Source organism: Camellia sinensis, chromosome 10 (genome assembly GCF_055761805.1).
Source record: "Camellia sinensis isolate YWXY chromosome 10, ASM5576180v1, whole genome shotgun sequence".
NCBI classification, from domain to species: Eukaryota; Viridiplantae; Streptophyta; class Magnoliopsida; order Ericales; family Theaceae; genus Camellia; species Camellia sinensis.
In genome coordinates, this window is record NC_138970.1 from 156,255,228 (window position 1) to 156,327,316 (window position 72,089).

At 36.0% G+C, this 72,089-nt stretch overlaps 1 protein-coding gene across 4 annotated transcripts; it reads right to left on the minus strand.

Moving 5' to 3' along the window:
• Window positions 1-6,412: 6,412 nt before the first annotated feature.
• Window positions 6,413-36,358, minus strand: LOC114323745 (Transmembrane Fragile-X-F-associated protein). Of its 4 annotated transcripts, XR_014342790.1 has the most exons (16): window positions 35,927-36,347; window positions 32,810-32,900; window positions 32,619-32,703; window positions 32,274-32,343; window positions 31,967-32,036; window positions 29,627-29,696; window positions 29,268-29,313; window positions 28,932-29,181; window positions 28,640-28,845; window positions 28,448-28,522; window positions 27,016-27,076; window positions 19,669-19,953; window positions 19,229-19,396; window positions 8,583-8,663; window positions 7,254-7,333; window positions 6,413-6,906 (listed from the first exon to the last, which is right to left on the minus strand). XR_014342790.1 is itself a non-coding variant. In XM_082892654.1 (14 exons), exons 1-14 carry the CDS (start codon window positions 36,061-36,063, stop codon window positions 6,828-6,830), a joined length of 1,401 nt encoding a protein of 466 aa, XP_082748780.1. In that variant the 5' UTR covers window positions 36,064-36,358; the 3' UTR covers window positions 6,413-6,827. The 4 variants fall into 4 exon arrangements, 2 of the variants coding, with proteins under 2 accessions (XP_082748780.1, XP_082748781.1); XR_014342791.1 differs by lacking the exon at window positions 19,669-19,953; XM_082892654.1 differs by lacking the exons at window positions 19,229-19,396; window positions 19,669-19,953 and having other exon boundaries at window positions 35,927-36,358.
• Between the last annotated feature and the right edge of the window lie 35,731 nt (window positions 36,359-72,089).

Consider the following 72,089-nt stretch of genomic DNA (forward strand, 5'->3'; position numbering starts at 1 on the left):
GAAGAGAGAAAATGGATGAAGAGAGAAGAAAGAGAGAAGATGGAGGAAGAGAGACAATGGGCTCGAGGGAGGAAGAGCCGTGTATACACACAGATCTATGTATGTATGTATACACAGATCTGTGTATACACACAGAGTAACAGTGATGGCGATGGACGAAGGCTTCTTTCTCTTGTCCTTCTTCCTCTCTTCTTCTTTCTTGCTCTACTCCTCTGTTGTTGTGGGTTTGTTTTTTTTTATTTTGATTTGTGTAGATTTGGATTTTGATTTTTTTGATTTTGATTTGTGTATACACATAGATTTTGTTTTGATGAATTTGATTTTGATTTGTGTAGATTTGGATTTGGATTTGGATTTTTTTTTTTTTTGATTTTGATTTGTTTATACACACAGATTTTTTTGATTTTTTTTTGATGATTTTGATTTGTGTAGATTTGGATTTTGATTTTTTGATTTTTTGATTTTGATTTTGATTTTGATCAGTGTATACACACAGATTTTTTTATTTTGATTTATTTAGATTTTCATTTTCATTTTTTCAAAGAACAGAGCAAAGCAAAAGGGGAAGAAAGAAGAGAGGGGGAGGAAGAAGAAAAGAAGAAGAAGAAAAAAAAAGGTCGTTTTGGCACCTCGAGCTGTTCAAGTCCCAGTAAATTCGAGCTACCTACTAAGACTGTTTGGAATATTCAGTGCAATTTTTCTCTAAACTTTGGGGTCAATTGGTAAAAGAAAAGTTCAAATCAAATAGATTGCTTTTAACGGTTGTCTTTTTATTGCAGAGGGACTACAATGATTGTGCAAATCAACAAAAAAGCCTTTGCCTATTGATTTTTTTCTACAAAATTGGTTTCAAGTGTTGGTTTAGACTTGTTCTTTTTAAGGAACACTGACTATCATTGTCGATAAAAGCGAGCATATTGGCTATACATTTCTGAGGATCGTATAGCTTTATTGGAGTTTTGGAGAGTACAGAGAGAGCACACAATAATTCAAATAATGTTCTGTTTTTTACAGTCTTTGTATGCTTTTTCTGGGTTGTGGGGTTGTGAAATCATGAGATTATTGCTGGGTTTGGAAGAGAGAGAGATATAAGGTTTGAGAAATTTTAGATATTATAAAATAATATCATAAACCTCTTTTATTATTAAAAATGAGAGAAGGATCTTATATTAATTTTTTCTATATTAAATGTTTCAACTATATCCCTAAGGCATAATAATATAGTACATTATGTACACACACCACACAAAACATAAATACACACGTACACACGACCCCTAAATGTAAACCTAAACTATGCCTAACACATACGAGATTTTCTAGCACTCTCCAACAATGCTCCGGCATTGAAGCACAACAAAAGAAGCATCCGAAACACAATACTCTCTGAGATATACAAATTTCCAATATCAAATTATTAATTTATTATTATTCTACAAAAACTAAGTTACTGTTTTACTATTTTTGTTATTCGTTTTCATACTAGTTGGGAAAGAGAATAAAAATCATTATTGATTATCTGAATATATTTTAAAAAATTCAGCAATCAACAACCAAATGAAACATTAATTTTATATTCTATATTTTCGAATAAAATATAAATTTACAACATACTACTAAACAAAAGAAAAACATTGGATTCAATAATTTTAAATTAAATTTATATTTTTGAATCTGTATTTCTGAACTATTTATATATTTTCGATTCTTTAGTCTTGAACTATTTATATATTTTTGATTATGTATTTCCAAATGAGATTTTATTTTTTTTCAACCTCTTTATTATGTATTTACATATTTTTCATATTTTCGGTTTTATAGTTCCGAACTATTTACATATCCTTGATTATGTATTTTTAGTTCTTTTTAAATTTTTTTGAAAAGATGTCTACTAAGAATTTTCAAGTTCAAAGTCCGCTTAGAAAATGTCTATTGAGAAAATCTAGCTTCAGAGTTGGGTGTGTATATTGATATCTATATTCATCATTTTGTTTAATGGTAAAATTGTTTTAAAAAGTTAATTCATTGTGTACGCAGAGAATAAATAATGTGTAGAAATAGAATTACCTACTTTCAATTGATTCATTAGGGCATATGATAACAAAATTCAACACTTAAAACTGAATTGATTAAGTGATAATTAATTAAGCACGTTTGATAAACATAATTAATATCACTTAAAAATTTAAATATTTCTTAAAATGTAGGCTAAAATTTAAGAAAATTTTAAATCATATGAAACTTTTTTAATTCTGACTGAATTTATAAATATTAAACATAACTATTGATATGCACTATTGTGGGAACCGAATAATTGGACTTACTAATCAGCAAACAAGGCACATTCAAGCCCATCCATGATGGGCCAAACTCAGCGAGGCCCACTGGGCTCAAACAGTTCATTGCCGAGTAAATCCAAAGGGGGGCTAAAGTACATTCCAAGTACAAGATGCGGAGTGTTGGGGCCAAATAGATATGGGAACTCGGCATAATGATCCACTTTAAGTGGGCCCAAGCTTAGGGGTGTAAAAATGACCTGCAGCCCGTGAGTGGCCTGAAACTCGTCTGCAACCCGAGATGGGCCCGGCCCGTTTAGCCCTACTTGGGCCCAGCCTCGAGCCCCTAGGCTAGGGCTTGGGCCATTGTTTTAAAGCCCGGTTCATTTGGCCCAGCCCGTTTTGGCCCGCTTAAGGCCCACTTAGGGCCCGGCCCGAAGCTCGGCCTGTCCAAGGCTCAGTGTATTTTTTAATGAAAAATAATAAAATTTTGGTATAAATAAATTAAAAAAACAAAAAAAAATGGTTAGGCCCATCCAAGCCCGAAGACTAGGCCCAAGCCAATTGGGCAGGCCCAAGGTCCGAATACCCATGGGCCTAAGCTTAATTTTTGGCCCGTGGGCCGAGCTGGCTCAAGGCCCTGCCCGAATTTTGACGGGAGCCCGCGAGGTCGGACATAGGCCCGACCCAGCCCAAACCTGGGTGGGCCTGGCCAGATTTACACCCCTACCCAAGCTATCCCTTTCCAAGAGTATAGTAGAGGAATGGGCTCTGACATGGCAATGACAAAAAGCTACGAAAAGAAATAGTTGTAAAAAGATCTCTATAAAAGGAAGGCAATGGTAAGAAAGAATGTATGCATTCATTACTTACACTCTAAAAAATATTCAAACGTTTCTTCTCTTCAAGAGACTAACTTGCTCGTCAGAATGCCAATTTTGACACTCCCGACCGGAGTATTTTTTTGTTTCAAGTATTGAAGCAAAAATCTTTCAAGGGCTTATTTGGACGGAAGGAGTATTGTAAAATCACCCCTCACAACTATTATAAATTCACTATCACCACCGCTACCACTACCACCACACCATTACCGCTACCGCCGCCACTATCACCATTGCCACTAACTCCATCATGCCACCATTATTACTGCCGCCGCCGCTACCATCACTATCGCTATTGCAACCACCACAACCATGCCACCTTCACCACTACCACCATTGCCACCACTACTGCTACTATTATTACATTCATCACCATTGTCATTATTGTCATAAATTCCACGATCATTTTATTATCACTACCATCCCTATCACCACCACCACTATGCCACCGCTACCACTACTATCACTACCACTACAATCACAACATAAAATTTAAAATGAATAATTTGAAATAATAAATTTCAAATTTGATTTTATACATATCAAATAATTTATTTTTAATTCAGCACTTAAATTTTTATCAAAGAATTTTTTAGCTTAACAAATTCAGTATTCAGTTTTTAATACTGAATTTTAAGTCTTCAATTTTTAATTTTCAGCTTTGTCAAACACCATCTAACTCATATGATATTTTATTTTATTTATAAAAAAGGAAATAACTAAAAAAACACTGATATTATAAGCCAAAAAAAAATTTGGGTCCACAAAATTGACCAAGTTCATAGTTGATTTTGCAACAGTTTTTCATTTTTCAATAATTGCAGCATATATTCACAGAATTTCAAGCTGGCTCTACTTTATTTATTTGTTTTTAACTTGGGGTGATGGATCTACAAAACTCTTGGCCCAATTTGGCAGACTGTAAAGCATCTCCAATGCACTAGGCATATAATACTTGTTAGTTAAAATGCCTAGTGTGATTCACTTTTTTCAATTCCAATGCACTAGGCATATGACTAGGCATTTTGGCTCAACTCATATTCACTAGCTACATGTAGCTAGCCTTCAACGCTAGGCAAAATGTATTCAATCATTAGGATCATTTCCCTCTATCTTTGTTGTTGACGTGGCATTCTATAAAATTAATAGTATTTAGATAAATAGCTAAAATAAAGAGCATGGTTGGAGTAAAAATATAAAACAGTTGATAGGCAAAATAAAATATATACTTTATAGTAATATTCAGATAGGTAAAATGCCTACTACCGTTGGAGATGCTCTAAGGGTGTGAATTTAGTCCGGTCCAGCCATGTTAGGCTTTAGAGGCTCCGGCCAAATTTCAGGTCGGGCCGGGTCAGGGGTCAAAAAATAGACCCAGCACCAAGGGTATTCTGTCCTTGGGTGGGCCTGGCCTCGGACTGGACTGGTGAGCCTCGATCTAGACTCGGGCTTGGACGGGTATGAACATTTTTTTCTTTGATTTATTATAACAAAGGAAACATGATTTTTTTTTAATTGTTTCTTATCAGTTTATCCCCTTCAACTATTGTTTCTTATTACTTTACCCACTCAACTATAAATTATAACAACTAACCCCTTTCATCTTCTTCTTTTCTTTTTTCTTTTTTTTTCAATTTGGATCTTTATGCTAAAATAGCCTTTCATCAATAGGATAAATTATATGTACCACCTTGAACTTTCACCCAATATCACTATACCCTTTTGAATTATCACCCAATATTATTTTTAATTTGGACCTTTTTATTTTTTTATTTTTTTAATTAAATTAATTTTTAATTTGTTAGAAAAAAATTTAAAATTTAAAAACCAAACCAAACAGAGTGAAAAATATTTATAAGGAAATCTAAAAATAATAAAAAGTTCATTTAAGATGAATAATACAAAAGTATACCAGTTTTTTGTTTCATTTTTTTTTTTTTTTTTTCATCTCTAATGTTTTTTTAAAAAATTTATTCACAAATATTTAACTTTTAGGTACATCTAAACATGTAAACTTTTTGGCTAAAATATGAAAAAATTTACTAAAAACAATATATATATATATATAACAAACAAAACCTAAAAATTGTATTCTAAATGAAAAATAAAGGGTAAATTATAAATACACCCCTTGAGGTTTGATAATAATACAAATCGCCCCCTGTGATTTTGAAAATTACATTCCACTCCCTGGGATTTCTAATTTTATAACAAACTGCCCCTTTTATTAATAAATCATCAAATTAATTAACAATTTTTCATAATGTTAGAAATATGTTTCAATTAATAATTTAGGTAATTTTATTATTGTATAGGAGAACAATTATGAATTTTATTTTTTTAGTTAATTTTGTTAAATAAAAAATTCTACCAAGGGAGTTTATGTAATTTTTCAAATCACAATGGGCAATCTGTACTTTAAGCAAACCTCAGGAGATGTATTTGTAATTTATCCAAAAATAAATAATTTTTTTAGTTGAGAGGGTAACATACTATTGAGTGATAGTTTAAGGGTAAAGTGCAATTTACTCCTATTGTTAGAAGGATATTTCCGTCACCAAGGTTTAAATTGAAAAATAATAATAGTTAATGGGGGTTAAGTGTTATAATTGTTAATTAAAAAGGGTAAAATGATATTAGACAATAATTAAGAGGGTAAAATATAATTTGCCCTATTATTTATCCAGATATTTTTTATTTGTGTACACCATTTTGGACCACAATCAAAGTTGAGGATATCAGTGTCAATCAACGAGATAAGTAAAGTTCACCCCCCATAAAAATTAGTGATAAACACACTTTTATTAGGTACATGTGACATTAAATTCAATGATTAATGATGCGATTAATGAAATATGATGATAAGAAAAACAAATCATTGTTTTAAACAACATTTTTTTATCACCACCATTATCCCACCACCACAATCCCCACTCTTTAGACCACCGTTGCTGCCCTCCTCTCCAACATTCCGCCTCCACTATCTTTCTACCTCCACCACCGCAATGGCCGCCACCGCCGCCTCCACCACCACCTTACCATCACAATATAAAATTTACATTTAAAAATAATAAATTTTAATTTTGTCCCTGTAAATATAACAACTTATTTTAATTCAATACTTAAATTTGAATTTTTTCCAAATTGGGATGATTAATACCAGCTTCATTTTTTTAGGGTGGTAATAAATTAATACCAGCTTGCAGTGATGATTTAACAAAATTTAGTAAGAAAAAGGTCATATAACAATGTAGATGCAAACAAGAGATTTGCTACTTTTATAGAGGTGAAACAATATATACACAATTCTTGCCAAGAGAAGAGTATTTGCGGCATTTGCCATCATTACAAGGCCTGCTTCAGTTTCAGTTGCAAGCAACAAAGCTCATCCAGTTATTGGTTAGGCACGAATCGTATAAATGATAGTTTTTAACTACACATCATATACAGGCAATCACTCCCCGGATTTGCTACTTTTATAAAGAGGTGAAACAATATATACACAATTCTTGCCAAGGTAAGAATATTACACTGTGGACATTAATTGAGAAGCTGCGGCATTTGCCATCATTACAAGGCCTGCTTAAGTTTCAGTTGCAAGCAACAAAAAGGATTTGGAAACTCATCCAGTTATTGGTTAGGCGCGAATCGTATAAATGATAGTTTTTAACTACACATCATATACAGGCAATCGCTCCCCAATAGAGACGCGGCAGATGGGGCACCTTTTACACTTCTGGCAGCAAGTACTGGAAAGTATAAGAAGGAACCATGATGATGATCAGCAGATTCAGATACGCAAGGAAGTTAAAGCGAAATTAGTGTCGTTATTTGAGGATTGTACATGATAATGTCATAGTGATACTATCAAAGTTCATGAATTAGAGATGTGAGGAGTGCAATGAAAAACTGCACATATGTTCAAGCAAAGGGCTACCAGTGCAAATTTATGAAAGCCTCTGCCCTTGAAAAAACTTTAAAAAAAATAAATAAATAAAATCCTTAATAGTAAACATTGTGCAATGTGCACCTAAAAACAGAGTACAACAAAATAAATAAATAAAGATATTTGCAGCAAAAAGGCAGATTGAAATACCTGCAAAGGATGTGATGCCGGCAAGGGAGCAGGACAACGTTTATCTGTTCTTCGAAGCAAACCCTACATAGGACCTTTTCCTGATAAATTCAGCAAATGAGTACAAGATTATAATATGGGAAAAAATGATATATGCTTAAGAATGAAAGATGATCTTTGCAACTTTCTCAATTCCCCAATAGCAAAATACATTAATCTACATACTGAAATTCAAACTAAAGGGCTTTGCCTAGAATTTGTATGCAGGAGTTTTGTTGAAACACAATGCCATGACAGTTAGCATTATACATCAAATAAGGCAAGTAATTATTCCACATCTTGAATCAGATCACTAGATAATTCTAGTAATGATAGTATTTAAACCATCTGCAATTATCGCTAGGGATCACAAGTCCAAATGAAAACTAGTTCAAAATTAAATGTTTATTGATTTTGCACTTCAAGGTTCAGTGTGAGTTTCCACTCTGTGCACACGCACACCTTAAAAGTCAATGGAATTAGGGTCACACTCAAAAAAACACATCTAATATGACGTTCTTCATTTAGAAGTTTTTTTGTTATTGTTCCTACCATCTAAAATTGGATGTATAGAAAGTACTAAACAAACAAGGATTAAAAGTTTGTTTTGGTGGTGTTTTGATGAGATTGAAAATGTAAATATTTCACAAACATTTTGGAAACAACAAAATGAAATGAAAACATATGAAAATGTTTGGAAACAAAAACTAAAACCTATATACATTTTCATCCAAATTCAACAATTAAATAATTGAACATGCTCAAGATCCATACATCTTTTAACATAAAGAACACATGTAAACAATTTGAAAGTAAATTCAATGCAAGTTGAGAATCATAAAACTAATGTTATACAAATCAATCTTATCAAGCATAATATAAGATTCTAAATGTGCATAACGTTCCAACCAAATAAAATTTACAAAACTATCAAAATTACTAAATATGATATTAATAGGACACAATGGTCAAAGGGTTCCCAAGAAGTAAGAGATCCTTCGTGAAGACAAGTTTGTCAAAATAACTCATCGTTTCAAAATGTTTTGTACAGTTTCAGTGCATTTCAGTATGTTTTGGAGGAAAAACTGAAATTTTGTTTTTCTACTAATGTTTTTTTTTTTGGTATTCTAGGAAACGAAACGTTACAGCTATTTCAGTGGAAGTGAAATGCAATTTTATTCCATGTAGACAACAAAATGACTTGTGATGGAACCACTTGAAAAAGTAAACTAGGTACTATATTTGCAGAAGTAATATATTAATGAATCCACATATTTCAGAGTCAAAGACAGTTAAAGTTGTAACTATTACATTTTGTAGTCTTTCGTACTCTTGCTGGCTGAACTTTGTGATCTCCCTTTGTTCACAGAGCGCCGCTTGTAGCCTCCAAACCTGATAAGAGAATAATTTAAAACACTATGGCCTTGTTTGATTAACAGTGCAGTATTCAAGGAATAGAAGAGAATATATTCAATTATGTAACCATAACAATGATACAAGTCGCTTTATATATTGTAGGGAGAGAGTTATGTAAGGAAAACCTAAACTAGGTAGCAAACCATCTAACTTAATGTACAATGGAATAATATATATACAATATATATTACTATAAATACAATATTCACTAACAGTCCCCCCTCAAACTCAAGGTGGTTGCATGGAGACCAACTGGAATTTGGAAAGTAACTCGTGAAAACAACCAGGGAGATGGGTTTTAGTGAACAAATCAGCAACTTGAGCAGCGGAAGAAATGGACTGGAGCTGAATAGTGCCACTAGTGACATGCTGACGAATAAAGTGACAGTCAATCTCTATGTGTTTGGTGCAATAATGGAAAACATCATTGTGAGCAATCAAAATGGCACTACAATTGTCACAACAAAGAGTAGTAGCAGTGGAATAAAGAACCCTCATGTCCTCAAGTAACTAACAAAGCCATAGAAGTTCTTGAGTGGTGTCAGCAAGAGCGCGGTACTCAGCCTCAATACTAGACCTAGAGACAACAATTTGCTTCTGGCCTCGTTTTGCATGCAACACTTTTAGCCTAAAAACCAAAAAATTACTAAAAAAAACCAAAAAGCCTATAAACTATACCAGAAAGTCAAAGATTTTTTTTTCTCTCTACTTTTTGCACATCTTTTGGTAAAAACTCAAAAAGTCATTCCAAACATACTAATTTTTTTAACTCATATTTTAACCAAAAAACCAAAAAGTTACTAAAATAGCATGTTCCCAAATGAGGCCACCAAGAAATCTAACCAGTAGTAGAGCAACGATTAGTGAGATCACCAACCCAGTAAGCATCAGATTACGCACACAACTTGAGAGAAGTGTGAGCAGAGTAATGAAGACCATGAAATAGAGAATGTGAAGAACAACAGCATAATGAAGAGAGCACGGAGCAGACAAAAACTGACAGACGATATGAACTGCATGAACAATATTAGGCTGAGTAACAATGAGATATACCAGACTACCAACCAACTGTCGATAAAGTGTCGCATTAGAAAGGAGAGTGCCCTCGAGAGAAGTAAGCAAGGCAAGTGTTGTAGAGGCAGTCTTGCTATCCATGAGACCAACACGAGCTAAGAGATCAAACTGGCTTGAGTATGATATAAGCCACTCAGAGTAGAAGAAATCTCAAAGCCAAGAAAGTAACTAAGAGAACCCAGATCCTTCATCTCAAAGTGAGAGTTGAGAAAATGTTTCAACTCATGAATGTCGTCAAGATCATCGCCAATAATAATCATATCATCAACATAAAGCAATAGAAATGTAATACCACGTGCTGTCTTCCGAATGAAGAGTGCAAAATCATAAGAGCTGGAGGAAAAACCAAACTGAGCAATATTGGTACTGAACTTGGAAAACCAAACACGAGGGCCTTGCTTAAGACTTTAGAGAGCACAACGAAGATGACAAACGATATCCGGAGGATGCTTATAGCCATAGGGAGGATGCATATAAACTTCCTCGGTAAGATCGCCATTAAGAGAGACATTCTTAACATCCATCTAAGATAAAGCCCACTAACGTGAGGCAGCAACAGCAAGTAAACTGCGAACAGATGTAAGATGAGCAACAGGAGCAAAGGTCTCCTCATAATCAAATACCATACTCCTAGGTAAAACCTATTGCAACAAGTCGGGCTTTGTAACATTCAACTGTATCAACAAAATGAGTCTTGATTTTATATACCCATTTACAGCAAATAAGAGTTTTTCCAGAGGAAGAGCAACTAAATCCCAAGTATGTGTCTTGTGTAAAGCTTGTAATTCATCTGCCATTGCTTGCTACCAAAGAGGGTTAGTACAATCCTCGCAATAGGTATGAGGTTCATGATAACTAAGAATGGTAGAAAAACAATAATAATCTTGTAAATAAGCTTGCTATTTAGATACCCGTTTTATAATAGGAGCAGCAAATTCATCAAGGGTGTCACTGCCAAAGAATGGAGGAGACTCGGAGTAACTAGCAATATAGCAATCCCGGTTTTTCCTTTTCTGTTTAATAGTATCCTGGACACGGTTCTGTGGTTGTTGGTTGTTGTCTGTGTTGCATTTCCATCCTTTAACTCTTGGTAATTGAGTTTAGAAATGTTTTGGGCGTGTTTCGAACAGGTTGGTTGAGTTTTGGTCTCAAGTGTTGTTGCCTAGGTTTTAGGTGATCCGCTCGAGTGGGTCCCTTTGCGCTCGAGCGAAGTCTGCATACTTTCAGTATCTTGTGCGTCTGCAAAACTACTGCAGATGTGTTTTTCACGCTCGAGCGGATTTCCTTACGCTCGAGCGGGTCACACTCGAGCGGGTATCTTGGCGCTCGAGCGGGTGTTCAAACTCTGTAAAAATGCTGGATGAGTGTAATCTACGTTCGAGTGGGTCTTCTTTTGCGCTCGAGCGGGTTCAATTTTTGTGTTTGACGCTCGAGCGTCCTATTATCCGCTCGAGCGGGTCATACGTATATCAGATCTGGACTGTGATATTTTAAATCACTTTTTACACTCTCTCTCTTACTTTTCAAAACCCTATTTTGAGAGCCTCTCTCTCTAAAATACAACTTCTCTCTAGGGATTGATTTAGTTCTTGGGTGTTCCTACCCTAATCTCTTTGTAAGAAAGATAGAGGGTTGCATGGGCTTCATTTTGATCCAAAAAACTTTGGGATTGGAGCACTTCCGAGTTTGGCTCTTCTTCCCCTTGGGTTCTCCATTTGAGGTAGGGATTCTCCTTGTTCTTTTTCAATACTCCGTCTATAGATAGACATGTGATAGTTTTGTATTGCATGAAAATCATATCATGTTGAATCTTTTTGAAAACCATGTGAGGGAACCTAGGGTTGGTTGTTTGAGAATGATTATTTTATTTTTGATAGTTCTTTGGACTAATTGGAGTGTAAATTAGCATGTTATTGTGGAAAGAAGAAAAAGCCCTAAATTATGTTTTGATTTGGTAAATTAAAATGGAGGGTAATTGATCAAGGTTTGTAAGTCCCTATTGTTAATAGGAGTTGGATGAAGGTGTTAACGCCTAAGGGATTAACTATGGCTTTGGAGTTGTTTGAAATGAATGTATTGAATCGAGTCAGGTTATGGCTTTATAATGAATGGAATTGGTTTTGTGAAATGAAAAAAGGGTTTTGAAATTGAAAAATCCTGGAAGTTGATCTTGGAAATGGGAAATGAAATGTTAACTCTATGTGAGTTTCAGAAAATAAATATGAGAATTGAATTATTGTATTATGAGTGTTGAATACACACATTTTGGGGTTTTACCTTTACCTATCGTACTAGTGTCGTTGTTGGGTTTAAGATCTCATGAGAGTTGAGTCTTTATAATAGGTGTATTAAAATCATGTATCTAGAGGTTTTGTCTTTGGTCATCGGTGGAGGATGACGTGGTTGTGTTGAATTGTTGTGTATGCATTACACCTGTGCTGATTGACCATTGTAGGTAATGAAGTGCTATGATACATTATATATGTATAATTGCTAGGGAGGAGATAGGTGATGTACTCCAGTGTGTGGGAGGAGATAAGGGATGTACTCCACACACCTATGTGTTCATATACTTTAATACATTGCTTATGTATCTTGAATAGTTTGTGTACGTATTACACTTATTGGTTGTGCTTTGTTATATTGAGATGGTTGGTGTTATATACCGCGCTTAGAATGAGGGGTACCAGTGCCTTCCAGCTAGCGCCTGGAGAACTTGGACTAGGTACCATTACCTTCCAGCTTGTGTCTGGAGAATATGGCTAGTCATTTGATTGTAAGGTGTATCCTTAACTTACCGTGCTTATGGCAGGTAGAGTAGAGCCTTATTATTAATGTCTCAGTATACCTGAGTATATCATGGATTGCGATGGTTACAGTTTTGGAGGGCCAAGTTGCCTCATTTGTTGATTATATACATGTTGATAATTTGTTATCACCTTTCTATTAACGGCATGCATGTATAGATATGAATGTATTGGGAATAAACCAAAATGCCATTATAAGATTTTGGGAAAGTGTGGAGGAAAATTGGGTATTTGAAAGTATGTTTCGAAAAAGGAAAATCTGTTGTGAGTATGGAAAATGAGAGAAAAGTAATGGGCTTAGTGGAATTGTTTTCTAAGTTGTTATTGTAATGAATGTTTGGGAACAAGGGGTAATGAAAAGAAAAGAAAGATGAATCGCTTATAACGTTGAATGAAATGGTTGTTTTCGAGAAAAGTTCATACTTATGTATAGTTTGTATAAACTGCCACATTACTATTGTAGTATGATATTGAACATTCATGATCATAGCTATCTGTAAGTTGTTATTGTTGAGGGCCATGTTGAGATCCCTACTGAACTATATGTTCATCCCACGTTGTTGAATCTTTTTCAGGTGTTAAGCAGGATGTGCTACAGGATTTGGATCTTCTTACTTGTTGGCCACAGGGCCTCTTTTGTGTTGGCGGAATACCATATATGAAAAAGGGTTACACCCTTCTTCTTGATTCTTTAATAATGTAAGCCTTCGAACATTTTATTCAGTATGCTCATGTTGTATTTAATTTGCATTCGGATGAGAGAATTGTTATTTATTTCTACTCATTGGACTAAAGAGTTTATTTCCGTATGTTATCTCTGAACTTAAATTAAGTTAATGGGTTTGGTAACGACTTCGAGTAATAAAAAGGTGGGGCGTGACAAGCAATATCAAGAATCTCAAGAGATGGTAACAGAACAGGAATCAGCAGGTAGGACGAGCATCAGGAATATCTGGAGAGCCACTAGATGAAGAATCATCTGTAGGAGCATCATCAGGAAAAGGATCAGTGAAATAAGAGATGGTGGAAGTGGAAGGAAGAGAGAATTGGGATATAGATGCAAACATTTTGTGTTACTAGAAAATGACATGATGAGAGATATGAAGACGATGCAAGATAGGATCCCAACACTGAAAACCTTTATGTTCTATGCCATATCCTAAGAAATAAAATATTTGGGGCCGGGGCTATAACTTCTTGTGTTTATAGGAAGGACAACATAACAAGCATAACCAAAGACTCGGAGTTCTTTGTAGGAAGGAGATGTACCATGGAGACGTTCATAAGGGGTTTGATTGTCAATGACAAGAGGGGGGATACAGTTAATAGTGTAAACAGCCGTAAGGGCAGCTTCATCCCAAAAACACTTAGGACAAAAGGAAGAGATAAGAAAAACTCTAACCATATCTAGAATGTGTCTAGGTCTATGCTTGCATTCAGCACGACAATTTTGCCAGATAGTGTGTGGACGAGCGAAGGAAGTGTACCATACTCACGAAGAACTTTTAAAAATTTGTTTTCTTTATATTCTTAGGCATTGTCAGACCAGAAAACTTTGGTAGAATACCCAAATTGTGTTTTTATCATTCTAGCAAAGTCAAAATATGTTTGAGGTAGCTCAAACCTTTGTTTTAAAATATAAATTCAAGTGAAACGAGAATAATCATCCACAAATATGACAACATATTTGGACCCTCCCATTGTCTATGAAGCACGGATACTCCAAAAATGTTGATGTACAAGTACCGGGTACTTACTGGGTGTGGGTGCAGGTACGCGTACGAAAAAATGAACTAGATACATTTTATACAATCAGTATAATTGGATACGACGAGGTAAAAAAATGGGATTTTCTATAATTTTAAGGTTACCGGAGCAATTTTTTTGGTCCATTTAAAAAAATTAAATAAATTTGGGATCCTTCAAAGAAACACAGTTGGCTCCAAGAAAACAATCAACAACTCTAACACTTCTTTGAAGGTGCTGATTCTCTCCTTCAAAGAACACAATCCGGTGAGTTTCACTTCGATTCTTCCTCCTCTTCTTTGATTCTTCTTCCACTTTCTTTCATTTTTTTTTTCAGATTTTCTCTCTTTCTTTGCAGCAAACGAAGAGGTCTATCCTCTGTTTTTTTGGTTTGTTTTTCTTTGATTCTTCTTCCTTTTTCTTTCATTTTTTTCCAGATTTTTTCTTCTCTTTCTTCGCAGCAAACGAATATTCTATCCTCTGTTTTTTTGGTTTGTTTTTCTTCGATTCTTCTTCCTCTTTCTTTCATTTTATTTTTTAGATTTTTTTTCTTCCTTCGCAACAAACGAATTGAACTGTCCTCTTCTTTTTTTTTTCCCTTCGTTTTTTTTATTCGATTCTCTCCTTCGCTTTTCTCTTTATTTGATTCGATTCTTCTTCCTCTTTCTTGAACTCTCCTTCATTTTTTTTTTTTCTGATATATGTATTTTTTTTTTTACATCTTTTCCTCCACAGCCATTGGAATTTCATGCAACTTGCAAGTCTAGAGCCTTATCTTTAATCATCTTTAAAAAAAAAAAAAAAAGGTAATGTAGAATGACCCACTCTGTTATTTAACTTTGCCCTTTTTTTACTGTTATAGACTGTAGTAGACACAATCAGAAAATTATTATTTAAATATTTGAAAAATTATATACTCGAATGAACTGAAAGAATTCATAAATTATTTTGTTAATGGTTATTGAGTGTACTTGTATCAAGCCCAATACACGGCAAGCCCTACGAGTGCCACATCACCAAAACTCCACCCACGTGGCAAACCAATAAGATACCATGTCAGCATATCACATATTTGATACATGGCGAGCCCTACGGGCCCCGTGTGCCAAGGCACCACGCAAAACCAAAACTATATGCTTAGCCTAAGCGGAAGCGCACACACAAGCCCAAATACGTCCAAAAATGAAGAGCCCTACAACAGGCAACACCATGGCCCGTGGGGCCCATGGACCTTCATACCTTGCTCCAAGACCAAACAACAATACAATCAGCCCCCGGTTCACTTGGACTTGGACTAATAAGCCCTGGCTCTCCTAAACATTTAAATAGGCCCGTGGCCCACTCTCCTACTTGGTCGCTTGGAAACGAGCCCCTGCCTCTCCTAAACATTGAGGTGGGCCCTAGCCCATTCACCTACTTGGTTTCTTGGGTTGGGAGCAGGACCCAGGCACTGCTGCTCGGGATCATCCAAGGATATTGGACTGGCGGCTGAAGTCATGGGATTGTCAAAATGGTTGTTTTCTTGCTAAGACAACTCCATCTCGACTAGGTTCGAAGAAAAGGCAACAATGACCTTACATTCATGTCATCCGATGCATATACGAAACGTTACTTTCCACCTGCCATGAAACGTTGCTCTCTGCCTGCCGTCAAGCCACAGACGGCAAAAAGGCTTATATCACTTCTGGCAGAATTGGAAAGAACGGGCCACCTATTCAACAGTTTGCTTGGGCTCCAATACTCTTATGGCCTATATAACGTATCGTATATGCAACAAGAAACTACACTTCATCTCAACAATACTCCGTAATTCTAACATGCTAAGTCTCACACTTAAACACTCCCTCTCACATTCTACATTAGTGTTCAAGGTCTATCACTGCCAACCTCTCCCTCTCCAAGCTTGCCTTGACCTCCTCCTCTCCACCTCCGGTGATCTCAGTCCATTGAAGTGCCGCCATCTTCCCAAACTATCTCCAACCACACCTCTCACCCACAGTTATATAATTTATTTTATAGGAATATGAATTCATCAGGAAGTATAGGTTCAAATGCAAGTGCATCTGCAAGTGTCCCTTCTATTGATATTGATCAAATTGGGGATGAAAATGCTCCTCTTTAGGGTTATGTAACGACAATAGCTAAAAAGGGTGAAGGCGGAAGTGGTAATACCAAATTTCAGTGTAATTATTGTAATATTGAGTTTCAAGGTTCATATGCTAGAGACAAAGAACATTTCTTGCTACTTTCTAGGCATGGAATTAGAATGTGTGCATTTGTGAAGAATAAGCCTGATCTTTTTGTTGAAATGCAAAAGGCCGATAAAGAAGCTGAGAATAGGAGAAAGATGGCAAAGCCTAAAGATATTCCTTTACCACCTCCCTCTTCCCAAATTAGTTCTAGCGTAGGGGTGGTACGCGATGTTGGAACATTCAGATTAGATGGTTATGAACCAAAAAAAAAGACAAGTGGGAGTAGTGCCTTAGATAAAGCATTCAATCAAGTTGCTAGAGAACATTTGTATTTTTTAATTGCTCGCATGTTCTATTTAGCTAGGTTGCCCTTTCATATGGCTAGGAAACCATATTTTGTGGGTACTTTTAAATTTGCTGCTAAAAATCAAATTATAGGATATGTCTCTCCTGGTTACAACTTATTGAGGGCTACTCTACTTCAAAAAGAAATAGCAAATATTAACAGGTTGTTGGAACCAACAAAACAATCATGGAATCAAAAGGGGTTGAGTGTAGTAGCCGATGGATGGACCGATGCACAAAGGAGACCTCTTATCAATCTCATGGCAGCATCTAATGGTGAAGCTATGTTTGTAAGAGCTATTAATTGTGAAGGTGAATACAAAGACAAGTATCATATTGCTAAATTAATTAGTGATGTGATTAATGAAGTAGGTCCTCATAATGTTATTCAAGTAATTATCGACAATGCTCATGTTTGTAGTGCAGTTGGATCAATCATTCAAGGTAATTATCCGAAGATATTTTGGACACCTTGTGTAGTGCACACACTTAATCTTGCTCCTAAAAATATTTGTGCTGCTAAGGAAATTGGAAGTGTTGCCTATGCTTATGATGAATGCCATTGGATTACAATTGTGATTGATCATGTGATGTTCATAAAAAATTTCATTACGAATCATTCTATGAGATTAGCAATTTTCAATGAGTTTGTGCCTTTGAAACTACTTTCTGTTGCGGATACACACTTTGCATCTGCAATTATTATGCTAAAAAGGTTTAAGCTTATATATCATGGCCTCCAAGAAATGGTGATAAGTAAGAAAAGGTCATCCTACAAAGAAGATGATGTCGGAAAAGCGGCTCTTGTTAAGGAAAAAGTGTTAAATGATTTTGGTGGGACAAGATAGAATACATACTCTCATTTACTTTGCCAATATATGAGATGCTTAGATCTTGTGACACTGATAAGCCATGTTTACATTTGGTCTATGAAATGTGAGATTCAATGATTGAGAGGGTGAAGGCATCCATTTATAAGCATGAAGGAAAGTTAGAAAATGAAGAGTCGGCTTTCTATTCTGTGGTGCACCAAATACTAGTGGAGAGATGGACAAAAAGCAATGCACTACTTTATTGTCTCGCACATTCTTTGAATCCGAGGTATAACTCAGTTTTAAACTCTATTTTTTTCTTTTTTAGATGGGAAAAGGACATAATTTAATTATGCTAGATATCATTTTTAAACTCTTAATAACTTAACATAATTAACTTTTATTTTATTTTTTTCCCTAATTTTGCAATCTATGTATTATAATGGAATGTGGCTTCATGAAAATCCCATTCGTGTTCCTCCTCACAACGATGAAGAAATTTCTAGTAGGAGAACCAAGTGCTTTAAGAAATACTTTCCAAATGCAGAAGAGAGAATGGTTGTGAATACAGAGTATGCCAAGTTTTCAGGTTTTTTGGAAAGTTTTGGAGACACTGACTTGATATGTGATAGAGGAGAAATGGAACCAATGGTTTGGTGGTTGGTGGTTGGCACATGGCTCTTCTACACCTATGCTCCAATCATTAGCAGTGAAATACCTTGGCCAACCTTGTTCCTCATCATGTTATGAAAGGGATTGGAGCACATACTCCTTCATTCACTCCATACGAAGGAATAAAATGAGTCCACAACGTTGTGAGGATTTGGTTTTTGTGCATTCCAATATTCACCTTCTATCAAGGAGTAGTCAACAATACAGAGAAGGGGAGAGCAAGTTATGGGGCATTGGTGGAGATGCTTTTGATTCATTGGAGGGCTCTAGTTTATTTGAAATTGCAAATCTTTCACTTAATGAGCCAAAGATGGAAGCCATATTGTTTAATGATGAAGTTGATGGAATTGAAAGTTGATGTTCTCAATTTTCTAGTTTTATTAGGATTATCTTTTATTTTTGTTTACCTTGTTTTTGGCATGAAACTCTCTTTTCTAATTTCTTCTATGTAATGACATTAAAATAGCTCGTCGATTTACTTTAGTACAAGTATTGTTGAAGAATGATTTACTTCTCTTTTTTTTTTGTTGTAATTTCTCCTTTTAATTATGTTATTGAACTTTAATTTGTATGTTGGATGTTTAGCTATAAATTAAAAAAAAATTAAAAAATTGGCGTATCCCAGCCATACTCATACCCTATTTTTTTTCTAAATTTGTCGTATCGACGTACCCATATCGTACTTGTACTTGTGCTTCCTAGCCCACAGTGGTATTGGGAGAAAGACCCCAAACATCATAATGAACCAAATCAAATGGAAATTTTGAAACAAAACCACTTGTATTAAAAAGACAAAGCAGGTTGTTTAGCTAGTTGACATGATGGACAATGATTACTAGAATCAAAAGAAACAGAGCCTAAATTGCCACTAAATACTAATGAATGTAGCATACCAAAAGAAACATGCCCTAATCTAGAATGTCAAAGATCATTAAAGTAGTGGATGCAACGTGTTGTGGAGGAGTAGATGCAAAAGATGGTAGATGGAGATTGATGAGCTCAAACAAACGACCAGTTTTACGCCCGATCCCAATAGTCTATCCTGTCTGCGGATCCTGTACCTAACAACCAGATGATGAAAAAATAATAGTTAAACCAAGTTCACAAAGTTGACCAACAAAGATAGCGTTTAGAGTAAGGGCAGGAATATGATAAGTATCAGTGAGAGATACAATGGGAGTAAAGACACTACCAATGCAACTAATAGACATGTGAGTGCCATTAGCAGTATGAATAGTAGGCAAAGTGTTCGAAGAAGTAAAAGAGGAGAAAGCAGTTGAATTAGAGGTCATATGATTACAACATGCAGAGTCAAAGAACCAACAAGAGATACCTGAGGTAACAGATAGGGCAGTGTTACGAGAGCTACCAGAATGAGCCTATTGAAGCATGGCCTCCATATCTTTTTGAGAATAATATAGAGCAGATGGATCAAAAGGAGGTGAACCCATAGGAGCAACAACAGCAGCAGACCGAGTTGCAAGCTTATACCGAGACCCTGGTTTGTAGTGACCCTCCCTTAAATTCCCAAATGATTGATTGATCCGAGATTGTTTAGGGAGACAATGATTCTCAAAATGGCCAAGTCCTATTTTGTGACAAATACGACAGTCCCGAACTGAACAATGAAGAAGAGAATGTGTAAAGTTGAGACTGCAATTCTTACAATACTAACAAATCTGATTGAAGGAGCCAAAGGTATTCTGCATGTGAGGGGTAGCAAGTACAATATCAGTAGTGGTCTTAAGAGTACCAAGAGGAGTCTCCTCAAACAAGAGTTTAGTCACAGCTTGTTCCAAAGTAAGTAATGGATCCCGATGCAATAGATAAGTTCGGACAGGCTCAAAAACAAGAGTAAGAGCCATAAAAAATTCAACCAAGCGGTCCTCATCTCAATAAGCAGCAAAGGATTGGACATCTTTGTCATCAACCCAAACAGGCTCACAAATAGAAAATTGATCCCACAAATAGGGATGTAAGAAAAACTGAAAAAACCGACCAAACCGATTGAACCGAACCATACCGTCCGTATTTGGTCTGTTTTTTAACAAAAATTGGTCTGTGCGGTTTTTAAATTTGACTTACTTTGATTTTCAATTCGGTATTGGTTTAAGCACCTTATGCACCGAACTAAACCAAAACCGACCATTTCAACATATGTTGTATTTACAATATATTTATATATATATATAATTTAATAATATAATAAGAATAAGAAGAATAATAAATTATTAATCTCAATTAATTAACCCTATCATCCCTATAACCTAAGTTAGTATACCCTTATTATATATAATCTTAACTCTAACTCACTATATTCTTGAAATCTTAGGCCTTGTTTGGTTTGTGTTTCTCAAAAAAATTTGGGAAAAATTCTCTACAAATAAGTTTTCAAAAGTAATCAAACCAAACAAATTTTTCTAAAATTTTTTTCCAAAAATTATTTGGTTTACAAATTTTCCAAACAAATCTCTCTCATACACATCAAATCAATAACTTTTTTCAAAACTCTCTCTCAAAATAATTTTTCAAAACATCTTTTGAAAAAAAGTCAAACCAAATAAATTTTCGTACTTTTTATTTCAAAACATGTTTCTCAAATACAAACCAAACAAGGCCTTAGTATTTATTATTAGTTTTTGTTTGTATTTTTGTTAATCTAGAAATCGTAAAATATTTATTTAATGGATGGATAAGATATGTTTAAAATTGTTGACAAATGGCTAATTCAATATTTTTACATAAATGAGTGACTATACCGAACGGTTTCAATTGGTGCAATTCGGTGCGGTTTGATGGAGAAACGGTCTGTATCAGTGCTCAAAATAATAAAATCAACATCAGTTCAGTGGAAAATTTTCCTAAATACCGACCGTACCGGACCGATTACATCCCTACCCACAAAGTGTACATAGATGAGAAGAAATCATTAACAAACTGACCTGGTGCCTGGCGTTGACCATGAAGACTAGTTCGAATCCGATACCGATAAGAAAGCCCAGTAGTGCAATATCAGTCTTTGAGAGAGTCCCATATGAATTTAGCAGAAGCATAGTTGTCAAATCGGGATTCGAATCACGAATCGAAATGGCCTCGTACCAAATCGAATCGTGAATCGTAAAGATTCAATCACTTTTTTGAATTACTTAGAAAATATAACTATACACTTGGATGTTAAATATAACTTATGAATATGAAATATTTAGACTTAAATCAACGAAAACGTTGTTTTGAATAATGATCACATAGTTTAATAAGTAAGAAATTAACAAAATTCTTATGTAAGATCACAATCTTACTTTTCCTGTTTTAGATATTTCTTATCAACCTTCTTAATAAAGATAGTAAATAATGACAAACCCTCAATCTCCAAAGTAACAATAATTTAACAATATTGATATTTGGACAATAAGTATACATACTTTTCTAATTAACAATGACCAAATAATAAGAAAAAATTATTTAGGATATTTTATTTTAAAGCCTAAAACATTATAAAAAGTATAACTAACCTCACTCATGTAATATTCAACTATATTTAATTTAATAAAATAGCAATTGATAATTCATGGTGTAAATTACTTTAATCTTAAACATCTTTAAAAGATATATTATCATTTTTAAGGGAAAAAAAATGAGAAAGGTTAAAATGATCAGTAAAATAACAATAAATCATGTATATATGTTAGTTATTTTGGTATAAAACACTATTAGAAATTGTATTATGTCATTTTCACTAAAAAGATGGAGAAAAAATGAGTCAAAAATATGTCGGATACAATGATTTTAAGAATTGCATGAATTGTAAAAAGTGAATCGAATCGTGAATCAATTGTAAATCGTGCGATTCACTAGAGATTCACTTCCAAAATAGATTCATCCATAGATTCATATCGATTTTGCAAAAATTACGAATCGAATCGCGAGTCGTAAGATTCTAATAACAGAGAGTAGGAGTGGGGATAGTATCAGTTTGAAATCGCCCAAACTACAGTTGAATGGAAGTGGTAGAGGTGTTCTGAAACCAGGTAATAATACGATAATTTTTATCATCCCATGCATCAACACGATCAATGAATTTGGCATCAGTTTCATCCATGGCTTGGACTGGTTTCTTCAGTTCTCTAGTAATAACACACCATAATTGTCGGCCTTTGAGAAAGGCAGACATAGCTTGAGACCAAAGTAGATAATTGGTACCATCAAGGATCACAGAAATTGGTTGAGCAGGGTCGGAGTGGTCCATTTATGCAAGAAAGAGTAGTGCAATGAACAATAGAATCTAGAAAAACAGAGGGTACCACTGAATCAGAAGGCCAAAAAATCTTGGGAACCAGTCCAAACACACCTGAAACTGGTCTGGAAAAGGGTGAACCAGCCCAAAATAGTAATTGGGCCAGTTTGAGTGAACTGGCCAAGACAAAAGCCGGCTGGCATGCAGAAGAGCTGATGGCAGCATGCGGAAAAACAAAGCTAGCGCGGAGGTTGGCACAAGGGCTGACATTAGCGATGGAGCAGCGTGACGCAGAGCAAGGGTTGACGTCACGAAGCGTGTAAGAAGCGTTGCGTGTAAGGCTGACCCCAGTGAAGACTGCAACAGAGAGACAGAAGTGTCCCGTGTGAACGGATGAGAAGAGGCGCATGAGAGCGTGTGAGAATACCGGTGGCATCTTGATTGACGTGTCAGCAAAGAAGAGGCGCATGAGGGCACGTGAGACCTTTTGAGGTGAGGTTGGTGGCTTTGGAATCGTCTGGGAGAGACGAAGAGACTGGTGGTTGTATTTTTGTGATTATGGTCACAGGTAAGGGAACAAAGAAGCAATCAATCGGATTGAATATAGCGGGGTATGCCAGAGAGCGTTATCGGTGGCTGAGAGTGCCAGTAGGAGAGCCAAGGAGCAATGTTCAAACCTATGCTCTGATACCATGTCAAGAGTATTCAAGGAATAAAAGAGAATTGTTAAAATTGATGTATTATTGATTGTTGTATGTTATATATTACAAATGGTGAGGGGCTCCTTATATAGGAGATGTAGTGGAGTAGGTGGTAGTAGGTGGTAGTGGTAGGTGTGTAGTAGGTGGTAGTAGATGGTGGTAGGTGTAGTAGGTGGAGTAGGTGATGGTAGGTTTTAACAGCCCCCCGCAAACTCAAGGGGGATAAGAACTAACCAACTTGAGTTTGGAGAGAGTAACAAAACAAGAAAATAATCTGAAAAATAAAAAATGGATAGGAGACACTGTATGGTCGTGTCAGACCGTTGTAGAAGACTGTATGGTTATGGCAGACCGATGTAGAAGACACTGGCTCGTGTTGGACCGATATAGAAGACAGTTTATGGGGTCATGTCGGACCGTTGTAGCAGACAATGTTGTGACAGTTGTTGTGACAGTTTACGGAGTCTTGCTGGACCCTTGTAGAAACTAACCGGAATCAATGTCGGGACAGTTTACAGAGTCTTGTCGGACCCATGAAGGAGCTAACCGGAATCAATGTCGGGACAGTTTACAGAGTCTTGTCGGACCCATGAAGGAGCTAACCGGAATCAATGTCGGGACAGTTTACAGAGTCTTGTCGGACCCCTAAAAAGTCGCACCCTCAAAAGGTGTACCCAATCTTTCAAAAGGCGTGCCATCAAAAGGCGTGCCATCAAAAGGCGTGCCCAATCCATAAAAAGGCGTGCCATCAAAAGGCGAGCCCAAGTCATAAAAAGATGTGTCGGACATGATGGCGAGGCGCGTCACCACATTGGCTTGCGCGCCCGTTTTGTCGTCTGGCGTCAAGTGGCACGCGATGCGCGTGTCTGCTTTGGCTATTTAACCAAGGTTGAGGCGGAGGCTGTGCAAACCAGTCTGAAACCGCCGAACATTTGCATTCTGAAATACTCTGTAAACACTCTGTAACCAATCCTTCTCTGAAAGTACCAGTCGGAAATCGCTGCTTCGCTGAAACACTCAGCAACCCAAAAACATGGCCTCTTCTTCCCGTCCAGCTACCCAGAACATGGCCTCCTCTTCCCGTGGTCTGCTCACGCTCTTTCCAGACCTAAACGAGTCCACAAGAGAAATAACTGGTGCGGTGGCCCTTGAACCGCAACCAAGCGCCTCTGGTTTTGCGCCGTTGAACTTCCCGATGCGGTCAGTGGAGCAAAAAATAGCAGTGCAAACAGATATTGAGGCCAATCAGTATACTTTGAAGTCATGTGTGGAAACCATGACTGCGGTCACAAACTTGTCGCACCGGCTGCAGAGTAGGACAAATGAGGTGCAGCAGTTAAACGCCCAACTGGCTCTGCTCCAGCGCATGTATAAGGATGTGCGAGCAGAGATAAGTGTGCTAAAGGCGGAAAATAAGGAGCTGAAGCGGAAGGCCACCGTGATGTTCCGATTTGGAGGTCCGCCATATGCTGCAGTGGAGGAGCAGGGAGTAGTGATCGTGCCCAGTGGAGTGGGAAACACGGAGGCAACACCGGCAAGGGCCGCCCAGGACGGAGGCAAGAAGAAGAGACCGGCGGAAGAGGCGAATAAGTGAGGTCAGTGGGTGGCCGTCTGCAAAAAAAAAAGAAAACAAATCTTTGGTTGTTGTGGTGATGGTCTTTGTTGTTGTTGTTTTTTTTTTTTTTTTTTTTTGGAGTTGTGGTGTAAAATGGTGATCGGGGTTGATCCCGGAGATGAATAAAATATGGATGTTGTGCAAATGTGTAAAGTGTTTTTTTTTTTTTTTTTTTTGTTTTTACTTTAAGAGGGGGAACACGCCCATGTGATAATAATAAAAAGAAAGTGTTGGCAAACTGCCCAAAAGAAAGAGATTCAAATATCTATACAAGAAAAGGTGAGATTCAGAATATATATATATATATTTTTTTTTTTTTTTAATAAGAATAATAATAGGAGAAGAATACCCATGTAGTGGGAGAGAGAGAATGAGTGGGGGGCAAACCCACTTGTCAATGACCAAGTTTAAAAGTACTCCAATGCCCACGGGAAGAGAGATGCCCAAGTGGGTTGAAATATTAAAAAAAATGGTTGGTTGGAAAGTAGAAATAGGAGAGAGAGAATGAGGGGTGGGATTGGGAGAGTGGGGATGCGTTCAACATAATCAATTATCAGTCCATTGAATAAAAATAAAAAGAAAGGCGTTGATGGTGGAGACAAGTTTGGTGGGATTTGTGGGAAAGAAAATAATTTATTGAGGAGAACCCATATCCATCTTTAGGAGCCACGTTAGGTCTTATGGCTTCCCTATTCAACATCTCACACAATCCATATTCAATAGAGACCTGGAGCTTGGAGGGATCGAGTCTGAGGCCAGCGGAGGTCATGACGGTGGTGTCGACAGCAACGACGGCGCAGAGGGCGGAGATGACTTGGGAGGCGGTTTGGAGGCAGCGGAGGCTGAGGATTCGGAGTTGGGCCAGATTTCCGATCGTGTTGGCCGGAATATGACCCACGAGAACGGCGACGGGAAGGCGGAGAGAGAAGACGAAGGAGCGATTCGAGCCGCAGACGACGCCGACCCAGTTGCAGGCCGAGTCGGAGGCGTTCCATTGGAGGCGATTGGCGTGAGGGATTTGAGAAATGAATGCAAGGAGAGCTTGCTTGTCCTGAGTCGGCTCAGAGTCGACTCGGTGACTCAGTAATGCCAACAACACAAGAATAACAACCCAGAAACCAGTAACAACAAACTTGTATTCCATTGATTTTGTTTGGACGAACCCAGAAGTGATATTCCGGCGACAAGCCCTGACAGAGAGAGAGATGCATGTGTCTATGTGTAGTGCACTCAGCAGGTTGAAGAAAGGAAATTTCAAGGTATGTATAGAAAATTTTAGCGGACTAGGTTGAGGTCCGACAGGCGGCCAAGGTGAGGTTGCCGCCCGCCGGTGAAGCGAAAATACTAGGTTCTAAACCTGCTCTGATACCATGTTAAAATTGATGTATTATTGATTGTTGTATGTTATATATTACAAATGATGAGGGGCTCCTTATATAGGAGATGTAGTGGAGTAGGTGGTAGTGGTAGGTGTGTAGTAGGTGGTGGTAGGTGTAGTAGGTGATGGTAGGTTTTAACAAGAATATATTCAATTATGTAATCATAACAATGATACAAGTCCCTTTATATATTGTAGGGAGAGAATTATGTAAGGAAAACCTAAACTAGGTAGCAAACCATCGAAGGTAAAGTTACAATGGAATAATATATATACGACATATATTACTATAAATACAATATTCACTAACAAAGAGGGTTAATAGTGAAATGATGAATAATCTCATAATTACCCAATTAAATTAGAGAGAGAACCATTTATTATGTGTTCATTTTGTTTTTTTTTTCTTTCATACTTGAAATTACGATTCCCAACCCCTCTCAATATTAAAAATTCACCAATTTTTTCGGATTGAATGTCCACCGTACACGTAATCCAGTTAATAAATTTTGCAACAAAATATAGAATTGTGAGTCCATGGACTAACAATCCCAATCCTATGCTATAATCCTACTAATCAAACATGCCTTATGAGGAATAAAGATAGGATAGAATAATTTTGAAATTAATCCAGTGCTAATTAATAAGTTAGCCTAAAAGTAGAAACAATTGATGAAACACAATTACAGGAAGCAAAAACAAAACATAGAACAGTAGCCAACATGAATGAAATAACAAAAAATTTGGTTTACCTCCTCAGCAAGATCTGATTTAGGCATTTTCTTCACAATATCAGGTGAGAAAGTGTTGTACCTGGTTAGTAAAGAATATTTCAAACAAAAATCAGAAACTATTAATTGATATGGTGCATTAAATGTGTACCAACATGAATATCAAACAACATATAGTGCATTAAATTTGTAGCAACAGCTATTGAAAACATCGCTAAAAAATGCACATTTTGATAAGCCCAAACGAAATCCAGACAAGTAAATTACTAGGCAAGCACACCCTATAAATTGATACAAAGTACTGATTTATTTCTGGCCAAGAGTACAAACACCCATTCCAATGTCATTTCCTAGACTTAATTCATGGGGAGTCAAACAGCTTATTTAGGCCACCCCTGCAACAGATTTCACTTTTCATTCATGACTTAGTTAGCTTATGGAATCTAAAAGGGCATCAGCATTAGATAACTCTTGCTCCTTTCAGGAATCATATAGGACCTCACTACCACTAGCATTTGAAAACTCCACCAGTAAGGTGTGATATTGCCTGTCTACAATTCGCTTAGGTAATTCTTGCTAGTACTATTAAGTAAACTAAGTCAACTCAACAATGATGAAAAAGAAATGTAATAAAGGTTTGAATGTGCATGTGCAATGGGGGGAGAAAAAAAAAAAGTTCCTTTGGTATCATAGAGGAAGTGGTCAAAACCAATCTCAATACTGACTAGCTAGCTACAAAACAAAACATTAACAGTTTTTTGTGGTTTTTTTCCATCATTGCAGAATTAGGATAGCATCCTCTATCAAATCCAAAATGGCAGAACTACAGCCTCTGCAACTGCAGATAAGTAATAACAGAATCAGTTTCTTTTTTTTGAAGTAAAGAAACTTCTATTAGAAACCATCAACAGAGGATGCTTTCCATGTATAAAAAGAGGTTAAACCATGATAACCTTCACTGATCAAACCAAAAAAAAGAAAGGCATATACACTTCTTAAGACTATCAACAAAATCTACAATATAATAAATATTTGGAAAACATTTGCGAAATCCAACTGTACAAAATGGCTAAAAAGAAACTCTTATTTCTACAGAGGTCCCTCCACTCCTTGAAAGGTCCTCTTGTTTAATGAGCCAAATAAGGCACAGAGGGACTAACAACTAAGCTCTTCGAGTACGATAGACAGAATAAATTTCCAATACCAACCAATGGAAAAAGTTCCAACTCCTTTCACTAGTAAACACACTAGCCTCTTAGTTGTGTTTTACATGGTAAAATAACTCTAACTTGCATGAATGCATTATGGTTAAATGTTTAACTACCAAGTTCAATTGGACCTTAAGAATTCCAAATAGAGAAATCCTAAAGCAACTGTAAGATTGCTCCAACATACAAGCACCAAAAGATTGGTATTAGATTAATCTCACAGCAATAATGCAGTTAAAACTGACCCAGATGCCCCATCATAATAAAGTTGAGCCTGTTCCTTTTGACTTCCTTCATCAATTGACCACCAACCCAGTAATCTGTTATGAAAAGCAATCATCAATAAACAATAAAATTACCACTACATGTCAGTTTTAATAGTTTGTATTGTTTCTGGAAGGATCAGCTATTGCTCATCTAGATTTTACAGCAATTACCTTGATCCGTGGAACATGAACCCAAAGCAATCACGAACCCTCAAAGATATTCTAAAATATCTTTCTGTACCAGCTCTACTATGTAGTAAAAGAACAATCTTTTCAATAAATCTGTAGATAGCAAACAGAACCCCCACTCCTTGTAGCAACAAAAGAGGAGAAAAGATAACTGAAATAGGGACTTCTCTAGCTCTAAGCGGTGTTCCCTAGAATCAGAAAGTACTAAGGATGAGTGAAAAATTATGACATCTGAATTTATGCATAACTAAGTACCACTCAAACCTTATTTTACCTCTAGCCGCATAAAAAGCAGGATTTGAAAACCAATGAATGGAATTTTCATAATATGCCCACCGATGTCTTGCAAGCTGCATATTCTACCCTGCTGCTGATCTTCATCCATAGAAACCATCAAGCCACTATTCCAGTCAAGATATCTAATGGTTGTTGAAGATGAACCAACATCTCTAAGGTGAGAATGCCTATGAATAGCAGGATTATACCACTTTGTGCAGATAAGAAAGGCAAAGCACTCTGCAATACTGTGAAAGAATGTACAATATCATTTCAACAACAAAAGGCAGAAGAGAAATCACAAATCACAAAACAACAACAAAAAAAAAAATACCCATAATTAATAAATAAATCCCACCAACCAAGAGCAGTCACATCACCTGCACACATTACAAGGAAACTCAGTCAATCGTACTTCGTGGATTTTAGGGAATTACACGCTGATCAATAATAATAATAATAATAATAATGATAATAGTGAACAACATGAGATATGTTTGCTTGGTCTTCAACAGAATGGTGTTTAGAAACTATGGACTATGGACTATGGACTATCCAAAAATAAAAAAGAGTTTTAAAACAGTGGTTCTATAAAAAACCAAAATTTGGAAAACTATGCCACCAGTTTAATGCAGATGAAAAAAGGTCTCAAGGCCGAAGAATTTTAAATATTTTTGCAAGATAACAACTTACCACATAGCTTTAGAAGAGTAAATGCTGTCGCAGCAATTAAGAAGACCATTGAGATTGCAACCCAAAAGTGCTGAAAACAAACATTGACAACTTCGTGTCAACAACTGCCAAGGGATATCAAGATAATAAACGCCGTTAATTTAACAACTTTATATTCATAAATAATGAGTTTCAAAGGATATCAAAATGTACTAAACAGCATTGCAAAAAAAGTAAAAGAATTCATGAAGCAGTCTCAACATGTGCGAATAATTTATTAATTATTATTGTTTTTTGGTTATGTTAATCAGGGTGTCCACAACCTATTTTTTGTCTAGACTAGTCTATAAGGATAGAAGCAGTCACCTACAAACCACATGATAGGAGGAATCCCAGGGAGAGTTGAAGGTATGACCTTTGATTCATGAGCCATCATCACATTAAACTATGCAAGTTGAAAAGGTAATATTAGTCCCTATATACTGTTTAGCTACCTCCTTCGCTCTTGGATCTAATTAAACACTGAGTCTTAAGTCTTTTTTTCCCCCTTACATTCTAATTTGAGTAATTGTTTATTCAGATTTTGAATAGAAAAATGAAAATAACAAGAAAAAAGAAACATGAGGATTCTCTCTTCTTCTTTTTTTTATTAGTCAAAAAGAAACATAAGGAAGATTGTATTCCAGGTTTGGTTTCTTTAATTACTGAACTAAGAATGCTTTTAAATGTTCTACCATCTTTCTTCCCATTCAAGAAATTATATGATCATTTTGAATAATTAAATCATTGATACTGGTAGTAGTAACAATTTTAAATAAAAATTACTTTTCTAAGCCACTTCAATACTTCTTCATTACAAAAAGAAAATACCTTTTTCACTATAGTATGATTCTTGTAATACATCTGTACAAAATGCAAATACATTTTATGATTGCTTTTATAACAAATTCTTCCAAGAAGATAATTATATCTACCCATGGTTGGAAAAGGGCAATCCACACCTATGTTACATGGACTATTCAAAATAAATCAAATACCCATGTCGGACACCCGACACTTGGACAAGGATGTGGAATATGTGTCCGATACTTTCCATCGGATATTTCTTATATATTTGTATTTAACAATATCATTATATATTATTGTATAATTGCTATAAAATTGGTAAACTGTCTTTTTGACACTATATTGATTATATATATTATTGTAACACCATTTTATCTCACATGTATTGACTAAAAACATAAAAATATGACCCTTTTTTAGCTAAGTCCATGTATTCTTAAATTTGAGGTTTGATGGATTCGACCTTTAATTGCGCACCCGCACCCAATACCCATATTCAAGTCCATGTAACATAGATTCACACAACTCTAACTAGTTCTAATGATTCCATCTTTCTAATAAGCGTCATCCTTCCAATTCTTAAAGGAACAATTAGCTCAATAAAGAAAAAATTTAATTAATTTGTGTTAGGCAACCTGAAATAATGTATTATCAGACAGCACACTTTTCAGAATCTCCGGGATTTTTTTTTTTTTTTTTTTTGTTATGTAGGGTATCTTGGGCCATCTTACGCACACCAGACTAAGTCGCTACAGCCCGAACAAGGCTTTCGAAACAAGGCTTACGCCCTGCGGTCCGTAGCCCCAAGGCATGCATTTGCTGGCTAAGGGATTCGAACTTGAGACCTGGGAAGGAGCAAACCTCCTAGAATTTTAGTCTTGAATAAGTTTGATAATTTAGGGAATTTTTCTTACTTAGTCATTATTCCCTCGACATAAAAATGCGTAGTGATTTGTTGTCCATGGTATATTTACAGTACATTTGACTTTGGACATGGTAAAATAGACAAATCTTTGGTTGAATTTGAAATGATTTAAGGGTTTGATATTTTGGTTTTCAAACTACAGGAAAAAAATATATATATATGAATCACAACGTAAATAAAATTTTGTTGGCAAAGGGCTAAATCAACAAGTTTGACTTATTTTTTTCCTTTTCAAAAGTAAAGAACATCACTTAAATGGTTAATTTTGTGAATGATAGAACTATATGGAAGCTCTGCAATGCTCGAAATCCCATACTTCAACCTTTCATGATTTCTTTAGATAGTTAATGCATGCTTCTTATATTTTTTGCTCTGATTGAACTTTAACATGTGGGTGCCAACAAGAAAATGTAGGTATTTAAATTTTTTTCATGGCCAGCACATGCCACCTGGAGGCACCCTAATCAAGCTCTCAAGCACCTGCCTCTAGATAAATTATAATTTTAGCATCTACTAAGCCAAACTTTAGAGTACAGCATAATTGAAAGAAAAACAAAAATCTAATGAGTAGAACCTAATTATGCGCTTACAGGAAGGGTCTCCCATATTGCTTCATCACTCATTATTTCTTCATCTCCAGGCATTAGAGCCCTACACATCCTAAATAAGTAACAATCAATTATTAAGGCTGAAGCACAATTTGTTAAAAATAGTCAAGTCAATGACACAAATTAATATATATTTTGAAGTCATATATTGAAGATACCTCATCTACTTAACATAATGCATAAATTCTATAATGGCAGTTACTTTAAAGTACATCTTAAGATTGTTTCACATTTGGTAGCTCTGAAAACCAATATACAGTGATCTACTCAGTGGAGGACAAAAACTTACGTAACATTGTCAATCAAAATTGCAACTTCAAATGCCAACAAGGGCAAAAAGGCAATCTTCAAGCTTATGGCTGCAATACATACAATTCATAAATAAAACTAGTCAGAAAGGTTTGAACAGTTAAACAATGACCAAGATAGGTAATTAGCCTAGTTAGCAGACAATGCATTTAAGAAGGTACATAACAGGGTACAAAGCTTATGAAATGAAAAACAAATGAGCATTATAAGCATTGAGCAAAAGTATCAATGTGATAATAATTAAAAGAAAAAATAACAAATATATTCAATCTTATTTCAAATAAGATGCATTGATGATTATATTAATAGGGTTTTGCCTGTGTACCATAACTGCTCTCAAGATATATACATAGGAGTAGCTCAAAAGCAACAAGCAACGGCATAGCCATGACAGCATGAAATGGCGCCCACTGTTCATGCAAGAGTGTAATTTCCCATTATTATAATAACTTATGGAACGAAATTATGCATTTTCAAAAGAGCAGGACAATAACAAGTTGGATATATTGTTTGTACCCGGCGATCATGAGGCATTGATGGAGCAGGTAAGGAAAATCTGCCACGTGCTAAAACCACATGAAATAACCACAGAGGAGTAAAAATAGTCCTGCAAGATTAACCAAAAGCAAAAGCTAGTTAAACTTGAGAAGAGAAGAAAGTTTCTCTCCCACGTATGACCCACATAGGATATATTAAACTAAACCAAACCAAACCAAACCAAGCCAAGCCTTAAGTCGCATCAAATGGAGTCGACTACCTGAATCCTTCTTCTCCACTAGACTCTATCTAAAGCCATTTCGTTAGTCAAATTAAGGAGGTTCATATCTCTATTTACTACACTAGTCCATGTCAATTTAGATCTATCCTTTCTCCTAACACTTTCATCTATTGTCCCTATATCACATCTCTTCACCACTGCCTCTATTGATCTCTGTTGTATATGACCAAACCATCTCAATCTATTCTCTCTCAACTTATCTTCTATCGGTACTACTCATACCCATTCTCGAATATACTCATTCCTAACTCTATCTTTTCTAGTCTTGCTACACATCCACCTTAGCATCCTCATCTCAGTAACACTCATCTTATCTACATGTTGTTTCTTAGTAACCCAACATTCCAATCCAAACAACATCGCTGGTCTAATAGCCGTTCTATAGAACTTCCCTTTTAGTCTAATGGGTACTCGTTTATCGCACAATACCCTAGACGCACTCCGCCACTTAAGCCACCCCGCCTTAATCTTATGGACCACATCCGCTCCAATCTCTCCAGCAGTTATGATAATCGATCCTAAATAACGAAAATATTCACTCTTAAGTAGTTCTTGACTCTCAATTTTCACTTCTCCTCTGCTTCCATTGTTACTATTACTAAAATTACATTCTATATACTCTGTCTTAGTTCTACTTATCCTAAATCCTTTAGATTCAAGTATTTCTCTCCAAGTCTCTAACTTAGTGTTAACTCATTCTCTAGTCTCATCCGCTAACACAATATCATCTGCAAAAAGCATATACCATGGCACATCATCCTGAATATTTCTCATCAACTCATCCATAAAAGTAAACCACAAATTTTAAAGAGCTCCATAAAAGGTGCAAACAGATTAACAAAAAGAACATTATAGACCTCTTTGCAGGTTCATAAATGTTTTTAACCATAAAAATGTTATACATGATATGACCTAATTAAGTTGAGGCTTACTTGCAGGAACCGTATTACCTATAGAGCATATAGGTTGTGAATTTACATAAAACAGCAACACGTATCCACATGCTTCTTAATGGAAACGTGTTGAACCTTGTAACTGATTTATGTCATAATACTATTGGGCATTGTTTGTAATTGGAGGAATGTGATTTGCCACACACACACACAAAGAAGAGCATATCAAAAATCAAGCATATATGTATTGGTTATCAAAGTTTGAAGATTATTCTTCTAGAACCTTGATATGGGAACAAAGTAATTATTCCTCTGTGCTATCAGAGAAATATGTTAGTTGCCTAATGTCATACCTTTGTAAGGTAGTGTCTTAAATACTAAATTGTGAAGCTTATCTTGAAAATTCTATCTACAACCATATCAACTCAAACAAGAAGACACTTAACCATCAAAAAACATGAAATTTTCATAAACACATCAACATTTGTATATGAACATCAAATAAGATCAAAACTTATTACCAATTGTAACTTGCTCTCCAAACATAAAATTGACAATGGTCTGTTTAGTATGGTGTGACAATTTCAATAAGTACATCAACATTTGTTCATGAACATTGAACAAGGTCAAAAAAATTATACCAAAAGTAACTTGCTCTCTAAACTAAGAATTGTCAGTGGCCAGTTTGGTATCATTTTTGAAACCTTATCTGTTCTCGAAAGAAGAAAAGATAAGAACAAAACAGAGAACGCCATTTGGAGGAAACCATTTTGAACAGATTTCTAGATTTTTTTAATAAGTAAGAAAAAAAAACTCAGAAAATAAAAAAGATGAGGCTAAAACAACTGTTCTTCAAAAAATTCTGTCATTTTCATTTTCAAAAGTCAAGAATCAAAAGCTGAAAATGAATAGAACAACAAATAAGCCTACTTACCTAAGAATTAAAAGCAATTTACCCAATTAAAATTGAAACCTTTGGCATCATCACTACAAAAAATAAATTGAAAAAACAAAATAAAAGAAGAAGAAAAAGATTACTATAATCTTCAATTGAGTCAACTACGACCAAAAGTAAAACTCTACCTATGGTAAGGGGTACAGGTACATCAATAAGGTAAAATCCAAAAAAAAGGTAAAGTACCGGTACAACTTGGTACGTTTGTAAAAAAAATATTTATTGTTAATTTGGAGTAATGCAAAATTGATTAAATGGTTTAATTTGTTAAAGATCCCACCTACAATTAACATTTAATGCCAAAAAATAAGGTATAAATCAAAATTATATGTCATTATATTAAATAACTTACCAACTATAGCTTAATTTTACAATCATGGTAAGCATAAAGCTAAAAATAAAAATAAAAAGAAAATCTAGTGAAAGGAATTTGATTTATATAGTAGAAGAAAATATTATTTCAGATACAGTACTACTTGGATATACACTATGTATGTCTGGATATGGTAAAAATTAAGTACATGTTTCGTATATTATGCTGACCCTACACCGGTAAGTACAAGTACGGCATATTTGTTGAAGGATCTTTGCTTCATAGAACTCTACCAATGGAAAAATCTTCATAACACATACTTTAACATTTCAAATTAACCCAAGTACCGTCTAGGAAAGTCGCCCAAAAATTAAAAAAAAGGGGGCTAGAAAAAAAAAATCAAAATTAAAATGTACCAAAATAGGAAGCAATAAACGGCAAGAACAAAAGAAAAAAAGTAAATTTCTATAGAATCCACATTTGAACCAGTAGAATTTTCATGGGATTTGCAGATGTTTCAAAATTAATAACAACAGTTACATACAAACTTCAACTACAAATTCCATAAGAGATTGACAAATTTAAATCAGTATTCTACATAGACTTTTATTTAATTTAATTTTCTCAGATACCAAACATAGGTTGAAAAGAAAATTGCAGAGATATTGAAAGAAAAACAAAAATTGATACGAACCACCAAGAGCGAGACACGACATGATCGAGCTTGAGAGCGAGAGAGAGCGTGAAAAAGAAGAGCAATCCATGTGCCGCCGCAGCTTGTAGAGCCTTGGCAACTCTCCTCCAACTCATCACTCTCCTCTGAACCATCATATCTCGAAAATGAAAAACAATTTCAAACAGAGTAAACTACAAGTCTGTATATATGTATGTATAGAATGAATGAATGAAGAAACTGTTCAAAAACGACGGAGTCTCCGAGAGGAAGCCTTGATAAGACCTTAGAACTGCGAAGAAAGAGACACCTCTCTCTCTCTCTCTCTCTCTCTCTCTCTCTCTCTCCCCCTCTATCTATCTCTATCTCCCTCTCTCTCTCTCCCTCTCCAACTTCGGTTTCACGCGAGCGTTACTTTTCATACCCAGATACCTTTGTCTACAAAAATGTCATATACGAAAATGTCATATACGCTTCTTTGGAAAGGTGAATATTTTAGCAGTTATTTTAATTTTTGATTATTTTAATAAATTAAAATATTTATATTTAGGGAAGGAATTGAATTTTTTTATAATTTGATATGATGTTTACAAAATAAAAAATGAAATAATTATAAATTTAATATAATATTTTATTTTATTAATTATTTTAATTTATTTTATCTTTTTATAAATTTTAGCTTAAAAAATAAAAATAAAAATAAAAATTAGCTTATTTGGTTTTGATTTTGAAAAAATTCTACTCTCTTTTTTTTCTTGTTTTAATGTTTTTCATGATTTATTTTTTATTTTAAGAATTTTTTTTTAATTTTTAGACATGCTTAGCATATATACACTTAAAAAATATAATATTTGTGAAAAAAATCTTTAAAAAATACACTAACTACCAAAAAATATTTTTAAAAAAATATGACAATTTAGTATTTTTTTGAATTTTTGTGTATTTATTAATTTTTTAAAATATTTTCACAAATATTTTATTATTTATATACATCTAAATAAGGTACATCTAAAAAAGTAAAAAAATACTTAAAATTTAAAAAATATTTACTAAAATAAAAAATACAAAAAATAAAAAAATATATAATTTTCAAAAAACTAAACCAAACCCACGGAATCTTTCCCCAAACACTCATATAATCTTTTGTAGTGCATTTGTGATAAGACCAATCCATATTAATACATGGGCTTTATGGCTGGTCATTTAAAATTTAAGATGAAATAGAGTTAATTTCTTAAAAATCTTATTTATAAATGTTATAATAGTTCAAATCTTATTTAAGATTTTTTAAATTAATAAGTCATATTTAGTAAAATTAAGAATATTATCAATTTTTCTAAATTTTAAAACTAAGAATATTATCAATTTTTGCATAGTAATATTCCATATAATTGTTTCACTAACTAATGAAAAAAAAAAACAAAACATGAGATTAAACGTTTTTGTCCTTCTACTTATTAATTTGATTCAACTATCTAATAAAACCGAGAACATTAACAATTTTTTCAGTTTTAAAACTGAGAACATTATCAGTTTCATTTTTATTTTATTTTTTTTTATTTTGCACATTAATGTTCTATTATCATGCTCCTTTATAGATACAAAGTTTTCAGTTTTGTACAAAAAAATAATTCAATTTTTTTCAATTTGAAAGTTAATAAAGTTTTGAAAATCAAAATAAATATCAAATCATCATGTTCTTTTACATATAATTAAATGATGAACAATCATTGTTTAAAGAGCAATTCCGATTTTTAAAAATTTAATGAGACTTGAAGGTCCAAAAAATATTATTACGAATATATCTTTGAAATTTAATTAAAATTTGAATTGTCTTGAAAAATGATGAATATTTTTTGTCATAATTTTTTATTTAATTAATTGAAAAATAAAAAATTTAGTTATTCTTTTATACAATAATAAAATTATCAAAATTATTAATTAAAATACATTTTATATATCATTTAAAATTGTTAATTGACTTTATGATTAGTCATTTGTTGTGAAATTCAAAACTTCAAGAGGTGAAATGTAATTTCTAGAATTATATGGAGCAATTCGTGTTCTAAATAAATTTCAGAAAATATATTTATAATTATCCTAAAATTTAATAAAATTGAGTGTTCTTATATATTCCTAACTTTCAGCTAGTATTCACACCAAACGTTTGTTTTTTTGTTTGGATTATAAATTTGATTATGGGTTTAAAAATAAAAAGAAAAAAAAAGTAAATAAAGTGTAGATAAAATAAATTATATTTCATTTATAGTTTATTTATATTTTTCTTTTTTTCTTTTTAAATTTCTACCCAAATTCATAATCCAAACACGGTTAAAGAAAGTAGTCAAGATTCTCTCCAATCTAGATGGATAAGAGGGTGTTATTTGGATTTATGGGATCTACCATGGATTTTTTTTTTTTATGATTCAAATTGTTTGTTTTGTAAGAACATTCGTGTATATCATTCATATAAAAAATTAGATTGATTCGACAATCATAACATGTTTAATTTATCAATTTTATCATAAAAAATAGGTGGTCTGTTTTTAAAAGTACACTTGCTATTATTTTTAGATAAATACAATAAATCGAATAAATTATGATTATTGAATCAACCTAGTTTTTTATGTAAATAATATACACAAAGGCTTTACAAAATGAACAATACGAATTATCAAAATGTATAGTGGCCCCATTGGCTCGAACAACACTATCTAGTTTAAATCATGGATTTGAGTGAAATCCAACCCTTTAAAAAATGGTTGGATTTTTCAAATTTAAATTTCAACTTTAGAAAATTTGAAAGATTTGTTGGACTCATTACAAGTCTTATTTTGTACAAACCTCCATATATAATATTTATTAAACAAATTAGGTTGATTACATAATCATAATCTTTTTGTTTTTGTTTTTGTTAGTATTTATTTTTTTAAAAAAAACGGCCCACATTTTTTGGAAGAAAAATGTGATAAAATAAAAATGTTACAATTATTATATCGACTTGATTTTTTTATAAATGATTTACACGTTGTAATCTAAAAATTGAACGATTTTAATCATCAAGACAGAACTTGTAATGAGTCTCATAATCCCGAACAACACGGTCCAATTTACTTTGTGAACCAAAATATGCTTAACCCCTGTTAAACATCCCTTAAAAAAATAATCACATATAATTGTTGACTAATTTAAAATATAACTAATTAAAATTCACTCTTGGTCACGTCAATATTAATAAATTTAAAAGTATTCATTCTGCTTGGTTTTGATTTTCGGAAAATATTTTTTAGAAAATTTTACTTTTTTATTTTTTGTACTTTTTTGTTTTCACTAAATTTTTTTAATATTTTAAGTGTTTTTTAATTTTTAAACACACCTAACATAAATACACTTTAAAAATAGAATTCTTGTGAAAAAAATCTTTTAAAAAATTCACTAAATACCAAAAATAAAAAATGCAAAAAAATACAAAAATTCAATATATTTTTCATATTTTTATGTATTTGTTAATGTTTTAAAAATATTTTTTCCCAAATATATTAAAGTACAAATATATTTTGGATTACTTCAAATCCAGGATTTAGCACCTTTCTTTAGAAAGCATAAATATATCCATATAGGAAATTGCATTAAAACCTTTAACCCTATTAGGACAAAATACCAATATCCAATGTACCCTTAGAGATGGAAGATGTCTTGACTAGAAAGCATCTCTTATGAGAGCCATAGAAACCAGTCTTTCTCATGGACCAATATATTTTAATGTTCATCCAAACTTAAGTGTAGCATTAATGGATCCAAATTTATCAGAAGTATTAGAACTTAGAGTTCTTACAAATGGTTATCAATATATGGTAGGAAGTCCGCCTTTAACAGTCATTTACAAAATATATTTGAAGGTTCTTACTACTTTAAATCCCTACATTAGAAAGCAAAGTGAATCAGGACAAACTGTTCTGATTGGCACAAACCTATACAGTAGCAAAGTTTCCATACCCACAATGATTCCATGGCAAAATATTACATTTCCAGAATCATGGCATATTCCAAAGGCTGTACCAGCAAGACCAATAGTCAGGCAAACTATAGACCAAGTTGTTCAAACCCAAGGAGGTCATGTTTACCTCAATTTCAAAAAACCTTTACTTACCAGAAGTATGTCTACTACAAGTATTAGGTCAAATCTATCATATAGGGTTGACCTTCTAGAATCATCCCGACAGTCAGTATCTGAACCCGTTGAATCAGTTATGCAAGGAATGCCTTCTAGACCACCTAGTAGGCCACCAAGCAATGCTTTTGTAGATCCTATAGTCCAAGGAGTCCAAATATCAGAAAATCAAATACCTCATGGTATTTATGAAACCAGAAGACCTGAGAATACAACAACTAGTGATATGAATTTTGAAATTTAATGGATTATACTCCAAGAAGTGAAATAAGAAGACAATTAAACCAGGAATTTATGCAGACTAAATACCAGGAATTTAGAAGTTGGTATTTTGCAAATCATAATGACCAACAACTTCAGTATTTTAAAAATCAATATTATTACCATCTTGAAAAATATCAAATCTTAACACCATTTCCAGAATGGTATTATGAATTTGCAACAGTTATGGAAATAGTTCCTGAACAAGAAGTTAACGTATTAACAAACATCCAAAAAAATTGGACTACAATAAATGGACAAACAGTATTGTCTATTCATCCGACTCCTCAATCCTTAGAATTAGCTCCTAATGGAGATACTACTATACAATAGTTACTCACCACTGCTTATGTGAAATTACTAGCAAGAGCACCCCACAAAGAGGTTACTCAACTTAAAGACCTCGTTCCTATTATGAAACAAAATAATTACACTAATCTATATTTCCAAACAGTTGGAAAACAATTAACCCGAATTGAAGAATCAATTGATCATTTTAAAGATAGACAGTTGGTTACTCCAGAATTATCACTTCAACCTGTTAATATCAAACCACCTTTAGAAGTAACTAATTTTAAGCTACGATCTGACAAACACGATAGTGAATTCATGGAAACTCTTCTTAAAAAGATGTCAAATCTTCATATAGGAAAAGTACCCCATGAAGGTAGCAGTTTAATTCATACGTTATCTACTTCCAGACAACAGGATTTACCAGACGAATATACGGAAGAAATCACTCCTGATTTAATTCAAGAATTACAAAACAATTTTCAAGATATTAAAATTGTCAACAAAGTTACTATACCAAAGAATAATTAGCCAGTTTCTACTAGATATTATTATCCTAGACCTACTCCCCAAGATCTTCTTTATGAAGAAGGTTATTGGAAAGATCAGAAATCTTACCATTGTAAAACCATTTATGAATGGAATATTGATGGTGAATCAGAATATCGAATTTGGGAAATTGTTCGGCAAGTGATTATGTATGCTACTGTATGTAAACAATACAGTAATACTGACCACCGGATAGATAAATTTATTATTAATGGCTTTACTAGAATTCTCAAAGGTTGGTGGGATAACATTCTCACTACCACTCAACAGAATGAGATTGTCACAGCCACAAAAACTGAATTTGATCCATCCACTAATATGAATATCCAAAAAGAGGATGTTGTTTACACCCTTGTCAAAACTATTATGCTCCATTTTATTGGACCCAGTTCTGGTGTTAATGATCGCAGCCGAGAGCTTTTACAGAATTTAAGATGTCCATCTTTAACCCATTTTCGGTGGTATAAAGATGTTTTCCTTCTTAAAGTCGTTCAACGACCTGATGCTAACAGTGACAATTGGAAAGCCAAATTTATTGATGGCCTTCCTACTCTTTTTGCTGAAAAAGTTCGGAAAAAACTTAGGGATCGCCATAATCAAATGTCCATACCCTATAACCAGTATACTTATGGCCAGCTGATTGCTATAGTCATTGAAGAAGGTCTTGCACTTTGTAATGACCTTAAATTACAGTATCAGCTTAAAAAACAGAATCTTACAGAAAAGAAAGAGTTAGGTGAATTCTGTGAACAATTTGCCTATGATACAAAACTCCAATACCCTAAGACCAGAAAATCTTACCCGAAGAAATTTACCAAAAAATATCCCCAGCAGTATAAAAAATCCAAATCTAGTAATTACTCGAAAAAGTTTTCTCCTCAAACCCGAAAAAGTAAGTCCACAAAACGACCTCCTAAAAAGGATGTTAAATGTTATAAGTGTGGAGCAATAGGACATTATGCAAACAGATGTAGATCTAAATTAAAAACTAAAATTAATGAATTAGCATTAGATCCTTAAACCACTCAACAGATACTTCAAGCTCTTGAAGCAGAAAAAGAATCAGAAACCGATTCTGCATCAGATGGTATTGCAGAACTTTATTCTCCATCAACCTCTGATGAAGAAGTTGAAGAACCAAAATTAAATTGCTTATGTTCTACAAACCTGAATTAGATTTCTGAAATTAATTATTGGAAATCTATTGTTGAAATGAATGGCTTGAACCTTGGAGGTCCTAGTATTCATGGTCTAACAGATGATCAGAAATTAATGCTTGATTTGGCAGACCAAATCAAAAATCCATATATGAAACTTAAATTTTTGGAAATGTGTTATCAAAACGCAGAACCTCCAATCATACCAGTAGAATCTTATAGTATGAAAGATGTTTTAAATCGACTCCAAACATCAACCACTTTTGATAAAACCAATTATTATTCAAGATTAAAAAATGGAAATTAATTTTCTCAAAACTGAAGTAAAACATTTACAAACAGCTAATTGATCAATCATTAATGATATTAAAAGAATTGACAGACAGATGAAAGATAAAGCAATATCATATTCATCTACTACAGAATCTAATGACAAGAAATTAGAAAACCAATATTTGATGCTTATGAATCAAATCACCTTTCAAAAATGGTACATCAGAATTACTTTCATCATAAAACCAGATTTTATTATCAAAGATACTATTGCATTAGTTGATAATGGAGCCGACATGAATTACATACAAGAAGGATTGAATCCAACACAGTATTTTCATAAAACTGCTCAATCTTTAACAAGTGCTAGTGGCACTTCTATGAAAATCAGATATAAAATTCCTGAAGCTTTAATTTGCAATCAAGGAATATGTTTACCAACAACTTTTGTTCTCATCAGAAATATGTCTCAAAATATTATTCTAGGGATACCTTTTTTTATGTTTACTTATGCTTATCACTAAGATAGATTTCATAGGTATTCACACCAACATCAGTAATCAACCCATCATTTTTGAATTTATAACAGAACCATACACTAAAGAATTAGACGAAATCCGAGATATGGTTAGTTTTAAAGAAAAACAAATCAATTTCCTTCAAACAGAAATTCATTTTCTTACCACTGAGCAAAGGTTGCAACAGCCAGCTTTCCAGAACAAAATTAAATTAATTGAAAAAGAATTTCAATCAGAAATATGCGGTGATACTCCAAATGTTTTTTGGGAAAGAAAGCATCACATGGTCACTCTTTCTTATGAACCAGATTTTGATGAAAAATTCATCCCAATCATAGCTCGTCCTAGTCAGATGGAAAACGAATATTTAGAAATGTGTAAAACAGAAATTCAAAATCTTCTACACAAGAAATTAATCAGACCAAGTCACTCCCCTTGGAGTTGTACATCATTTTATGTTAATAAAAATGCAGAAATTGAGAAAGGTGTACCAAGATTGGTAATTAATTATAAACCTCTTAATGATGTTTTAAGATGGATCAGATACCCTATTCCTAACAAAAAATCTCTTTAGATCGATTACAGGATGCAGTCATATTTTTCAAATTTGACTTGAAATCAGGATATTGGCAAGTTCAAATTAATGAATCAGACAGGTATAAAACTGCTTTTACAGTACCTTTCGGGCATTATGAATGGAATGTTATGTCTAGAGCTGCAAATGAACCAAGCTGTTCATGAACAAGCTCGGCTCGGCTCGGCTCGGCTCGTTTAGTAAACGAGCCCAGCTCGAGCTCGCGCTCGCATAAGCTCGACTCGTTTATCTTTATTTAAATTATATAATAAATATATTATTTATATATTAAATAATATATAAATATATATATAAATAATAATATAAATAATATTTTTATTTAAATATTTATATTTAAATAATATAAATAATATTAAAAAAAAATTATCGAGCCGAGCCAAGCTCGAGCCCAGCTCCTTATCGAGCCGAGCTCGAGCTCAATAAATAAGCTCGATAAGTAAACGAGCCGAGCTCGAGCTCAACAAAGCTCGGCTCGGCTCGGTTCGTTTGCAACCCTAGTTATGTCATTTGGCTTAAAAAATGCTCTATCGGAATTTCAACATATCATGAATGATATTTTCAATCCTTATACAGAATTTGCAATTTGCTATATTGATGACGAATTAATTTATTCATCTATTGATCAGCATATTAAACATCTTAATATATTTAAGAATATTATTATCAGAAATGGAGTCATATCTGCACCCAAGATGAAACTTTTCCAAACAACAATACGTATTCTTGGTCATAATATTCATAACGGAAGCATTATTCCAATAAACAGAAGTATTGAGTTTTCTTCTAAATTTCCTAATGAAATAAAAGATAAAACTCAACTACAGAGATTTCTTGGTAGTCTTAATTATACCAGGGATTATTATCACCAGTTAGATAAGGATGCCTCCATCCTTTATACCCGTCTTCTTAAGAATCCTCCTCCGTGGTCTGAAGAACATACCACAGCAGTTCAGAAGATTAAGGCCAAGGTTAAACAATTACCTTGTCTTCAACTTCCTAATTCTCAATGGAAAAAGATTGTTGAAACAGACGCCTCTAATTAGGGATTTTAAAACAATTCAATCCTAATACCTCTACAGAAGAATTATTACGTTTTCATTCAGGAAGTTGGTGAGGACCATCTTTAAATTACTCAGCCATTAAACAGGAATGTTTAGCTATTGTCAAATGTATTTTAAAATTCCAGGATGATTTGCTTAATCAACATTTTATTATCAAAGTTGATTGTTCCGCAGTTAAACAGATTTTAAAAAAAGATGTTTTAAATTTAGCATCTAAACAGATATTTGCAACATGGAAAAATGCTTTATCAGTATTTGATTTTGATATTGAATATATCAAAGGCGAGAATAATATTCTAATACCAATAGGAAGTGCTTGACACAGGGTAAAGCTAAGCACGTCTGTCAACGACTTACAAGGCTATGACCTAAACGCAATCACTACTAACTGGTCTTACTTTAACGTGACTTGGGTGACGTCCCACTTAACCTAACACACAGTTCTACCCTCAATTAGCACAAACCCAGGAATATAAATGAACATAATACAAATATATAATAAACAAATTATAACATATATGGTCTCATGATTTACTGTTGAGGTGGAGGCCTAACAGAGGCTACCCACACAATAATATGTTCTTGTATTTGTGTTGAATTCTATCAATTTGTTGATTATAGAATTCTAACTGTTGGATGACCCAAGGGTCTGAAAATATAGATAAATAATGTAAATACTGATTACGACTTATAATATAAAAATCTAAAACATGTAAAAGATCAACAAGTAGATTTACAGAGGGCATACATTAAAAGAAATACTTACAATCATTAATATCTTCAAAACAGCATAAATCTTCCACACACAACTTATATTTAGAAATTTTTATTACAGAGAGGGAGAGCTTACCGGAGTTGAGAATAGAAAATATTATAAAAAAAACTTTGCCTCAACAAGGATGAGGCCTTTCCCTTTTATAGACATAGAAAATGAAATGAAAATATAAGGCAAGGACAGGTGGCGTGTCCTGGATGGTATGGAGTCGAGCATCCTTATCCTTTGGCTGAGTGGGAGTCTGCTTTTGACTCAACATCCTTATCTTCTTTAGACGGATATGAGATATTTTATTTCTCTTTTCTAGATAAGGCATCTTCTTTCACCGAAAGGTGTTTTGTCGTTTCCTGCCAACATACTGATGAATTGATTCTGGTGAAAGATAAGGCATTATTCTTTGCCTTTTTCCTTTTTTGTCTTTTTCTTTATCGATCTTTTCTCCAATCATGCTGGTTAGAGAATCCCAAAAATCACCAAAATTTGGTTCATCTTCTTCTGGTTGTGATTCTCCAGCCAATACAAAAAATTGATTGGTTTTTTCTTCTTCGGAATCTTCCTGTTCATGACTACTGGTGACAAATTTCATAGAAGAGTCATCTTTTGATACAGTTTGAAGGAATTGCTCGTTCATGAAATCCATGCTTTTAACAATCAATTATGTTTCTGACAGATTTGGAAATTTCTGCCTTAATTCTGTTTGAATTTGAACAATAGGATTTGTATTAACTGGTTGGCTGGGAAGAGCTTTAAAAGCAACATCCCAACAAGCTTGTGTATGAGCTTTAATTTTCTGGACAGTTTCTGTTAAAGTAGGGTTCATACCCTTATCCCACCATCTTACAAAGAATACTCTTTTAAGACATGGGATCTTGTTCTGGTAATCACATTCAAAGTTTCATTTCCATATCCATGGTATACCAAACCGAATAGTAAAATGGGTCAAAGATTTGTTGATAGAAATATTTTTGTTTGCTGGTAAATGAGAGTAAGCAATATGCCATTCATTATATGTTTCTCTCACTCGTACTGGTAAAATTTCCATTTGAAGCCTAAATTTATCCCACCAAATGAGGAACCAATTTGGTAAATCATTTTTGAGGACATCAGAGGCAATTCTAATGATCCAAGAATGGTTGTTAATAGGATTCTGGTAATAGAATGCATAAGTAAAAGCATCTATGTAATCCCAATAACTGTAGCAGGTTTCCCTATTGCGAATGTCTAATTGACGGGTAGCATGCGGATGAATGCCCCATGTGGCAATGGGCATAATATTTCAGATAGTAATCTTGTTGTATTGAATTGGACTTGCTGTTTTGGAGGGATCATGCAAAGTATGATTGATCTCTGTTGATCCTGTTTCAGATAAGATCTGTTCGTAGACATATCGATACTGGTCAAAATGGGGAGGAAATTGTTGCGTAGTAAGATACCGACGCTTAATTTCCCATGGATCTGGAATCCATTTTTCATCAGCTAGTTTAATATAGAGGACTGTCTCTTCTATAATACTGTTAGGAGTATACTATTCTTTAGGCTTAAAAAGAATATCCTTAGCTGATTGGCTAGATTTGCCTTTACTAGTATTGGCACTAAGCCTTGGAAATTCTGTATGATAGGGATTAGAACCCCTACCGCGACCTCTGCGGCCTCTGCTGGTCATTTGGAAATACTATTTTAGCCCTGCAAATATTCACGAGTGAGAAAATCGGGAAGTGAATTATTCTTGCCTTTGATATATTCAATATCAAAATCAAATACTGATAAAGCATTTTGCCATGTTGCAAATATCTGTTTAGATGCTAAATTTAAAACATCTTTTTTAAAAATCTGTTTAGCTGCAAAACAATCAACTCTGATAATAAAATGTTGATTAAGAAAATCATCCTAGAATTTTAAAACACATTTGACAATAGCTAAACATTCATGTTTAATGGTTGGGTAATTTAAAGCTGGTCCTCGCCAACTTCCTGCATGAAAACGTAATAGTTCTTCTGTAGAGGTATTAGGATTGAATTAATTTAAAATCCGACCAAATCTCTGATTAGAGGCGTCTGTTTCAACAATCTTTTTCCATGAAGGATTAGGAAGTTGAAGACAAGGTAATTGTTTAACCTTGGCCTTAATCTTCTGAACTGCTGCAGTATGTTCTTCAGACCACAGAGGAGGATTCTTACGAAGACGGGTAAAAATGATGGAGGCATCCGTATCTAACTGGTGATAATAATCCCTGATATAATTGAGACTACCAAGAAATCTCTATAGTTGAGTTTTATCTTTTATTTCATCAGGAAATTTAGAAGAAAACTCAATACTTCTGTTTATTGGAATAATGCTTCCATTATGAATATTATGACAAAGAAAACGTACTATTGTTTGGAAAAGTTTCATCTTGGGTGTAGATATGACTAGACCATTTCTGATAATAACATTCTTAAATATATTAAGATGTTTAATATGTTGATCAATAGATGAATAAATTAATACATCATCAATATAGCAAATTACAAATTCTGTACAAGGATTGAAAATATCATTCATGATATGTTGAAATTCCGATAGAGCATTTTTTAAGCCAAATGACATAACATTCCATTCATAATGCCCGAAAGGTACTGTAAAAGCAGTTTTATACCTGTCTGATTCATTAATTTGAACTTGCCAATATCCTGATTTCAAGTCAAATTTGGAAAATATGACTGCATCCTGTAATCGATCTAAAGAGCTTTTTTGTTAAGAATAGGGTATCTGATCCATCTTAAAACATCATTAAGAGGTTTATAATTAATTACCAATCTTGGTACACCTCTCTCAATTTCTGCATTTTTATTAACATAAAATGATGTACAACTCCAAGGGGAGTGACTTGGTCTGATTAATATCTTTTGTAGAAGATTTTGAATTTCTGTTTTACACATTTCTAAATATTCTTTTTCTATCTGACTAGGACGAGCTCTGGTTGGGATGAATTTTTCATCAAAATCTGGTTTATAAGAAAGAGTGACCATATGACGCTTTCTTTCCTAAAAAGCATTTGGAGTATTGTCACGACCCAAACCCGCCCCTATAGGTTTAGCATTGTAACCGGCCAGTAATCCTTAGACTACCGAAGGCCTTTGAACAGATTAACAAAATTAAGGAGCTAGCGGAAGCAAATACATAAATATAATTGTCCAATGAGCTGTGCTGACTTATATGAAACAGAATAATTAAAACTTTATATACATATCCGATAGTCAACCATACGATATACCCACACACATTACAGTATTTTAAGTACAGCCAACAACATCAAATCAAGTCTTATACATAAACAAGACCCAAAGGACTGAACATAGGACACTTTGGGAACCTCCACGTGAGACGCAGTGGTTGGCTGACAACAGACACACAGATCCGAACAAAAGCCTTCGGGCTTGAACTCCATAATGCTCACCTATATATATATATACAAACAGTGAGCTAAAGCCCAGTGAATAACATTAAAGTAAAGGGGTTAGTGAACGAAATCCGAACATATCATAAGCAGAAAACAGATCAGAGCATAGTCATTCTCATATCAGAACATAATAATGGTACATCCCATAGAACACATTACAGAACGTCTTCCGACTAGAGTAATCGGTTCCGAACACCGATTAAACACATATCACCACAATGAAGTGGCTAACGAGATCTCGTAACTTATATGTCATGGACCCGCATTTTCATGCCGTCCCCCATGACTTGGGACTATCTATGGATGCCATAATAGATTTCAAACTAGGGATGTTCGTTCACGTAAACAGATATCATTTCAGAAATCATAGCTTATCACATTTCATTTGGAACATAATTTCATATAAACGTATCTTTACGATAACATTACTCATAGTGGTTCCATCAATGGTCAATCAATCCTCGAGTCTTGACCTACAATCACAAAATACATAACACAAGCATGTCTTATCATTACACATTCAAGTGGCCATTAAGGCTTAGCTTTCGTTACATTGGTTCTTAATCTTTCTTATCACATTGCCTAAAACACACGCACTTGCAGTCTCGGAACTTAGTACATTCTTTCTTAGTGTGTTTCTAGCCCATAACCTCATTACCATGGCTTAAGTAAGGCTTAAGAATGTCTAAGGTGCAATGAGGATGCCAAAACATGGATTGAAACACTTAATCAAATTTTCTGAAAATGAGGTCTACGCTTGAGCGTGGGTTTTCCCGCTCGAGCGGACATGCAAACAATGAAGCTCCGCTCGAGCGTGACTGTAAACTCTAAAAAGTAGTGGATGCAAGGTTTTCACGCTCAACGGGCGCTCGACCCACGCTCGAGCGTGGTGCATGAATTCAGGGTTCATGCTCGAGCGTGGGTCAAATTTTTGGAAAATCCAGATTGACCTCCCAAGCTCAAAACTCGAATTCAACCATCCAAAACACATCTCTTGGGCCCCAAAACTTGAGATAACATAGTAAACTTGTAAAACATGAAGAATTTAGGATAATTTCATAAAATCATGGTCCAAGGGTTTGTTAAAAACTCACAATTTTAACTTAAAACATGATGAATGTTCATGAACACAACATGCATGGGTTTTCTTGGTCTTGAGCTTCCCAAATCATGATCAAATACCACAAAATAACTTAAAACTTGATGATTTCCCCAAATAAAGATGAATTTCAAACATGCAAGAAAGGATTCATGGAAATCATGCTCAATTTGTAAGAAAATGTACATGCATGCATGAATTGCCACTCAAATCTTCCTTCTAAGCTCAATACACACCCTTAAACACATAATCTTGAAGAAATCTCATGTTAAATGACTTAGATGTACAATCAAGAGGTTGTAATCTTACCTAGAGTCTTCAATTAGCTAGTTTCTTGCACAAAATTGATGAACTCAAGCAAAATCTTCAATTTCTCCTTAATCTCTTCCTCCCTCTCTCTAGAATTGCACTCTCTCTCTCTAAAATAATTCCTCAGATTTTTGCACTCAAAATGGGCAATGATGAGCTTAAATAGGCTTAAGAGGCTCATATTTATATTTATGATGCTATAATACATTAATTAGAACATTAAGCTAACCAAACATGACCCAATTAATCATTCTGAAACAATTTTTAATAAAACTTGCCATAAGGTTCTAAAAATTTCAAATAACATATCGGTATAGTCAATTTCGGTTTCGGATACCAATATGGCTTTCAATTTACATATTAAAGTGAAATTCCAAACAGATATTCCTACAAGTAACAGATAGTAAGCCAAATATCATGCAAATCACATAAGAAACCATAATTTATTTAATTCACTTAATTAACATCCTTAACTACCGATTAGTGGCTAATTGTGGATCGGGGTTATTACAAGTACCACCGCATATTTTTGATTGAAATTCTTTTTCAATTAATTTAATTTTGTTCTGGAAAGCTGGCTGTTGCAACCTTTGCTCAGTGGTGAGAAAATGGATTTCTGTTTAAAGGAAATTGATTTGTTTTTCTTTAAAACTAACCATATCTCGGATCTGGTCTAATTCTTTAGTGTATGGTTTTGTTATAAATTCAAAAATGATGGATTGATTACTAATGTTGGTGTGAATACCTATGAAATCTATCTTGGTGATAGGCATAAGTAAACATAAAAAAGGTGTCCCTAGAATAATATTCCGAGACATATTTCTGATGAGAACAAAAGCTGCTGGTAAACATATTCCTTGATTGCAAATTAAAGCTTCAGAAATTTTATATCTGATTTTCATAGAAGTGCCACTAGCACTTGTTAAAGATTGAGTGGTTTTATGAAAATACTATGTTGGAATCAATCCTTCATGTATGCAATTCATATCGGTTCCACTATCAACTAATGCAATAGCATCTTTGATAATAAAATCTGGTTTTATGATGAAAGTAATTATGATGTACCATTTCTGAAAGGTGATTTGATTCATAAGCATCAAATATTGGTTTTCTGATTTCTTGTCATTAGATTCTGTAGTAGATGAAGATGATATTGCTTTATCTTTCATCCATCTGTCAATTCTTTTAATATCATTAATGGTTGACTGATTAGCTAATTGTAAATGTTTTACTTCAGTTTTGAGAATATTAATTTCCATTTTTAAATCCTGAATAGTAACTGGTTTATCAAAAGTGGTTGATGTTTGTAGTCGATTTAAAACATCTTTCATGCTATAAGATTCTACTGGTATGATTGGAGGTTCTGCGTTTTGATAACACATTTCCAAAAATTTAAGTTTCATATCTGGATTTTTGATTTGGTCTACCAAATCAAGCATTGATTTCTGATCATCTGTTAGAACATGAATACTAGGACCTTCAAGGTCCAAGCCATTCATTTCATCAATAGATTTCCAATAATAAATTTCAGAAATCTAATTCAGGTTTGTAGAACATGAGCAATTTAATTCTGGTTCTTCAACTTCTTCATCAGAGGTTGATGGAGAATAAAGTTCTACAATACCATCTGATGTAGAATCGATTTCTGATTCTTTTTCTGCTTCAAAAGCTTGGAGTATCTGTTGAGTGGTTTGAGGATCTAATGCTAATTCATTAATTTTAGTTTTTAATTTAGATCTACATCTGTTTGCATAATGTCCTGTTGCTCCACACTTATAACTAGGGGTGTGCATAATACCGCCGAAACCGCTGAAACCGCCAAAACCGCACCGAACCGCACCGCCAAGGCAAATTCGTTATTATTTGCCAATCGAACTGCCGGTTTTTGGCAAGAAAAATGGCAAATTCTAGTGACACTTTTATCAATCCGCCGGTTTCTATTTTTCTTCCAAACCGCACCGACCTGCACTGCTATTAAATCATGTTTTGTAAGATTCTAAAAATTCGTTTTTACTTAAGTTTGCTTGTTGTTTTATACCTTAGAATATAGTATTACATTACTGCTCGAGGGAAATTTTATGTATTGTATTTGATCATTGTAGCTTCACAGATGCTTGTAATGAACTGATGGCATAGTCGTTAATATTATCATATTGTTGCTATACTTGCTGCATCAGAAGAAAGCTTCGCAAGATGCTTAACATCACGATATCTCTCGTCTTTTTTTTACTCTTTGATTTAAGTTTTGTAATTTGAATTATATTTTTTATAAACCGCCAATCCGCCCAAACCGCCAAGGCAAATCCACCATTATTTGCCAACCAAACCGCCGGTTTTTGATAAAGAAAATGGCAAATTCTAGTAACACTTTTATCAATCCGCCACCCGCCATACGGTTTCTATTTTTCTCTCAAACCGCACCGACCCGCACCGCGCACACCCCCACTTATAACATTTAACATCCTTTTTAGGAGGTCGTTTTGTGGGCTTACTTTTTCGAGTTTGAGGAGAAAACTTTTTCGAGTAATTACTAGATTTGGATTTTTTATGCTGTTGGGGATATTTTTTGGTAAATTTCTTCGGGTAAGATTTTCTGGTCTTATGGTATTGGAGTTTTGTATCATAGGCAAATTATTCACAGAATTCACCTAACTCTTTCTTCCTTGTAAGATTCTGTTTTTTAAGTTGATACAGTAATTTAAGGTCATTACAAAGTGCAAGACCTTCTTCAATGACTATAGCAATCAGTTGGCCATAAGTATACTAGTTATAGGGTATGGACATTTGATTATCATGATCCCTAAGTTTTTTCCGAACTTTTTCAGCAAAAAGAGTAGGAAGGCCATTAATAAATTTGGCTTTCCAATGGTCACTGTTAGCATCAGGTCGTTGAACGACTTTAAGAAGGAAATCATCTTTATACCACCAAAAATGGGTTAAAGATGAACATCTTAAATTCTGTAAAAGCTCTCGGCTGAATACATAAAAATATATTTTAAAAAAATTGCATTAAAACCTAAGAACCAGTCTAATTTGTACAAACATCCATATTAAGACCAATAGACTTGTAATGGCCTTCCTATTTTCAAGTTTAGAAAATTTGAAAGATTTGTTGGACTCATTACAAGTCTAATTTTGTACAAACCTCCATATGTAATATTTATTAAACAAATTAGGTTGATTACATAATCATAATCTTTTTATTTTTATTAGTATTTATTTTTTTAAAAAACGGCCCACATTTTTTGGAAGAAAAATGTGATAAAATAAAAAAGTTACAATTATTATATCCACTTGATTTTTTTTCGTGAATGATTTACACGTTGTAATCTAAAAATTGAACGTTTTTAATCATCAAGATAGAACTTGTAATGAGTCTCATAATCCCGAACAACATGGTCCAATTTACTTTGTGAACCAGAAAATGCTTAACCCTTGTTAAACATCCGTTAAAAAAATAATCACATATAATTGTTGATTAATTTAAAATATAACTAATTAAAATTCACTCTTGGTCACGTCAATATTAATAAATTTAAGAGTATTCATTCTGCTTGGTTTTGATTTTCAGAAAATTTTATTTTTTTATTTTTTGTATTTTTGTTTTCATTAAATTTTTTTAATATTTTAAGCATTTTTTAATTTTTAGACACACCTAACATAAATACACTTTAAAAGTAGAATTCTTGAGAAAAAATTCTTTTAAAAAATTCACTAAATACCAAAAATAATACGAAAATTCAATATATTTTTCATATTTTTATGTATTTATTAATTTTTTAAAAATATTTTTTCCCAAATATATTATTTTTTAGATATATCTAAATACGGTGCATCTAAAAAAGTAAAAAAAATTACTTAAAATTTTAAAAAATATTCACTAAAAACAAAAAAACATGAAAAATAAAAAACTCAATTTTCAAAAAATTAAATTCAGAAAATTGAAATCAAACACACTGATTTTTTTAAATATGGATCACAGCTACCACACTTTAAAAAATGGGACATTTATTCATAAATCTATTTTCACCTACATATAATTCACTTAATTTAAATTATTTTCTTATACTTCAATAAGCTATATGAGTGACATAGTTACCTAAATATTCCTAGTAATAATAGGGCATTAATATTCACATTAACAGTGTGAATGCTCTATAAAGTGAATATTCACACAGGGTTGTTTTGGGAAGTTGGTAAAAAGCTGGCTTTTGGCTTTTTACCAAGCTTTTTGGCTTTTTTGGAAGTGATTTGGGAAGTTGGTAAAAAACTGGCTTTTTGCTTTTTAGTTTAATATTTATTTATGGTGTCAAATCAAATTAAAATGACCAAAATACCCTTACCCAACATAAGAGAGTTATTTTTTTATTTATTTTTCATAGGCCCTAATTTGTAATTTTAGGGCTGCGTTTTTAGCACTTGCCAAATGGCTTTTTTGGCGTTTTTGGCAGCCACGTTTTTTGACATTTTGTCCAAAAACGTGGCTTTTTACCATGTTCCCAAAATGGCACACAGTCAAATTTATCTAATGTGAATGTTCACATCGTGAAATATTCACAATATTAATATAAACATTCACACTATAAAATTTATTTTTTTATTTTTATTTTATAAAATTACGTTTTAAAATGAGAACTTATAGATCTTGTTAATTAGGTTTCAAAAATATAAATTTCATAAAATAAAATAAAAATTGTACAACAAAAATTATGAATTTTTAAAGTTTAATATATAAAAAGTATAAAATAGTGCACAACAAGTTACTGAGAGTTTAAAATTTTTTTATAAGAATAAAATTATTCATAAAATATTTTAAATATGATAATTAAAACTTGATAAATCAAATATTTAAATAAAAACACTTACCAAAATATGAAAATATATATGTGACGAACTAATTAGATTGGGTGGGATAGGGCCGCCATATACCTTCCATTTTAAGGTTAATTACTAGTAAGTCCTTATGTATGAAATTGTAACTCATTTGGTCCCACAACTTTCTATATAAACTCAAAAGTCGAAAGGCTACTTCATTCTTCTTTTTCTCTTTCTGCAATATAATTATCAACGACCACCATTGATTGGAGTTCATTCACAACAATTGACCACTGACCACCGACTCTTTGTTTTGCCCTTACTAACGACAGAAAAAGATGAGTTTTTAATGTTGTTCTTGAATAAATTTATTAAGATCTGGCCAAAATCACAAGACAAGACTCACCGGAATGTTTGAATTTAAAGTAAATCTAAGTAGATTTACATAAGATCCAATTAAATTTAAAGAAAAAAATGGTTGCTAGAGTACAATCCACTTTTTATATTTGTCTTTTTCCTTCGATCTCTCAATTTTTTCTTTTTCGTTACTACACACTTCTTTTTTCCTATTTTAATGGACAAAATTTTCAAGTTCTGAACAAATATTTTTTAAGTTTTGATTATAGGCTATGAAAGCTATAAAATTTTACAATTTTAAAGATATATTGATGCTTTTCTCTATGACTGTAGCATTTTTTTCCCTTTATTAAAACAAAAAAAAAAAAGCAAATATTGAGAAACTAAAAGTTACAAATCCTTAAAAACTATTGATTTGAGATCTCCACCATCGCTGCGACTCGAAATTGTGTTTTGATCAATTGCAAACGAGCAAATTGATAATTTTTAAGTTTTGAAACTGCAAATTTATGTAGTTTGATGACAAATAAATTCAAACTATAAATTTTTACAATTTTGTGAACTAAAAATTAATATGTTTTGTATGATAAGAGTTTTTTTTTTTTTTTTCTCTCTTCGTATTCTGTGGTATTGGAGAGGATGTGGTTAAATTTTGCTATGTGTTTGCTCTAATTTCTCTATTTCTTCTTCTTCTTCTTCTTTTTCCGAAATGTTATGAACATTTCAGTGAGCCTCTGGCGACGCTCTCGACGTCTGGTGATGTTCTGGACATTCTAGCAATACTCCAGCAAATTCCTAGTGATGTCCGACGAGCCTCTAGTAACTGTCTGACAGAAGTCTGACGAAGGTTCGATGGCGGTGAGATGTATAGCATCCTTAAATTTAAAAAAAAAATAAAAAATTTGATTTTTTTGTAACAATTAAAAGTATGTAGAATTATTTAGTGTGAGTGTTTTATTTTTGGGTTAGATGGACTTTAAACTGTGCAAAGAAGACCTGTGGATCAATGCTTCTTATTTTAATGAGTATTCTAAGAATTATCAATTAAAAATTTTAACATATGTTTTGATTAATAAAGTTTAATACATATAATTGTATACATTTTGTCGTACATAGATTCATAATGAACATATAACAGGTAAATTGCTAATAAGTTTTACTTTTAGAACTCATTACCCATCAAATTCTATTGATAAATTTATCAAGTGATAAATTTATCAATATCTCTTATTTTATGAATAAATTTATCACCCATGACCTATAGGTAAATAAGTTTAGTTAATAGGATTGATTGGTAATTACAAGTTTATTAATAAAGAGTGTTGTTATTAGCACCCCATCAATTATATTGGGACCCCCATTTTTTTTTATTTCAATAATAATTTCAAGTGAAATTACTAAAAAAGACATTAATAATTTTGGAACACCCCATTTCACAATTAAACCCACATACTCACTACATCATACGTTGGGATTTATGAGAGCACCCACCTCCATCACCACCCATCCATCTTCTTCCAAATCCTACCTTCAAAACCTATCCACTCTCAAAACCTTGAAAACCCTGTGGCGACAATATTCCGGCAGTAACAGTAGTAACCATTTATTTGCATACACTTCTCCAGTAATGAAAAGGAGTGAAATTTTTTTTGGCAACCACAACTCCATAAGACGAGAGGAGTACAACAATAAAAGCTTAGAAGAGATTCATAGCTTGATGATGTTCTTAACTTAGTAAAAATTGACCTTATAAGGGTAAATTTCTTGAAAAAAAATGACAAAAATAATAAAAACTGTTCGTCATTTTTTTGAGACTAAACCTCTCGATATATGATTGAAATTTGGGAACACAGGCCTGGACATTATTTATTTATTCAAGAATAGGTAACCAAACATTTCTTATTTGTTCTAACCGAAGCAGTCATAGAAGCAAAAGCAAGGAAATAAAGGAGGTCGGATCACCCTTGGGTGGTCGACCGATGGGTGAAATCCTGCCGAATTTTGCTCACACAAAGACCATACAAGTACAATGCGGCCATGATGAATGATAGAAAACCAACCAAAGAAGTATGAAAGCGGATTGTATTGTGTGTGTGAAAAAAGTTAATAGAAAAAAAAAATCAAACAGATTGACAAACCTCGTAATGAAGTAAAGAAAAAATTTCTTAATCACCATAAATGTTTTCCATTAGTTTTGGGAGGTTCCACCGCTGTGGGTTTTGTTAAGATTTTGAAAGAGAGGCGTTTTGGGGTCTGAGATGTGGGGTGTGGGGGTGTGCATTTGAATAAGCAAAATATTTTTAAAAAGATAATTTTGGTATTATTTGGGAGGAGAAATTTTTTTTTTAAAGATTTTACAATTTATAAGTGGAGGTCCAAAAAAATGAAGAATCCAAAATAATTTATAAAATACTAATAGCAACAAGCATAATAAATACTATTATTTCATTCTTTAACGTAATTCTTAAATTAATAATATTAGTGGACATTCATTCACAATTTTACATTTAAATTGTTAATGTTTAAAAATTTATTATTTCCATTAATAAATAGAAACATTTGCTATGTGTCTTTAGAGGAGGTCTAAAAGGATTACATTTGGTATGCGACGGTTCAATTATTATGATTAGGGCATTTGTTAGCAAAACCAAACCCTTTCATATTACTTTGTTCTTTATTTTTATAGATAAATTATAAATAAACTTTTAATATTTGTTTAATATATAAATTATCTTATGTAATTATGGAATTACATTATATTCCTTCAAATTTCTCATAACATAAAAAAATGACATCTTTATTAATAAATTATTAATTTAATTAATAGTTTTTAATAAAATTAAAAATATATTTCAATTAATGATTCAATTAATATAATTGATGTATAGAAGAGTAGTTAAAATTTTTATCTTATTTATTAATTTTATTAAATAAAAAATTTTGAGAATAAAATATTTATAATTTTTAAAATTATAGAAAATAATTTATATTTTAAATAAATTTCAAAATTTTATTTATATTTAATTCATTTTTATGCTGATGTAGTTTACATTAGGGGTGCAACTCGGGCGGGTTCGGTCGGGTTGGGGGTTTGCCCAAGCCCGACCCGAATTGTATTTGGCACTGCCCAAGCCCGCCCAAGCCCGACCATGAACCCGAACATTGTTGCCCAAGCCCGGCCCAAACTTTGTATTTTGAACTCGGGTTGCCCGAATTGCCCGAGTTCAGAAACCTGTAGGTAGATCTAAGGGTAGACATAAAAGATGCTAATCTAATGGTAGAAAACTAACCAAAAAAAAATAAAAAATAAAAATTAAGACTAACTCTTTTACTTAATAGAAGACTAACCAAAAAAAAATAAAAAAATAAAAATTAAGACTAACTCTTTTACTTAATTTATATATATTACATAATTTATTAAATTATATATATTATATATTATATATTATATAATTTATATAATATATTAAATTGAATTCGGGTTCGGGTTGCTCGGGTTGGCCATTGGTTCTGTCCAAGCCCGGCCCGAATTGCAATTCGGGCATCAAAAATCTGCCCAAACCCGTCCAGATTACAAGATATAGTTGCCCAAGCTCTAAAAAAACTCGAACTGGGCTCGAATTATTCGGGTTGAGCCCGCCCGAGTTGCACTCCTAGTTTACATGGCTGACACCCAGATAGTCACTCGATTTGACAATGACGATGATAATTGTTATTATAAAAGGCAATGATTGGGGAAGGCATACGGTGATGTGGGACCAAAGGGGTACACAGAACTTATTCATTTCATTTGATAGTGGATCATGTATTATTGTTCTCAAATGACGGATAAGCTCGACTCTTCCTATTTTTGGGGGTTCTAGCTTATAATGCATGTACATTGTATGGAATTATCATATTTATTTTCTGGTTTGTTGATACAGTTTGTGATGGTAGAACGGGTCGGACTGATCTACGCTCCTTATGTCTATGTCTGAATGACTAAGCCCACGTGAAAACCTGCACAAGAGTTCAATGGGGAACGGAGAGTCTCCTAGCGGACCCTCCGACGAGCAAGTTAGAGAGAGAGAAGTGGAGTGTAGAGATGGAATAGAGATAGAAAAGTTTAACTTTCTACGTGTCTTCGACGTCTGCTTATATCCTTTAATAATCATTACGTTGTCTCTTCCGACTTGTCACCTTGGCCGAAAGTCTATGCTATAGCTTACCTTATTCAGGATGAGGGTGTGTTGTCCCAACGGAGAGGGGTTATCGCAATAAATGCTGTAAAGGGGCCTCATTAATGGCGATGTGCAATGGCAATAACTTTGCAAATCTTTGTCTATTGATGTGGCTTGCCCTTTTCTTGCCATGTGTCTTGATGTCATTGGTTCTAATTGCTACATGGGGCTTCGGCAGTGTTGAGTTTCAGCATTTGAGATATGTGTTGGATCCTAAATGGTGGGCTCTAATCTTTATGAGCTTACGCACGTCAGTAGTCCCCCATTCCCGAGTGCAACTTTAGTCCAACGAAGGGAATATTGAAGAGAATAAGGGCTGTGAAAAACCGACAGGGTGACGGCTGACTGAGCGGGGTGACCGACCGTGAAGAGGGGCGACCGCGGAGGGTGGCCGAGTGGAGGGACCGACCATGCGGAAGGCCGACCGCGAAAGGTGGCCGAGTGGAGGGGCCGACCATGCGGAAGGCCGACCGCAAAGGGTGGCCGAGTAGGGAGACCGACCATGCGGAAGGCCGACCGCGAAGGGTGACCGAGTAGAGGGACCGACCGTGCCGAAGGCCGACCGCGAAGGGTGGCCGAGTGGAGTGGCGCGGGGCTCGAGAGGCAGTGGGGCACGTGCTGAAGTGAAGTGGAATAAACAGGGAAGGAGAAAGGGGCAGTGGATCGTGGACGTACACGTGGTAGAATCTCGTAGTGGGGGAGGTTAGGCGTTGGGCGATAGGCGAAACGATAGGTCATTATAGGGTGTTGAAAAGACAATTATGGCAGAATTTTGAAAATTTTCAAGCTGGCAAGAATTAATTGTGACCCTTGGAATACAAGCAAGCCGTAGGCCTTTGGTATTATCCGTTTTACCTACCTTTTTGTAAAAAATCAAAATATTCCAAGTGTAAACTCCTTTGTTGCTAGTGATACACCTCTGCAACACTTTTTAAATCTTCTTGCGCCCACATCCGAAGCCATTCGCAGACACACGACAGAAATGGCCCAGGAAGAAGCTAGAACTGCCAGGGTTGATCTACTAGGGGACGACGATGCGGTGGAGTTGGCGGAGCAGTATAGAACGGAGAGGTAAGTGGAGAAAGTAGGGGAGCCGGCGGGGCCACCGCGTTCATTGACAATGATAACGGCTCCGAAGCCAATCAACCAGGCTGAGCCAGATCACTGGCATACGAAGGCCGACAAGTCAATCGTTACTGCGGGGGAGTTGGAGGGTATGCGCAAAAAATACTAGGTTCCCGCAGAAATAGAATTGATGCTACTAACACCAACGGAGAGGCCGTCCGATGCCCGGCCAGGGGAGTTTGCTTTCTACGAGGAGGCATTGAAGGGTGGGTTGAGGTTGCCGCTTCTGCAGGTAGTAGTGGATGTCTTAAACCAACTGGAAGTGGCACCAGGCTAACTAATGCCCAATGCGTGGAAGATTGTACTGGCCTGTACAAGTGCGTGGCCGAGGGCGAATGAGGGGGCGGCTATGACGGTGGACGCGTTTTTTGCCTGCTACAAGGCCTCGGGCCAGTAAGAAACTTGGGTCACTTTGCAAGCGATGGCAGGAAGGGGTCTGGTGGCGGGGTTGCCGTCATCAATTAAGGGATAGAGGCCGCGGTGGTTCTATGTGTTCGTGAACGGGAGAGTGGGAGTGCGCACGGTGTGGAGAGTGCCCACCAAGTCTGTGGAGCCAAAGCTAGGGGCCGCAGTGGAGGAGAGGGTGAAAAAGGTGAAGGCATGGAGGGAGAAGGAGGGCGTCAAATGGGACGATCTCGTCCAACTGTCCGCTTTGTTCGCCGCAGGACTGGGCCCTCAGCCGACCGGTGGAGATCTGGCACCGGCAGAACTAGAGGCGAGAAGAAAGGCGCAAGAGGCGGAGGATCGGACTATTTTTGCCAAAGCCCAAAAGTTCAAAGAAACGCAGTTAGGCCCGCCACCAAAACCGATCGCGAGAGAAAGAATCTGACCATGCCCCAAGCCGCCGGGGGAAAAAAACTTGGGCAGTTTTGAGGCGCGACCGCCCCCAGTTGATCCGGTGAAGGAGAGGGCAAACAAGGAGGGGGAGACTCTGAAGAAGAAGAAGAAGAGGAGGGTTGCCCCTGAGGGGGCCTCAGATGCGCCTGGATCGAAGAGGATGAGGGTTGGCGGGGAGGTTACCCCCATGGCGGAGAAGGCAGGGGAGAAGGGAGTGGGGGCGACCCCAGAAAGGGTGGTTACCCCAGAAGTGCAAGGGGACAAGGGTCAAGGGGGCCAGGAGGAAGAAGAGCACCTGAGTGCCAAGCCCAAGGTGCCAGTGGAGAGTGGGTCAGCTGACTCTAAAGAAGTGATGGAACAGCAGCCCAAGGGGGCCCCTGCGCCCCAAGAATGGGGGGTCAAGATGAAGTATGCGATTTACCATGCTCCTACAGTGTTTGGGTGACTGGAGGGAGAAGAAAGCCCAGCCAGGACAACTGCAGATCTTCTTTTGGGGGTAGTGGACGAGGCAGCCGTGCGCTCCGCGACCAAGTTCAATGAGGCTGAGCTGCTAAGGGGGCTGTGTTCTGCCCAAATGGAGGCGACCACCTTAGCAGGGGCTCTGCTGAGGAAGGCGGCGGCGGCAAAGGGTGAAGTGAAACCGCTGAAGGCGAAGTTGAATGAGGCGAAGGCCCAACTTGAAAATTTCAAGAAGGAGAGCGCAGGCTGGAGGAAAGCTGCGCGAAGTGTGTATGCTAGGGGGTTGAAAGAGGCTGAGAAGGCGAAGAAGATGGAGGTGTTGGCGATTGTGCAACGCAATGTTGCCGCTCGAGCCCATGCTGAGCTACTCGCGGTCAAGTTGGAGCTGGAGGACGAACGCCGCAAGGTAGTGTCGCTCGAGTTCCAGCTGGCTGGCGAGCAGAAGAAGCCGAGGGATGCTCAAAATGCCTGCATGGTCGCCACCGAGCGGTTTGAAGAGACGATGACCAGCAATGAAGAATTGCGCGCCCAGCAGATCAAAGAAAATGATGAAGCAGACCTGAAGATTGCTGGGCTGCAGAAGGAGCTGGAAGATGAGCGTGCTAGGGCAATGGAGGAGAAGGCGAGGTTGGAGAAGGAGTTGGAGGAAGAAAAAATCAAGGCAGCCTCTGAAAGGGCAGCATACCCTGATCTGTGCGTCGCAGCAGTAAAGCAGTTTAAGGTGTCTGCAGACTTTCAGATGGCCATCGATGCTGCTATTGCCAGCAACTTGGCGAGAGAGGGGGCTGGGGGGGCTGGTCCGTCGAGGACGACCGCTGGGAGCAGGAGCGAAGACGAAGTGATCCAGAGCTTCCAGCGGTCAGACTTCTACAAACACGAAATGGCTGAATTCTGGGACAGTGGCTAGAAGATGTTCAAGCATAAAGCAGAAGAGTTGTTCCTAGACGTAGACTTCAGCAGTGTTAGAATTGACGAAGACAACGTGGCCCAGACCCCCCTAGATGAAGGCATTGAAGAGGAAGATCTCGCCTCAAGTGAAGAAGAGGAGTGAGTGGAGTACACAAAATTTGTACTTAAGAGTTTTGGTTGTTTTTTTTTTTTGTTTTTTTTTTGTTTGGCTGTAATAAACTTATGTATAAGGTGTGAATGAATAAAATTATGAGCTATATTTGTGTTTGTCTGAAATGAATTGTTGAATTGCTATAATTGTTGAATTGTTGTCTTCATTTTTATGAGTCTGAAATGAATGAAGAATAGTTTATTGAAATTAGGCTTGACTTGTAAGGAAATAGGCTAACTTGCAAAAGTTGATAAGAAAACAATCTAACTTGTAAAGGAGACATGTAAGAATGTCAAAAATGTGAAGTTTCAAATTACGCCAAAAAATATTTTGCAAAAGTGTTGGGAAATAATAGGTTGGTTTGGGAAATGCAAGTCAAAAAGTAAAAACGTAAAGAGTGTCGCAGGAACATGGACCTGGAATTTGACGAAGTATGGTTAGCATGCCACAACCATGAAGTTTACGTGAATGTCCTCGACCGAGCTCTACATCCGTGCTCAATTTGGGAGAAGCTATGATTAACTGACCCTTCAAGTAATTCAGTAGCTTCGAGTAACTCAGTCTGGCCGAGCTCTTCGGGCTCAGTCTGGCTGAGACCTTAAGGAACTCAGGCTGGTTGAGCTCGTCATGCTTGGTCTGGCTGAGGCTTGTTATGCTCAGTCTGGCTGAGGCTTGTTATGCTCAGTCTGGTCGAGGCTTTACATGCTCGGTTTGGTCGAGGCTTTGCATGCTCGGTCTGGCCAAGGCTTTTATGCTCAGTCTGGCTAAGGCTTGTCGTGCTTAGTCTGGCTGAGGCTTTGCATGCTCGGTCTGGCCGAGGCTTTTATGCTCAGTCTGGCTGAGGCTTGTCATGCTCAGTCTGGCTGAGGCTTTGTATGCTCGATCTGGCCGAGGCTTTACATGCTCGGTCTGGTCGAGGCATTGCATGCTCGGTCTAGCCGAGACTTTTATGCTCAGTCTGGCTAAGGCTGCAATCAAAGTGTTATTTGAAAGACCACACAAATATTTAGGATATAAGCTTGTTGTCATGAAAGTGTAGCCCATTTGATCAGAAATTTACATCACATGAAGGGAGAATGAGAACAATGAAGTGTGCAAATTGTCAAAAAAGGAAATACAGCAAAAGATTAATACAAGAATTGAACTTTTATTAAAAACAACACTTCAAGTGCTCGGCGTTCCATGGTGGGGGAGATCGCGGCCTTCCATGTCCTGAAGTCGGTAAGTGCCTAGACGAGGTCTGGCTTTCACAACGTAAGGTCCCTCCCACTTGACGGCCAGTTTGCCCTCAGTTGGATTTTTGGTAGCAAGAGTTACTTCTCGCAAAACAAGGTCTCTCACGACGAATTCCCTCAGTCTGACTTTGCGGTTGTAATGTGTTCTCATTTTCTGTTGGTAGGAGGCCCGTCTGACAGCGGTGGTTTCTCGGAGTTCTTCGATCAGATCTAGGTCTGCCCGACGCAGCTCTTCAGTTAGTTCTAGATCTAGATGTAGAACCCTTGGGGTGGGTAGACCGATTTCCACTAGGATGACTGCCTCAGCGCCATATGTTAAGCGAAAGGGGTCTCTCCAGTAGGAGTTCGGGCAGTAGTGCGGTAGGCCCAAAGTACATTCGGTAATTCCTCAGTCTAGAGTCCCTTAGCAGCTTCTAGTTAAGTTTTGATGAACTTCAAAAGAGAACGGTTGGTGACCTCAACTTGGCCATTGGCTTGGGGATGGCCTAGAGAGGAGAAGCATGGCTGGATTTGGAGCTCTGCGCAAAATTTCCTGAACTTGGCATTGTCAAATTATTTACCGTTGTCTGAGACGATGGCTTGAAGAATGCCAAATCTACAGACGATCGATTGCCAGATGAATCTGGTTATGTTCCGCTCGGTAATTGTGGCAAGGGGTTCTACTTTCACCCATTTAGTGAAGTAATCGATGGCAACAATAGCGAATTTGGTTTGGCCTCGGCTAGTGGGCAATGGGCCGACCAGGTCGATTCCCCACTTGGCGAATGGGTAGGGACTGCAGAGTGTGATCAATTCTGTAGGAGAAGCATGTGTGATGTTGGCAAAGCGTTGGCACTTATCACATTTGAGCACGAAGTCTATCGCATCTTGATTGAGAGTGGGCCAGAAATAACCAATGCGAAGTATTTTGTGGGCTAAGGACCTGCCACCCGAATGATTGCCACATACGCCCTCATGGATTTCTCTCATCACGCAAGTCGCCTGAGCAGGATTGAGGCATCTGAGGTATGGGCGTAAAAAGCCCCTCTTGTACAAAAGACCATACAAGAATGTAATTGGACGACCAGACCTTGACTTTGGCGGCCTGCTGTTTGTCATCTGGTAGTTCCCCTGCTGTCAAAAATAGAAAGATGTCGGACGCCCAGGGGATAGGTTCATGTTGGAGAAAGTGGACCGCTTGCTGGTCGGAGGATATGGCAGGATGGGTCAGGTATTCGAGGTGAACACCGTGGTTGAGATCTGACTGGTCTGCAGAGACTAATTGAGCCATCTCATCTGCCTTGGAGTTTTCCGCCCGAGGGATATGCTGGATGTGAAAAGTATTGAAGAGACGAGCAAGGGGGAGTGCAAGATCCCTATAAGCCCGCATTGTGTCGTCCCTGGCCTTGAATTCCTCCGTAATTTGTCCGACAATAAGCTGGGAGTCACTGAACACTCGAATATGGCTGACACCAATATCTCTGACTAGACGGAGACCTGCTATCAATGCTTCATACTCGGCCTCATTATTGCTTGCATCGAACAGGAAGCGGAGAGCACATTTGAAATAACCACCGTCAGGGACGGTGAGGATGAGACCAGTCCCACTGCCTTATTTGCGGGATGATCCGTCGACGTTGAGGGTCCAAGAGTCGGGGTCTTCTGGCTCGGTAGGGGTTAGTAGGGGTGAAGGAGTTGTGGTTGGGGTGAGGTTAGTGAATTCCAGGATGAAGTCGGCAACAGCCTGCCCCTTAATTGCTGTTCGAGGCCGGTAAGAGATATCAAATTAACTGAGTTCGACCGACCATTGCATAAGCCTGCCGGAAAGCTCTGATTGCTGCATTATCTTCTTCAACGGTTGGTCAATGAGGACCACTATGGAATGGGCTTCGAAGTAAGGGCGGACTCGTCTGGAGGCGGTGACCAAGGCCAAGGACATTTTTTCTAACAATGGATAGTTTGTTCCACCCCCCGAAAAGCCCGACTGATGTAGTAGACCGATCGCTGGACAGATCTGTCTTCCCTGACGAGTACTGCACTGACTGCAGTGTGTAGCACGACTAGATAGAGGAAAAAGGGTTCGCTCGTGATGGCTTGAGAAAGTATGGAGGGTTAGCCTGCACTGTTTCAACTGTTGAAAAGCCTCTTCAGATTTTTTCGTCCACTCAAAAGTTTGCCGAAAGACTTTGAAGAAGGGGAGGCACTTGTCCGTTGCTCGGGAAATGAAGCGATTGAGGGCGGCCACTCGGCCAGTAAGCCTTTGAACCTCCTTGACTGTTCTGGGTGACTGCATTTCGATTAGGGCCTTGATCTTTTCGGGGTTAGCCTCGATGCCCTGCTGACTGACCATGAACCCCAAAAACTTCCCAGATCTTACGCTGAAGGCATATTTTTCCGGATTGAGCTTCATCTGGTACTTTCATAGAGTGGCGAAGGTTTCTCGCAGGTTAGCCAGATAATCGGTGGAGAGCTTGCTCTTAACCAGCATGTCACTAACATATACTTCCATATTCTGACCTATCTGATGGTGGAAGACGATATTGACCAACCGTTGATAAGTGGCCCCGGTATTCTTTAACCCAAATGGCATCACACGGTAATGGTAGGTGCCTCGGTCGGTGATGAAGAATGTGTCCTCCTGGTCAGATGGGTGCATCAAGATTTGGTTGTATCCAGAGAAGGCATCTATGAAACTGAGCATTTGATGACCGGCCATGGCGTCGACTAGCAGATCTATGCGAGGGAGAGGGTAGCTGTCCTTGAGGCAAGCTCGGTTAAGGTCGGAGTAGTCGACACAGAGTCGCCATTTACCATTATTTTTACGAACCAGAACCACATTCGACAGCCATCTAGGGTAGTCCACATTTGTGATAAACTGTGCCTCAAGGAGTTTGTCTACTTCAGAAGCAATAAGATTATTGCATTCCGGGTGAAAAATGCGCTGCTTCTGGCAGATAGGTCGGAAATAGGGCTCAACACTGAGACGGTGGTTGATGAAGGAGGGATCAATACCCGGCATATCGGAGTGAGTCCAGGCAAACACGTCGTTGTGCTCAATGAGGAGGGCGGTGAGGTCGGTCTTGGCCTGGGGGGACAGTTGGCTGCCAATCTTGGCAGTTTTTGCTGGGTTGGTGGGGTCGATGGAGACGTCGATAAGTTCTTCCACTGGTTCCCCCCTGACCAGCTCATCCTCGTCCCTAACATCAAGTCATTTAATGATCATGGTTTCCTTAAGCTTAACTTCTTTAAGTGAGGCAACATAGCATTCTCTGGCTACAGTCTGCTCTTCCCTAACTGTGCTGACCCCTAGATCGGTGGGGAACTTGACGACAAGATGGAAGGTGGAGGTGATGACTTGGAAGGCGTTTAGGGCGGTGCGGCCAATGATGATGTTGTAAGCAGAGGGGCAGTCGACAACGAGGAAGGTGAGCAGCTTTGTGGTCTGCCGGGGGTACTCACCAATTGTGATAGGAAGATCGATGGAGCCGATGGAGGTCACCCGGTCGCCAGTGAAACTGACCAAAGGGGTTTGGAAAGGACACAGACTTTCTTCCCCAATCTTGAGCTGGCGGAAGCAATTGAGGAAGATGATGTCTGAAGAACTGCCGTTGTCGACGAGAACCCGTCTAACCTTGTAATTGGAGAGGAGGGCGGAAATGACGAGAGGGTCGTCATGAGGATAACGGATGCCTGTGCAGTCGGCGTCCGTAAAGGTGATAGGCTCGGTCCACTGCCTGGGGTGTTTGGAGGGTCGATCCAATGTGGCAACTTCTTTGTCTGAGCCTTGCCTTATTTTCCTGAGTTCTGCCCGCTGAGCCGAGCGGGATGGTCCTCCTCACGCAAGCCCACTGGAAATAACTCTGATTTCTCCAACAGGTGGTGTGGGATTACCTTGTGCCCGAGGTTGCTATGAGGGGCGATCATGGCCTTGGTTAGGTTGGGCTGGCTGCCGGGGAGAGGTACGTTGGTGGTTGTTTCTGATGGGCTCAGTCATTTGCCTCTACTGAGAACGGGTATCCATAAACCAGCTAAAACGTCCCAGACGTATTAAGGTCTCGACCTGATCTTTGAGGTTAGCACAGTCATCGGTATCATAGCCGTGGTCTTGGTGAAAACGGCAATATTTGGACTGGTCTTTCCGATTAGAGGGGGTTCGTGATGGTTGGGGCCATTTGAGGGGGTAATCCCGCTGGATCTGATTGAGGACTTGTTCCATTGGAGAATTAAGGAGTGTGTACCGCTCGAACCGACTGGGCGGTCAGGCTGGTGCCGACCGGTCGGCTCGGGGGGGTTGGTCGGTATAATGCGGTGTTTGGTTATTGTACTGGGTATTTCTGGCTTCTGAGTCTTTTCGCTTTTCTCAGGAGGTCGGGTTTTTTGTTGTAGGGTCTTGGCGAGCAGCTAGGGAATTTTCTGCGTTCATGTATTTTTGGACTTTGGAGAGTAGGACTGCCATGGAGGTCGGGGGGTTCTTTGAGAGGGAGAAAAGGAAATCAGATGACCGTAGGCCAGCCATGAAAGCCGTAAGGATGACCTTGTCATCGTTTTCCGCTACCTGCAAGGCTTCGGTGTTGAAGCGGGTAACGAAACTGTGCAGCGACTCCCCCTCAGTTTGACGGATATTAAGGAGTTGGGTTGCTGGGCGCCACTGGCGTTGGGCTCCTAAGAAATGGCTGAGGAAGGAGTCGCTGAGGTGCTGGAAAGTGGAGACGGAGTCTGCTGGGAGTTGACTAAACCAAAGTCGAGCCGACCCCTTGAGTGTTACGGGGAAAGCCCGATACATGATTTCGTCGAGGAATGCATGGAGGATCATGAGGGTTCTGTAGGTCTCCAAGTGGTCGACTGGGTCTGTTGTACCGTCGAAAGAGTCGATGGTGGACATTTTGAACTTAGGAGGGAGAGGTTTGTCTCTGATGGAGGCAACAAACGGGGAGTTGGCTGTAGTAGATGGTTTATGTTGTATCTTCTGCATGACCCCTTGGAGTTGGAGCTTCATGGCTCGGAGTTCCGCGTCCCAGAGAGGGATGTTGTCACCATCGGAAGGTAGCGGGGGCTAGACGCTGCTGGCTTCTCCTTCAGGGATTGGCACAGGAATCGATGGTTGTGGACCCCGGGATGGCAAGTTTATACCTGGGGGAGGGGGTTGCAAGCCTTCCCAGTTGGGTGGATTAGGCTGCGGGATAGTATGGCTCGGGGCTCGTTCTTGGTTGAGAGGAATATCTGGAGGTGGTGGAGGGGGCACATGAAGGTTCTTTGGAGTAAAGCATTAATCAGGGCTTGGTTTTGCTTGGCCATGCGGTTAATGCTGTTGGTAAGCTCGATGAAATATTGTGGTGGGTTGTTTGGATTGGGGGGGTCAGACTGATGGTCGGCAGCATTATGGTGAGAAGCCATGGATCTAGTCGTGACCATACACTTTGATGGGTAGTACGAAAGGGTTATTGGGACAGGGTCTCCGGCGACAATGAGCACAACTGGCGCATGGAGCAAAGTTTTCCCACAGACGGCGCTAACTGTTGATACAGTTCGTGATGGTAGAACGGGTCGGACAGATCCACGTTTCTTATGCCTATGTCCGAATGACCAAGCCCACCTGAAGACCTGCACAAGAGTTCAACGGGGAACGGGGAGTCCCCCAGCGAACCCTCCGACGAGCAAGTTAGAGAGAGAAGTGGAGTGTAGAGATGGAATAGAGATAGAAAAGCTTAACCTTCTACATGTCTTCGACGTCTGCCTATATCCTTTGGTAATCATTACGTTGTCTCTTCCGACCTGTCACCTTGGCCGAAAGTCTATGCTGTAGCTTACCTTGTTCAGGGTAAGGGCGCGTTGTCCCAACGGAGATGGGTTATCGCAATAAATGCTGTAAGGGGGCCTCATTAATGACGATGTGCAGTGGCAATAACTTTGCAGATATTTGTCTGCTGATGTGGCTTGCCCTTTTCTTGCCATGTGTTTTGATGTCATTGGTTCTAATTGCTACATGGGGCTTCGGCAGTGCTGGGCTTCAGCATTTGAGATATGTGTTGGGCCCTAAATGGTGGGCTTTAATCTTTATGGACGTACCTATGTCATTATTATAACATGATCTCATTAGTGACGAAACCAGAAAATTAAATTAGAAGTGACACTTATTAATTACAATATTAAAAATTTTTACAAAAATATTTTAAGCAAGTTTTTATGTTTGATTTCGAGAAACATTAAAAAAATAATGTTATTTATAACTAGTATATCATGGACAAGATAAAAAAATATAGATATAAGTTTTATTAGAATGTGATATCACCAACTAATAATAAATAAACACATAGAGAGTGAACCTCACATGTCTAATAAATTTCAAATCTTTATAGTGAGATTACTTATACATGCATGTCAATAATAATGACATCACTGTTACATTCAAAAATTTTCATAGATAATATGGTTTATAGTAGTCCTTTCATTTTCAATCAAAACAACTATTATTGTTCTCATAATTTTTAAAATGTCATTAATATTTCACTCTAATAATATTTTTTTGTAATTTTTTTATTTAAAATATTTATTTTATATTTGCAAAAAAAATCTCAAAATTCAGGGGGGCACGTGACCCCCTGGTCCCTTCTTCCCTCCGCCATTGGATCCCACTATGTTGTATTTTTTTAATTAAAAATTTTTAAAATTCAAGTATTGGATTTTTTAAACAATAAAAGAAAAGAAGAGAATAAGGAGGCAATAGTACTCGATGAGTTCTATATATTGAACAGTTCTGATTAGAAAAACGGGACCCGTGGTGGGCTCCCACGGGTCGAACAACACCTTCCAATCAAAGTCCGAAAATGAGGCAATCTTTTCCATCTACTCACCCAACCGACTGCACTGCCAGCTCGTACAGCCTACTACACTATTTTCTCCTACATACTTATTTATACAATTTTTTAATACATATTTTTTTATAAAAAGTCAAAAAGTTAATCAAAATATCTATATTTTTTTCTTAACTTTTTAATCTAAAAAGATAAAAAGTACACTTATTTAAGACACCCAAAACAACCTCTAAAGGTAGGATTGTCTAGAATTATTACTCAATAAAAAATAATAAACTTAAAAGTCGGTATCAATTTTATAATGACCATTTGCCTATTTGATACGGTTTTGAAATATTAAGAGGTATGTTTAGTTTTGAGTTTTTAAAATTAATTTTTTGAGTTTTTAATTCATATTTTTTATTTTTAGTGAATGTTTTTAATCTTTTAATTATTTTTATTTTTATTTTTTAGATGTATTTAATTTAAATACACTTAAAAAATATAAAATTTGTGAAAAATATTTTAAAAAATTACTAAATATAGAAATTTATTAGTACATTTTTAATATATTTATTATTTTTTTTAAAAAAAAATTATAAATATTTTTACTTTTTAAGTGCGTCTAGATTAAGTGGATCTAAAAAAATGATTACAATATTAAAAAAATTCACTGAAAAAAAAGGAATAGGAATTGAAAACTTAAAAATTATTTTTGAAAACTCATAACTAAATATTGTTTTTTTATTTTTATTTTTAATTTAGGAGTCCATGTCAAATTCTTTATTTTTTTTAAAAAATCTTTTTT

Coding starts and splice junctions, on each gene's coding strand:
- LOC114323745 (XM_082892654.1), bottom strand. CDS start 36,063: ATGATGGTTCAGAGGAGAGTGATGAGTTGGAGGAGAGTTGCCAAGGCT. Junction 32,344..32,618: donor ATATCTTGAGAGCAGTTATG/GTACACAGGCAA, acceptor TATGTATTGCAG/CCATAAGCTTGAAGATTGCC. Junction 7,334..8,582: donor AGTACGAAAGACTACAAAAT/GTAATAGTTACA, acceptor TGAATTTATCAG/GAAAAGGTCCTATGTAGGGT.